This window comes from Protopterus annectens, chromosome 2.part1, assembly GCF_019279795.1.
Source record: "Protopterus annectens isolate FY-2018-M chromosome 2.part1, PAN1.0, whole genome shotgun sequence".
Classification (NCBI taxonomy): Eukaryota; Metazoa; Chordata; order Ceratodontiformes; family Protopteridae; genus Protopterus; species Protopterus annectens.
Window position 1 is genome coordinate 244,003,117 of NC_056729.1, and position 72,089 is coordinate 244,075,205.

Genomic DNA, 72,089 nt, shown 5'->3' on the forward strand with positions numbered 1-72,089 from the left:
CAAAAAACGGTAAAGATATATATATATATATATTCATACATTTATTAAAAGTTTTAACATGTATTTTTATAACTGCATATAACAAAGCAGGGCAGAACTAATCTTAAGTGTTTTTCAACGTAGACTGAGAGATGTTCTGTCACCCAGCCTTGCCCAGACACAATAGGTCTCATTGGTGGATTTTGGGCATCTTTATGTATTTTTGGAAGTCCTTGAATTTCTGGGATCAAAGGTGTTCTATTATTAAGATATTCAAATAATTCTTGATCAATTATCTTACTCATATACATGTCAAACAAGGAATTAGATACATAGTCAGTCATGTCCTGCACATTCTGCCAATCAATATTTGCATAGAAATCATCTTTTAATAACTCATACATAGAATTGTCATACTGTGTAGTATCCATAATGACTATACGGCCGCCCTTGTCAGCTGGTCTAATAATTATAGACTGTAGAGTCTGAAGCTGTTTCAAACTCTGTCTCTCTTTAAAAGTAAGATTCCCTCTCTTATTAACCTTCCTATTACCATTACCTTTATAGTATTGGAAGAGTTCATCCTCAGTCATTCTAGAATAAGCTTCTAATAGAGGGTGGTAATTCGGAATATAATTGCTTAAATTTTTAAACCTAAGTGGCCGTTCAAAATAACTATCTATTATAGTATCACTAGTCTCCTGATTCTTGAAAAGCAATTTCAGCATCACATTCCTGCAAAACATCTTTATATCCACTATAGTATCAGTCAAACTACTAGTACTACTTGGAATAAAATTCAGACCCTTATTAAGTAGGTCCTCATCATCCTTGGTCAAAGTATAACTGGAAATATTATGAACCAGTGTTCCTACTTTCATTGCATCTATGTTATGCGCTGTGTCCACATTTTCTTTATCGTTTGATGTGGAACAAACTCGTCTGATAACTTTCTTTTTTGGCGACCTCTGCTCATAGATCTGGTTCTCCTTGGTCCTTTCTCTTTGCGAACAGGTAATGGAAAAGGGAGGTGTTCTTCTATTCTGTTACTGTGTTTCGTTAGTGTCTCTCTAAGTTTAGGTCTAACCACCTGTTCATCTCCTACATTATCTATAGTAGGGGCATTTCTAATCACCCGTGTCTCTGGATATAAATTGCGGTCACGAATACCTTCAGTTGGTGATATTTGATCTAAACATTCTACAATATTCATATCAACTGAAGTAGAATGTGTAACAATTACATTACCGGAGACCTTATCATTAACAACAGGCATATCATGATTATCAACATTGCTTACATTGATAGTAGTTCTATCAACAACACAGTCATTTAAAACAGTAGTCACAGTATGTTTATCAGTTGAACATTTCTCTTTCATCACATTATTAATATTAGATACATTATGTTGTCCATTAAGCTTGGAACCATCCATTCTCTGTCCGTTGTTAACACTATCAATATTGTCCTGGCCATATCTCGGCCAAACAAAGACATGTCCAAGTCTAAAATCCTTGGTATCCCTTAAGATTTTATTCCATTTCTGTTGGAGTAACTTGCATTCAAAAGCAGATACTCCATCTAATAGGCTCTCAAATAACGGCTCAGTGAGATTATTAGAGATGGCGTTAAAAATAAATTTCTCTTGTCGCTTGATTTTCGCAGTCAATAAAGTCTCTTCTGGTGTAAAATATTCTATAAGTAACTTAAGGTACTGTTTGCTTACCTCAAGGTTAATTTGCTGCCAAAGTTTCAATAAATAAGATAATTAACTAAAAAATATAATAGTGTACATCACTTTAGAGCAATGACACATATATAAAAATGTGTATGTGTGTATTTCATATCAATGCAACTATATAATATAATAGGGGAATAGTTAATCAATTGTCTTATTTATTGAAACTTTGATATTCATGAACTGGTTTATATATTTTTATACACGTATATAGACACACTCTTTTATATATGTTCATATATACTTATTTATTTGTTATGAAGTTATTTGTTTAAAGATGTTTATGTGTTTGTTTCTCTTTTAATTGGTATATATAGACATTTTAATTGATTAATTAGTCTGTGGTTATGATAGGTTTATTAAGATTTTTGAATGCATTTAATATGTCTTAATTGAACTGGTCTTACTATCATTGATCTGATGAAGCTCTATTGAGTGAAAGCGCTAATCCTTTTGACCGGTGCATTTGTTTTTAACAATAAAACAATTTCTTGGAAGAGAGTTTTTGCTTCACTCTTGTCCTGCTTTGTTATATGCAGTTATAAAAATACATGTTAAAACTTTTAATAAATGTATGAATATATATATATATATATATATATATATATATATATATATATATATATATATATTTATATATATATTCATATATTTATTTATTCATACATTTAATAAAAGTTTTAACATGTATTTTTATAAATTTATAATGAAGTATTTAGAATTAATATGCATCACATTAATTTTATCAAATTCAATACTAGGTTTATGTATTGAATTTGTATTTTTAAAGGAAATGAGAAAATGTGTTGCTGATTAATGAAGTTCCACCCACTAAGCACTTAAATTAATTAAAATATGTTTGTCATTGGCTGCTATTAAATAGAAAGGTTATAAATAGAAAGATAATGGAGATTAGACCCACATCTAATGAAGTGTATAAACAAAAACGTATTTGTGCAGGGTTATGTTTGTGTGTATTAAATGGTTTTATCGCTCATTCCTGAGGCTTTATTGTTTCGCTATCCATCTTGGGCTGTTGTTTTTTTCTTGGTTTTGGCTGCCCAGCTGGTGCTTTGCATATTTATCCCTTTTAAACCTAGACAGTTACCCAATGCGAGAATTAAACCCTGTACCTTTTGTCTGTAAGGCAAACACCTTCTGATTTAACCGTCACATTGACACTTGCGATATGGCACATGTGTGTATGTGTAAACTTACCGTACAGAAATGCTATGTGAAATAAAGCAATATTACATCATACTAATTACATAGGCATGTGTCTTGTTTCATCAACATATTGTAATGCTGGTATATACACAAACATATAACCAGTTCAGATTCACTTGCAACTTTGGGGAATTCACTGGGGATTCATTGTTTGCAAAATTGTGTTGCTATTCAGAAAGATTATTCAGCTACTAGCCAGCAGCATTGTGTGACTGGCAGCATTTGTGTTATTAACTGTTCTGCATGAACCACACTCACCCCATATGTAATGCGCCAATATATGATATCAGAGCCCTCACACACGCCTTTCCAATAATAAACATATAAGCATATGATATGCAAGTGATGTAACTATGGGAGATAGGTAAAGTTCCACCGTGTGTCATGTGATGCACACCCACGGTTGTATTTTGAGGTGTTGTCACAAATCTTTTTTTATATAAGGGCAAAATCTTAAAGGGAATACACAGCTATGCACACAGATGTTTGTGAATGGCACCACCAATACTCAAGCAGAGACAACAGACAAACTGCTAGGTGACTGATTTGGATCAAACTACACCCCCTGACCCCCCCATCCCCACTGGTTGTCACCCAAAGTATCCATGCAAATATTATTCAGCTTATTTTCACACAAAAGCAGCTCATCTATGTTGTCTCTAAGACTAAAACATGGAAAGAATGAGCCCTGACATGATCCTAGGTTATCCTATCAATAAATTAAAACATGAGCTAGCAGACACAGTTGGATGTGTACATAACCACAGCCTCCAGACAGACTATTCTCTGGCAGAATGGTGGACAGCAACAGTCATCTGTCTGAACAAGAGGACGGGGCATCACCTGACACAGGTAATTATAGAACCATAAGCCTGACTAGCCTCATCTGTAAGGTAATCTCCAAACTGTGTAACCAACCCAATTTTGATTTATTAAGGATAGATTATGTCTGTTAAATCTGGTAGACTTCTTCAAGAAGGTCACTGATGTCATGGATAAGAGAAAGAATGTGTATCCCATATAACTTGACCTGGCTAGAGTATATGACACAATTCCACCACAATCGGGTATTACAGAGAAACTGTCTCAACTGGCCATAAAGCAATACTTCACCAAGTGGTTCACGCAATGGATCACCAACAGGGCACATACTGTCAGAGTGTTTGAATCCACCTCTAACAAGATGCCAGTGACCAGTGCAGTACTGCATGGTTCTGTAATAGGTTCTTTCCTGACTGAGTTTTAATTCACAGAAGTCAAGGAAAACTTAGACAGCCTTTGTCCAACCAGCTTCGTGGATGACAGCAGGTTGTGGACAATCCTTGAATCCAGTAACAGTATTGATATACAGCAGAAAGTATTATCACACACAAATGAATAGCACCAGAGACAAAGGGACACACTAAATTTAAAAAAAACACATAATTATTTCCTTTTATAAAGCAAATGTCCAACCTAATTACAATATAAACAGCACATCCCAATGAGCAGGCTCAGCGGTACGTGATCTGAGTACTCAGGTAGATAGTAATTATAAGTTCAACATCCATGTGTTCACAGTGATGAAAAAATCCCTTCACAACTCTTAAGAGTGGGCATGTCATCAAGCTCAGCAGACATTATAGTTCCATTGTACTTAACCCTCATCACAACAATAATTGAGAACAAAGCACTCTTTTGCATATAATTCACCACACATCTTCAACTGCTGGAAAAGAAACACAAATTTTGCTAAAAGAAGATACATGGTGTAAAAGACAAGTTCTAGGTGGAAATATTGAAACCAATATCACTGTATTCTGTTTCTTACAAATTACTAAAGGCCAATTTGTGTCCAGCCTTCAGGTGAGTCTGCAATCTGGCCCTGATGGAAATGTAACACATTGGTAAAGCAAACTGCTTGAGGCTCATTCATTCCAAGGATGTTAACCTAGTCTATGACATAAATCATGTTGCAGACATAGAAACATCTGTCAGACACTATCCCTTGTCTGGAACAAACTTCCCATACATGTAAAACAAAGGTCTTTCCTGGCCTTAAGTGCAACCTACATCAATGGATGGTTAATGGTAATTGTACTACTCATATCACGTCTGTGCCGCTTTTGGATAGATGTAGTTGGTCTTAAATACCATAGCACTGGCTCATAACTATGTATGTGAACAGAGTTCACATAGCTATTTAAAATTGTGAAACTTATGTTAAATATGCCTATGCTTTTATGACATCTTGGAACATTAGTGCAGTGCTCTCCTATGAATCTATGAACTCCAATTGTACCTTTGGTACAGCTATAGTGTGATTATATAGTGTCACAGAGGGGTTACAGCACATCACATCATATTATAGGTTCATGGGTTCATAGGTTGGTACTAGGCTATCAGCTCTAGGGCCATTACAAGCCTACCCGTAAAAATTCCCTGGCTATTTCTTCCCACAATATTTACTTCCCTGGACCTCTGTCTAGCAGGGCAACTGACGTGATCCCCGGGGTGAGTTTTCTATCTCCCATCCAATAGTCAAGGTTCCTTTTGAAGAGGGCCAAAGAGGCACTCTGCTTGACATGTATAGATTCATAGGTTGGTACTAGGCTATTGGCCTTAGGGTCTATACAAGCCTAGCCATAACAATTCCTTGGCTATTTCTTCCACAATATTGGGCAGTCTATTCCAGAGTATGGGGAGTCTCTGGGTCAGAAACATATCCCTCCATCATGTTTTGTTCATTTTGATGACAAGGTTTAGATCCCTGGAGCATGTGACTCTGAGGGATTGGGATTTCTTTAAGTGTAGCATGTCCAACAGCTCTGGGTTTGACATGGCCTTGTATGTTAAACAGAGATCGCCTATGAATAGACGACATGTGACAGAGTATAGCTGGAGGTTTTTTAGAGAGTCAGCATAGGGCAATTGCTTTAGGCCTGTGATTCTTTTAGTGAGGTATTTCTGTGGTCTTACCACTTAATAGTTTGGATAAACATATATGCATGCATAAGATAAAACAAAAACAAACTGTTAAAAATAACAAATAGAAGAAGCAAGGCACACAGAGTCACTGTATAAATGTGAGCGCTTTTGTTAAGTTTATTAACTCAACTTCATCAGACAATCAAATCAATCCACAATGAACATTTAAATACCCTTCCCTAGTCACATGACCCAAACAATTATCCCATCACATCATTAAAAATACATTAAATATTTGATAAAAACTAAGCATACGTCAAAATAAAAATAAATAAATACAGATTTTAACAAGAACCAAGACTTCGTTCACCTGTTGAGGCTTTTCAATTTTGAAATACAGGAACTAGACCACATATCATTCAGACCTGGTCTGACATATGCTGTCATCAGAATTTGTCAACGCAATTCCAGTTGTTCCAACAATAAGGACATAGGGCCCCCCTCTAATATCCATGTATATATTATCAATGACTCTAAACAAAAATGAATGATCACAATAATCCTTAACATGCCTAGCCAAAGCATTTTCAACTTTTTCCCTTCTAATACTATATAGGTGCTCATACACCTATTCCTTAAGCTTCCTATCCTTTTTGCCTATGTAAAAACTTGGGCAAAATTGACACTGCACTAGGTATACTGCCCTACTCATATTACAATTAAACCTATGCTTACTAGTAAAATTGCTGCCATGGATAGAAAAATTAGCACCCATCTGCATGTATAGGTTCATACTACTCTATCTGCCCTGGGGCAATTATAAGCCTAGCCCGATTCTGTATGGCTTACGCCACCCCTTGATTTGAGTATACTGTGCCCTTTTTAAGGTTTAATTTACTGTGCCTCTGTCTAATAGTGACACGGGAGTAATCCCTGGGAGAAACCTACGATCCCCCATCCACCTATCGGGATTCTTCTTGAAGAGATTCAGTGAGGTGCTCTGCCTCACATGAACTGGAATTCTATTCCAGAGTGAAGGGAGCCTCTGGGTTATGAACCTGTCCCTCCAGCAAGTTCTATTTATTTCTGTGCTGAGGTTCAAGTCCCTCGAGCGTGTGGCTCTAAGGGATTTAGATTTACTGAGGTGGAGCATTTGTCCATTAATTCTGGATTTGACATAGCTTTGTATGTCAGGCATAGATCGCCTCTAAGTAGGCGGTATGCAACTGAGTAGAGCTGGAGTTTTTTAACCGAGCAGCATATGGCATCTGTTTGAGATCCTTGATCCTCTTGGTGAGATACTTTTGGGGTCTTTCTAATTGCTGCAGATGTCAGGTAAGGTACATCCCAAAAGGGGCATTGTATTCTATGATGGGCCTGATGAGGGATGAATAAAGGGGCACGATTACCTCTCTTGATCTAGATGTGAAACCCTTTGTGATGAGGTGGGCTATGTAGAAGGTCTTTCTAACCACTTTGGCAATGTGGTTTTCAAAGGAGAGATTGCTATCAACTTGGGTCCCCAGGTCCCTAATAACTTTCTCTGTACTTAATGGGTTTCCGCCTATGTGGTAATTTGTGGGCACATTGTTTTTGCCAAAGGGTATGACCATACATTTTTTGGCATTTAGCTTTAAACCATGGTGCTGGCACCAGTTATCTGTCTCTGTGAGACCTTTTTGTATCTGCAATAATTGTAGGGTTCACATTTATACATCCCAACAATTCTAGGGGATACTTTGTGCTTAAATTCCAAAAGATTTTTAAAATTAGTTGCCCTTTGGAAAACCACCATAGGCAAAGTTCCAAGCTTATCCAATTGATCATCGGCCCTAATTAAATTCCAATTCTTTTGCAAAATGTGCTTAATCACATTACCATCAATATTAAATGGAGTAATGAAAGAAATACTAAAATCAGAATTGTCTTCACGGACATAAGTTCTATTAATATCAAGCCTTATTTCATTAGCTGATCCACTATTACTCAATATTGCCCTGAAATAACCTGTACTTCTTTTAGTTCTAACTTCATCCATAATCTCACATAAAAATAAAATCGGATAAGCCCTCCTCGTAAATAATGCCACAAGGAATTTGCACTCTAAATCAAAATCACTGTCCATAGTGCACATATGGGCAGCCCTAACGAGCTGCCCCATAACCAACAACTTCTTTTGATGTTGTGGATGTGCACTACTAAAGTGCAAGAACGAATTGGAGTAAGTCTTCTTCCTATGGATTTTAGCTATATACTGCCCAACAATTACATCCTTATTCAGTTCTACATCAAGAAAAGCTATTCTGTTGTGCTGAAAAGTATAAATAAAAGAAATAAATTTGGTTGTACTATTACAGTAGTTAATAAAATGTTCAAATAGGTCAAAATCTCACTTAAAAATGATAAAAATATCATCTAAAACCTCTTGTAAAAATAAATTTGCTGGTAATACTTATTTCTTTCATTATGTATAAAATGGGGTCTATATTATAAGATTGACGTTTGAAAAAATCGAACAACATATGGTCGACACCATATGATCGATGTCTTCAAACATCAACCTTATAAAAAGACCAAAAAAAAAAGAATAAAGTACTCTAATGGGTTTAAGCAGTGGGGCAAACCCGCCTGCACCCCCCCACACCCCCCAGCTACTTAAATATGCCAACTCCAAGACTGCACTCTTTCGGCTTTTTCCCGGTTAAGGGTCACCACAGCAGAACTCCAGTCCACTAATGATTGGCAGTAGAGTTTTACATACTGGCTTGCCGGGCCTAATGCACAACCTTCAACGAAGGAACACCCATTCACGCATGTCGCTACACATAAGACGCTATAACTGAGAATCGAATGGGCAACGTCTAACTGTGAGGTGACAACGCTACCGCAGTACCACCACCGCAGTAACTCCGAGACCGCACTACATTGCAGTAAACAGAAATCTCCCCTTATGAAGATTTCAGTTTACACACTCGAGATTCTTAGCGTTCAATATTCTTGTGTTGACAATGTCAGGTTTGACATTGCCAGCTTTTGAGAATATAATATAGACCCATAAAATGTCCCTCCCAGTATGCCATGACTATATTGGCCAGACTGGCACCTACTGGGGAACCCATTGCTACTCCTTCATTCTGGATATAAAATTTATGATCAAATGTAAAATAATTATTAGTTAAAATAACATCCAAAAGTTCTTGTACAAGGGAGATCTCATTAACAGGAGCTCTCCTATCCTTCATCAATAAAGTAATCCACTCAATAGCATGTTCACGAGGTATGACCATATATAGATCCTTCATGTTGATTGTTGCAAAATTATAACTACCTTCATACTTCAACTTATTAATACTTTCCAAAAATGACCAAGAGTCCCTGCATATATACCATTCTTTGGTCACATACTTTTTTAAAATTCCATCAACATATTTAGCCATTGCATATGTAATGGAACCTCGGCCATTAACTATTGGTCACAATGGTGGATTCACCACGTCCTTATGGATCTTAGGAATCCCAAAGATAACAAGTATTTTCAGAGGGCATAGTAAAATAATTAAACAAATTCAGATCGATTAGATTCTCAATAAATAAGTAATTCAAAAAAATCCTTAGTCTCCTATAAGCACAATTTAATTAATTTAAAGATATAGGGGTGTAGGTTTCCATATTTAACATTGCCAGCATCCTATTGTTATAATCTAAACCATTAAAAAAACTAAACCTCCTCCCTTATCTGTCTTAATAACCCTCACACCCCCATCCCTCAATTCATTCACTAGGGACCACTCCTCGCTAGTCATATTGTTCCTCATGGAATCACACATTTTCTCAAAAATGTCAATGACTGGGTGGAGTGGAGGGTTAAAAGTACTATTAACTCTGAATTTATTTAAATCGGGGTCCCCTGATGGTAGCAGCAATTTCAAATTCATTTTTCAAGTAAATAATTTCAGATCCACCAATACTCTAAAAATGTCCAATTTCCTACTAGGTACAAATGTCAGACCTTTGGCCAACAAGTTCGCCAAATCCTCAATCACTTGCAAGCTGGAATAATTGAATATTTTAAAATCACCTTCATTATTAGTCACAATCACTGCATCATTGTTCAACATTGCATCTAAATCATCATTACCCCCCAATAATGATGCATTCCCCAAACAAGAGACACCATCACCAGAAGAAACATCACTTAAAATATTCACTAAACTATTCACAGTCCCATGCTGATTTAATGCTGAAACAATACTGTTCTTATAAGTCTCTTGAGGAAGAGCAAAGCTGGTAAGGTTATTGTCTGAACTAACTTCTGCCGAAGTAGCACCTATAGAATAATTAGACTCTAATGAATCAACATAAGTAAACGAAGCAATCACAGGATATATGGTAATGTCCATTTGATCATTCAGAATATCAAACCTTGCATCCCGCTCAGTAGCTGTTATAGTATTAGAAACAGCAATCATAGGGTACAGTACCTTTCCTGGGGTCAAGTCAATCAATGACAGCGTCCCTTTTTTCGACCGTTGTTCTTCCATCGGTTCGCACCATTCTGCTGAAAATTCGTTGGCTGTTTCCTTCCCTGCTGTTTTACTTGTCCGCTCATATTAGGCACATTATTATTAGTATTAGATTGTGCTCTTTGAAAAAATTGCTCACTACAACGGTTTCCATTCACCGTATCCTCTCCTGGGTCATCATCGCCATTATAATTAAATGTCCCAGGTGGATTGGTGTTACTCCCAATCTCCTCCATTCGTACGTCATCATTCACGTCAAGATTCCTTCCATTTACTTGTTAATTCATCATAGGATTAGATCACTGAGGGATTCGGATAAGCCAAATCATTGTTATAATCATCACTGTCACGATTCAGTTTTTTAATTTTAAATAATCTAAATTTCTCGATTTGCTTTTCGATACTCTCAAAGATGCGGGTATAATCAAACCGAAGTCCATATCATTCCCTATCTCTGAATCAAGTGTCCCAGACTCAGTTTTTAATGCATCAATTGACACTTGATAATGGGATATCAATAACTGTAAAAGTTCCAAACCCTAATGGTCAAATAACTTCACCAAATCCAAATGGAAAGGTGAGCTGGCTTCCAGTCCTGTAGTGTAACACCAATAGCGTAAGCCTTTTAGGACCTGTTGCCTCTGTACACACTTGCGTAGGTACACCACCTCAAGCTGTAATTTCTTGAATTTAAAAGATTTACTATCCAAAGACTGCAACTTATTAACAATTAAATTGGAATTAGTTTATGGACTCGAATTAACACCAGTCATAATGATCGATAAGTAAGTTATTTATAATTAGGTTCTCAGTGCTTACATTGATATCCTAAGACCCAGAACCAGTCACAATGTTAGCAAATGACCTGGCATCAGGATTAGAATTAGGTACTGAGTCCAAACCACTGTTCCTATAAACCAAATCAATGAACTGTCTTGTTCAAAGCCTCAATCAACGATGCCAATTGAGAAGCACCAATGTCACCAATCAATAGGTTAACCCTACATCAGATTTAACTGGGGAAGATGTAGTAAGATTGACCACAGACCCAGTAGCCATGCTACCACTCAAACAAATGACCAAATCCAAAAGATAAAATAAAAACAAACTGTTAAAAACAACAAACAGAAGAAGCAAGGCACACTGAGTCACTGTATAAATGTGAGCGCTTTTGTTAAGTTTATTAACTCAGCTTCATCGGGCAATCAAATCAATCCACAATGAACATTTAAATACCTTTCCCTAGTCACATGACCCAAACAATTATCCCATCACATCGGACTCAAGGAGTAGCGATGGGTTCCCCAGTAGGTGCCAGTGTGGCCAATTTAGTCATGGCATACTGGGAGGAACATTTTATACATAATGGAAGAAATGAGTATTACCAGCAGATTTATTTTTACACAAGGCTTTTAGATGATATTTTTATCATTTTTAAGGGAGATTTTGACCTATTTGAACATTGTATTAACTACTGTAATAGTACAAATGAATTTCTTTCTTTTACTTATACTTTCCAGCATGACAGAATAGCTTTTCTTGATGCAGAAATGAATAAGGATGTAATTGTTGGGCAGTATATAGCTAAAATCCACAACATCAAAAGAAGCTAGTGGTTAAGGGCAATTCGTTAGGGCTGCTTGTATGTGCACTATGGACAGTGATTTGGATTTAGAGTGCAAATTCCTTGAGGCATTATTTACGAGGAGGGGTTATCCGATTTTATTTTTATGTGAGATTATGAATGAAGTTAGAACTAAAAGAATTACAGGTTATTTCAGGGCAGTATTGAGTAATAGTGGATCAGCTAATGAAATAAGGCTTGATATTAATAGAACTTATGTCCCTGAAGACAATTCTGATTTTAGTATTTCTTTCATTACTCCATTTAATATTGATGGTATTGTGATTAAGCACATTTTGCAAAAGAATTGGAATTTAATTAGGGACGATGATCAATTGGACAAGCTTGGAACTTTACCTATGGTAGTTTTCCAAAGGGCAGCTCATTTTAAAATTCTTTTGGAATTTAAGCACACAATATCCCCTAGGATTGTTAGGATGTGTAAATGTGAATCCTGCAATTATTGCAGATACATGCAGACGGGTGCTATTTTTTCTATCCATGGCAGCAATTTTACTAGTAAGCATAGGTTTCATTGTAATATGAGTAGGGTAGTATACCTAGCGCAGTGTTAATTTTGCCCAAGTTTTTACATAGGCAAAATGGATAGGAAGCTTAAGGAGTAGGTGTATGAGCACCTATATAGTATTAGAAGGGGAAAGGTTGAAAATGCTTTGGCTAGACATCTTAAGGATTATTGTGATCATTCATTTTTGTTTCTAGTCATTGATAATAAAGAAGTGGATATTAGATGGGGCCCTATGTCCTTATTGTTGGAACAATTGGAATTGCGTTGGCAAATTCTGACGAGAGCATATGTCAGACCAGGTCTGAATGAAATATGGTCTGTTTCTTGCATTTTAAAAATGGAAAGCCTCAATAGATGAATGAAGTCTTGGCTCTTGTTAAAATCTGTACTTATTTACTTTCATTTTGATGTATGCTTAGTTTTCATCAAATATTTAATGTATTTTTAATGATGTGATGGGATAATTGTTTGGGTCATGTGACTAGGGAAGGGTATTTAAATGTTCATTTTGGATTTATTTGATTTTCTGATGAAGCTGAGTTAATAAACGTAAAGAAAGTGCTCACATTTATACTGTGACTCTGTGTGCCTTGCTTCTTCTGTATATATGCATGCATGTCAGGAATTCATGACAGTATAACATTTTCACTGGCAATGTCAGGGTGTCAGTGATTGTGTGGTACATGTCTTGAGGTTTGACATGTGCTTATAGAGTTTGTTCCATGCATTGCTTGGTATGTGAACAAAATATCACAGTGGCAGCTTCCTCAGTCACTAATGCTAGACTTTGCACTGCTATCGTTTCTGTGCTAAGTGGCATAGTTGCTGCATTGCCATCAGTCTCACATACTGCTGTCTCCTTCACTATAACACACTGCTTCTTAATTCACTTATCAATTGCAGATGCTTCAGAACAATATCCATTGCTATTATATATGGAAGATGCATGCAATACACAGCTGTCTGTATGGAATCCACCCATAACAGTGTGTTGTTTGTAAGTGTTGTTATCCTTATGGCTGATAACTATGTCAGCCTAGAATGCTTTAGTCAAGTGTATCACATTGCACACTGAGCTTCCACACATCTTTTCGTCATACAGACTATTCTTTGCAATGCATTCCTATTAGGAACTGACAGAGCAGACTCCCCTTCAAAGACTTGCATAAGATGCAGGTGTGATACATCTTTTTCTGTTTCAACCAGTAAATACAGAGATCATTGACAACATTGATGGCAAGGGTTTGATTCCTACACATGTAGCTTGTGGCTTATGTGTCATGAAAACCTCTAAAATGGCCAGGATTGCCCCTGAATTCAACTCCAGGTTTAACACTGTCCCACTTAACCCCTCCAAAGACACTTTACTTTTAGAAAAGGAGTGGTGAATACCTATTACAGAATACTGGCAATCATTGTAGTTGCACACATCTGTGGCAGAACATGTATAATAACTTAAACTCACATATTCTGGCAATGTCACAGATTAATATTGTTAATATTTTGAATTGTTTCTGATTGTGCTTGCTTCTGTCAGCAGTTGTCCATGAGTCTGTTGCTATGTCTCCATGACTAGTTGTGAGATATGCTGATATTTCAGCCATATTCAAGCAAGTTATTTTGAAGATCTTCATAACATGCATATACCCCCCTATTGTGTAGACCATCCTTGCTAAATGTCCTCTCCAGTGACCATGTCAGTGATTTTTATATGACAGCCATTCATCTCCATTGACATATAACCTTGTATGGTGCTCAGATATATATACTATCATGTGTGGTGATATACATGTACTTGTACTGGAGGTATAAACAGCAGCACTTACTGTGCTTTTCACATGGGTCTGCTTCACTTGACTGAAAACTCAAAATACTGAATTTTATTTGACAGAGACCAGAATACCTAATTTTCAAAATACTGAAGTACTAACTAAGGTACAAATGCTATCAGCTTAGCAGTATGCAAACAAGAGTTCACTACATAAGGAAAAAAGTAAAAAAAAATTACTTTAGGCTGCATTAGGTAACTCAAACATGATTGGTAACATTGTGTTTTTTTAGCACTCTGGACAGTACTGAAAGGAGAAATTGCAGCTGTCATAGAGCTATCACTGGGGCACAAGGTGTAAGGGCAGAGACTTTTGATAAATAATACAGACTATGAATGGTTCAAAGCTAGCTGCAAGATAGTTTTAAAAATGATGCAAGAAGCACATTTCTTACAAATTTTAAATGGGACTGTAACAGCAAAGAAATTAAACATGTTTATTGCAAGCAATATATCAGTCAGCCTTGTATAATGAAACGTGCTGTATAGCATCTGTGAATAATGTTTCAGATATATTCACAAACTAATGTATGTCCACCTCCTAGACATGACCATGATTATATTTCATTTAAACATCACTTACTTGCATGATGGGCACAATACATTTGTGGTAATCATTGTTACTCATTGTATACCTCAACTACGTGTTAAAGACCCTTATGTCTTCTGAAGTATGCATGTAACATAGACCATCCTGTATTGACCATTACATTCAACTGCATCCTTGTGAACCATATTTACTTGTAGCAAGTATGTCTTTTACATATAAATGCATTCCAATTTTGCTAAACTTCCAAAATCACTATTTTATTTTTTGCTAAACTTCCCAAAACACTATCTTATTTTAGGGTAGATTGGAATGCAGTAATCGATCCTAGTATTGACAGATCTAACAAAAATAAATTATACAACTCTCAAGCCTCCCTTGCCTTGGTAGACCTTATATCTGACTTTGGTCTTGTTGAGCCTATATCCTTTGGGGATGAGTCTCAAAACGGCAATAATTACACATACTTCTCCAGGTGCCATAACTGTTGGTCTTGGATAGATTTCTTTCTAATTTCAGAAATATTAACAAAAGGGTAACTAAAGTATACAAGTGAACCAAGATTTCTTTCAGACCACTCAAAAATCACCCTAAAAAATAAGTTTTAGCTAAAAGTCCCTTTTACATCATAATAGGTGCACTTGGTCTCTTAATAACAATATTTTACTTAACTCAACCGTTAAACTAAAGATAGCTCAAGCTTTAATAGATCTTAGCAATGACCCTCTTAACTCTGGTATCCCATTTGATATTCAATGGGCAGCGTGCAAAGTTACACTAAGAGGAATTTTTATTCAAAAATCTGCATACCTTGAAAAAAGAAAAAAGAAAAGAAGAAGAAAGCCATCAGATGTCCGAAACCAGAGAACTGAAAGAAAAATTTCAACTGAATTACTTTTCTTTATTAGAACTCGAAAAGATAGGTAAGCAAAGAGACTTATTAAAACACCATCAATCAAATTACTCCCTGCAAGAAATAAGGTTCATTCCTAAATTTTCCAAATGGATACAAACTCCCTCTAAGGCATTAGCTAGATTGATTGATAATAAACAATCCTCAACCAGGATAGCTTTGATTAAATACCAAGATATGCTCTACAAATCGGATGCCCAAATCCTAAACTTATTTTACCAATTATACTCAGGAATATATGCTAACCATCTGCACCCAATTTCAACTTCAGTAATAATTGACTAACTTAACATCACATTCCCAAAACTTAACAAAGAACAGAAAGAAATATTAACTGCCCCTTTGAGTCAAATGGAAATATTAGAATCCATTAAAAATCTTAAGTCAGGGAAAGCTCCATGTCCAGATGGATTTTCCCCTGATTTTTATAGAACCTTTAAAAGAAGCCCTAGCTCCCATTTTACTTAAATTATTTAATAACTCATCGACTTATAGAGTTTCAGATCTTTATATCAATCACTCTAAAACCATTCTAATCCCCAAAAATAAATTAGACAAATCGAATCCTAACAATTACAGGCCAATTTCAGTAATGAACATTGATATAAAAATGTTATCATCCATACTACCTGAAAGACTTAAGAAGGTGATCCCCTTCCTTAATTCTGATGAGCAAGCAGGCTTCATGTCCAACAGACACACATGGGATAACACTTTAACAATGGAATCTATGATCTATCTTACCAAGAAAGACATTAATCCTAGATATGCCATGATTTTGGATGCATCAAAACCTTTTGATAGGATTGATTGGAACTTTTTATTCACAGTGTTACCCTGCTATAACAGTCCCATCGAATACATTAACATTATCAAATCTCTTTACAACAGCACCTATAAGTGTTTATATATGAATAAAAAATCATCCCAAACAAAAAAAATCTTAAATGAAACCAGGCAAGGATGTCCCCTCTCTCCCCTTCTCTTTAACTTCGAACCATTCTTCTTATCTCTAAAACAAAGAACATTCCATTCATTTCCCAAGGTTCTAGATGCCAAAGTTTCACTGAATGCATTTGTGGACAATCTGAACTTCTATTTTGAACACCCCTTAACTGATACCAAACATTATCTACCACACTGAATACATTTGCTCGGATTTTGAACTACAAAGTTAACAAGGACAAATCCTGTATTTTCCCGATTAATCCACAAGAACATAAAGAATTCCTTCTCCCAGACTCTCCCTTCCATATTGAATACTCCTGCAAATATTTAGCAGTTTGGTATAATCATTCCTCATCTTCTGTATTTCAATTTTACGAAAATATGGACAACAATGTCACAAGACATGTATAGATGGCAACAAGTGGAACTTCCTATGCTAGCCAGAACCTCAATTATTAAGATGAACATTCTCCCCAAAATTCTTTAACTCTTTCAGGCATCTCTATCCTTCATCCCCAATATATTATTTTCCAAAATCCATAACACTTTGGCTAAGTTCAACTGGTATCCAACGTCTGATAGGATGTTTCATCAAAGACTTACCCTCCCGAAAGATAGGGGAGGACTTGGATTGCCAGACTTACAATTGTATTATAGAGTTCTACACAGCAGTAGACTAATTTAAATTGCTAATTTCAGGCCCAACAATCAAGCATGGTCCTCCCTTTGGGTAAAAATATGGTTTAACCATCCCTTAAAAAATGACTTGAACCCAAAGCTCTCCCTTTCTTAGACCCTTGTGTTCTTAGAAAATTAAAGCTGCACTGTATATTAAAAGAGGAAATCAAATCCTTTCATGGACTACTTAAATGTTAGGGTTAGGGGCGGGTTAGGTGAGTTAGGGTTAGGGCGTGGGTCAGATAAGTGTGCGATTGTGTGCAGGTTAGGGTTAGGGGGCAGGTTAGGTGAGTTAGGGTTAGGGAATGGGTCAGGTAAGTGTGTGGTTGTGTGTAGGTTAGGGTTAGGGGCAGGTTAGGTAAATTAGGGTTAGGGCGCAGGTGAGGTGAGTGTGCGATAGTGACGGACCTTAGGGTTAGGGTTGGGTTAAGGTAAGTGGATAACTAGTAGTGTATGTAAAGTTTAGTTCAGGTTTAGGTGTAGGAATTTAAGTGTATGTGTGTGGATTGCTGTTTTTTGTGTGTGTTTGTGTTGTGTGTATGTTTCTCGGAATAGCAATATTTTTCCCTGGGAAAAAATTCGGCATTCTGACTGTTCGATGTTTTCAGATTTCAGTATTTGGGGTTCAATATTATAACATTCGACGTTTAAAAACTTTGATGTTATAATATACACCCGAAATATGAAGTAGGTGCAACGTGTTTTTATACTGAAATTGCTTTAATGTTGTCAGAGTACATTTCTTTAGCCATATAAAACTATAAAACCATCTGATAGACTTGTACAACACAGAAACTAGACTATAATTAAACAGGCTATGTTTGGGAAGGTAATGTGTATGGAATTTTTATAAATGTAGCTAAAATAAAACTTTGTACCAATTACTAGTGGTGAAATTGCCAGGACATTATTTATCATGTGCCTATACTTCACCCAAGCAGTTCACATTTGGCACATCTCCAACCTATACAAATATCTTCTACATATAACAAGTCATGTGTTGCAAGTAATGCTGGATATGCTGTAGAGCTGTTGTTGATGATCCCTGATACACAACATCCAGGCTAGGGCCTAAAAAAAAAAAAAGAATAAAAACAAAAAAAACAAACAAGCAATACCGTCGATTCAAACTACTGAAGGGACTCCACTGACAACTAAAACCTTTGGAGGAATGCTGACATATAGTCCACTCATATGCGAAAACATATTTGGTATGTTTGTAACCTATCAGGTACAATGTCAGCTGGACAACCAGTAGAAGGGTATTCAGTAGAGGACTGTGCAGTACCCAGCCAGTGAAAAGGGTGATGTGGGGTAGACGTACACTAAGGCAATGGCTGGCAAAAATACCGCCACAAGTAAGGAAATGACAGTAGTCATGATGACACAGGACTTACTATACCACTATCAGACATCACCATGCTCGACTTAGATTGTGACGCCATGGCGGCTGTTTATACACACTCATAGTATGGGGGACACAGAGACAGGTGAATGCATCAATATGCAACAGACAATTTGCTAACTGGTAAAAAAAAAAGGTTAGAACTGCATATAGCCAAATGAGGTATCCCAGATGTTGAGACTAAGTTTTCTTATCACAGAGTTCTCACAACTTTGAAGATTTCCATGACAACAGGGTGAAAATTAATGTGCCCACAGATGACACTGACGTGTCACCAATTGATTGTTTGCTATGACTGGGAATGACATTCAGCCCACCCATTGCCAAAGAGTGCTTGGGCTATGGAGGCAGACTAGTTTACATTTGCAATGCATCTCAATGTAGCACTATTGAGGCAAAATGAGTCTCTTGTGATCTCAGCAGCACTGTGTTCTCCATGTTCCTATACCTCATGTCACTGTACAGTATGTGCATTAGATTCTGAAAGTTACATAGCATAGCTACCATGTCTGCAAATATCATGGGTACCAGAAATCATTACTTGAATTACTAACATGCACAGCTGTTGGTTAATTTCAAGTGTTTGAAATGCCCACATATGGAACACCCTATCAGAAAGCATGTTCATGGTCCAATAATTATACGGGCAGTCCTAGATTCATGGAAGAGCCACACCTCCCAGTTTCTATCTCCTCTGTTAAGTAAATCCACATTAAAGGCAGCATGCATGTCAGATGCTGTAGGGGTTGGGAGCACACGGGAAGTCCTTGAGAAATTCCCATAAACAGGATGTCTGTCATGCAGTGGTAAGGCTGTGTACTCAGACTGTGTTAATACAGAGGCCTTTGCAATGGCAGATGTAGATAATGCCTGCACTTGTAGTACCACTAGGTCATTGGACTGTGACAACTGCATTTTGATATTGCTGTTATCTGCGTTAGTTCTAGGATGTCCTATTGTGCAGGGCCATCAAACTGTGAGACCTGTGAAAGCGTGAACACACATGACATCACTGCCAGCTCCAAACATATATCTCTGTAACCCCCTTGGTATGCTGTAATGAAATGTACTGCACGGTGCTAATGTAAAGCTCTCACGACTGACACGAGAGTGATTTGTGCCAGCTGAGCTTTTACATTCAAACTATCTCTAGGTATGAGGCCACTCCCCATGATCAGTGACTCACACCAAAAACTATTCAACCTTAGTGAATCACTTCTGTGTTGATAGCTCCCCCACTAATGGAGTTATTTCTCACAATGTCCTGTGCATTTCACTTGACATGTAGTATATATGCATTATTTCAAGGGTTGCAGAGATTCATTATGACCACTCACAACATAAAATTGCAGCTATAGTCCTGACAAAATCTGGTCTTGCTGGTACTTGTCTGTTATTCCTTGGCCAAAGAGGTTCATAGTTTGTGTGTGTGTGTGTGTGTGTGTGTGTGTGTGTGTGTGTGTGTGTGTGTGTGTGTGTGTGTGTGTGTGTGTGTGTGTGTGTGTGCATGAGTGCACATGCATATGTGTGGAGGGCCCAAATTAGCACTTCTTTCTACTTGTTCCAGAAAATTTCAAGGTTTTGTCTCCCTCTGGAAGCAATCCCAGTACATGTATACCTGTGGGAAAAACATGCCAGTCAGTAAATATGTATGGTATACTATAGGATACATATGACTCTGATACTCTCCATTGAAACTTGTACACCTGATTAGCAGCTGCAGTTAGTGCTATGCATAACCTCTCCTTTTATGTACTGCAGACTGAAATAATTTCTCAAGGTATGACTATGGAACCCTACACTCTTTGTGGCATTCCAGTAGAGGCAGAATGGTGTTACCCACATCCACATGAGTGTCAGTGGCCTGGAGTTGAAGCAGCAGTGGAGCTAGAAGGAAAAGAGAGTGGAATCTCACACATGCAAATCAATTGTGCTCACCTGCAGTGTGCAACCATCTCCTACCTTGACTATGCCTGCAATGTACGAGCATCTGAAGCCACCCAATATTGTCTGAGTGGGCTACTGTTCCCTGCAATGGCTGGAGGTAGTTACTAAGGCCATGGACATCTTAGCAACTACATCTGCATGCAGGGCACATAGCACACTGAGCATTTCCAATATAGTTTGGGTATCATACAACTTTATCTGCATAACAGTCCTGCAGATTTGCTGGCTGATGTCAAGTGTGACTCCAGTATCAAGTGATTCACATGCCTCAGGTCAGTTATAATCAACCATGTTCCTTATGTGCACCACAAAGGTTGTGCATGCCTTGGATGTTGGTGGTATTTCTTCATCTTGTGTACCATTTTAGGGAGGGGTGGTGTGGTATATATTAACAGGACATTTTTCAATATACACTGGTAATACAGGCAGGCCATCCTGGGCCTCTGTGCTTCCCTTATCTATGGAGGAGGTTAATTCTCTATCTCCATTGTTAGTGCTGCTGGCAGAACCAGTGTGTCTTCTGCCTGTGACATTTGTAGAATGCCATCATTGTCAACGTCTATAGATCTGCTGAGCTCAGACATGTGCACACCCAATCTGCTTGACCTGGTCCAAGTGGAACTTATAAAAGCATTGATGTTATTTTTATAATCGTCAACTTAGTTTTTCATACTTTTAAACGGGTTTGTGGGGTCACATCAACATTAGTCAATGTGACCAAATCACCTACAGCCAATGATTACACCCCTGTGTGGACAGCCCTGAAGTGACTACAGATAACTAAACCATATAAGTATGCTGGTATGTGTGTGTGACCACACCAGCAGTCATGCATAAGGCAGACAACTGCATGCCAAAAATTTCCATAGGTTATGAAGACATGCATACGTATAACAAAGCAAGATGTGCCCTTTGCTATTCTGATTGCCCTGGGTGAAAGAAGTGCAGTATGGCATGTTTGAGTACATTATTTATGTTGTGCTTCCAATGTTGTTTTTGCAATACCCAGTCACATAACTCACCTGATCCATCTTCCCCAGAAACAACAACATTGCTTCCTGCACTGTAGTTGTTAAAAGTTGAAATCCTGATGTTCCTGGTTGATAATAAATTGCATGGTAAAGTCTGAGTACAACAGGTGGATGAGCTTCTAATGTGCTGACTAATGACATTTGCCACAACTCACCTAGGACATCCAAAGCAGTCACTACTACTGTTCGGTCTCACTTTCACATCCAGCCCATCTACTGTGAATAATATCCTGTGTTTCCTTTGAGTTTTGTGAGAACCTGCTGTGTCTCTCTGAGTTGATAGTGTGCCGTAAAACCATCTCCAATGGCAGCCCTGGTAGCATACATCTCTTATGCTATGTTCGTTGCATACAAGATCATGTCAGTCACCTGCTGATCCACCTATAGATCTGTGTGGTTCTGTGTGGTTGTGCCTAAGAATCGCAATTAACTGAAGCACCATTTCTTGCAAACCCTGCACCCTGAAGACCTTATCAGACTCATAGATGTCCATCTTATCAGACTCATAGATGTCCAGGATATACCTGCCATGTTTGCAGAGTCACCAGAAAGACATTTGTCTTTTGTTCTCTAAATTTTTCAGTGCACTGTAATTCATTCAGCGCCATAGTAGTGTTACACCTGTGGAAACACACACACACACACACACACACACACACACACACACACACACACACACACACACACACACACACACACACACACACACACACACACACACACACACACATACATGCACACACACACACACACACACACACACACACACACACACACACACACACACACACACACACACACACACACACACACACACACACACACACACACACACACACACACACACACACACACACACACACACACACACAAATCACTGTTTGTTGGACAACACCCATAAGTCCACTGCTCCCACCATCCCTGTGAAGGATACTGCCTTGTGAAATTCACTGTCATAATTGCTGCAACACTGTGCCTGAGTGTATTATTTGAAGGCATGTGGTCCACATACACTGGTCTGTGCTGCAGTGTGTACTGCACAGTCTTCATTCTTAGAACTGCAGTCCCATGATCCATTAACATTTACACATGCATCATAGCCTGCCTGTACTCATACTGGATTCCTATCCACTACATTAATGTAAGCTGTGTTGTCCTTTTACCCTGGTCTGGGTAGTTGCCCCCTTCCCCAAGGACTACAACCTATCATGCCTGGACTGTAATGCATGGATCCCTGACCCCACCTTCAGGGCTACAACAATTTGCCTGCCTTCATGGTCTTCCTGTTTATATGTGCCCTCTCTTGCCCACAGAACTGCAACACTCACTGCCTGTTCCTGTGCACTAATTGTGTTTGCCCCCCCCCCAGCTAATGCCATTTTTATATCCCTGCTAAGTTCATAGCAGTATTAGCACACAGTGATGAGTAATGTGTGACAACTCTGTGTGTGTGGCAGCCATACTCCCTGGAATATCCCTTGCAAAATGTTGTAAAAAAACAGTACTCTTTCTGCTGTAAATTTAACTATAATTCATTACACTGTACTATCATATGCTCATGGTTTCAGTAATGTATCTGTTTCTCTAACAGGGTCTCTCAGAATATGGCAATCTTGCTATGATTTGCACTATTCAGGGGGTTTGAGGCATCATGATTATACTTATGAAGCATTATTGCATGATGTTCTCTGAGTCACACCAGTCATGCAATGTATTACAAGCTCTATTCCATGATATGAGGAAGATGCACTCACACCACTGAAAGTGCATTTCACTTTGTAGCAGGGCATTGGTAATATGAATTTACAGTGCAGTATTAGCCATGGGCATCACACTGCCCAGCTGCACATTGAGGTCATGCTGGTGCATGTAGATGGCACAGTGTGCACATACCTGTGTGGCATGATCATGCAACAGACACTCCGCTCCACACTTCTGATCATGTACATCATCTGTTTCGCATACTACACAGTGGGTTCCTGCTGGGGGACTCATGTGAGGGTCCACTGTACAAAGTTTGATGCCTGACAATTGCTTTTCATGGGGGGGGGGGTAATATCATTAGTATCATACATTCTGGTAAGCAGAGCTGGCATGAGTATAGTGATCTGAGAGGGCATCACCCTGACCTTTTCCTCCAATGTGAGGAAGAGGTTAGAGAGAGACAACTAGAATGATACAATGACAATGACTTAATGGTATGTCATTTCACAGCAGACATTAGTCTATAGCAACAGACTGTTTCTGATGTGCATGGTTATGTGGTCATTGTCCTGTATATCTCTACACATGCTTACCACAGCACTGACAAGTTTTGCATCTCTGTTTAAAATGTAATATTTGAGTATCTGTTCACTGGTTGCATGACTCTTATGGCTTTAAATTTATTTCTAATTGTGCTATTGACCTTATTTGTGCCACTTAATCCAGACATTGCAATCTGCAAGCCAAATCTACTGACTCTGGATGTACTGGTACGGTTAGGCTGTTTGTCACATTTTCAGTATTTCAGCATTTCATGTCTGGTGCCTTATAGGTGTGTAATTATAATTGCATATATGCTCTTATTGCCCTTGCCAGACTGCCATTTCATAATCAGTTCCTTGCCACTGCCTTTCACTGTGCCAAATATTCCTAGAATAGCATGGACATGGCAACAGTCACAGAGCTTGTACCAGTGCACTGAGACTTCATTTTCTAGATGGACTATTATAACTATAACATGGGTTACTTGTCCATTACCTGTTCATGTTGCTGTTGTTGTTAGCCATATTATATTGACGCTAGGCCTGTTCTAGCTGTTTCTGTGACAATCTATGACACATATTCATGCATTTGCCACATTATGCATGACAACTCCACATACACCTTTTTTCTTCATTTTTTTTTTTTGCACAGGGGTGTACATTTATTTTCATGGTTTTGTTATTTTTCTTTACTTCCTTATCCATTGCACACACACACACTGGTTACCATTCATAACCTATGCTGCTGTGCTACACAGCAATGGGAGGGGTGATCCAGCCATATCCTCTAGTGTTAACACCTACCTTATCATAGGGGTTGCTGCATTATTTATAGCACCATTCCCCTGGTGAGCACATTTTTCTCTTTCCTGGGCTTTTCATATGAAAGTGTACCATATCATACCAAACACTGCTGTGTTGATTCTGTTCTCTTTCTTTAATTTTATTTTACTATTTTTTCTTTGTTGGTTTGTTTCTGTTCATTTATGTTAATTCCGTTAGTAGTGTTAACTGTAAATAAGGATGCTGTGTGTCGGTAGTTACAGTTCCCTGCACTGGCATTTTTCTGCCAACTGCTTGTTCCCCAGAAGTCTCCAGTCTAGCATCCTTGCAAGGTGATGAAGGTCTTCCTGGGAGAGGTAACATAGAGGACTCACAGTTAGTCTCCGGTGTTGCTTCTTTGGTGTGAGCCATAGGATTCTCATTCAGGGAATGAGACAGAAGGATACTTTTGGGTCAACAGCTGCTTGGCATTGTGGTGGGTAGCAGATAAAGTCCCAAACTTGTACCTGGAGCACATCTTTATGTCACTGTCAGAGTCACATAGCTGCCTTTGACTATCTCACCACTAGTAGTAAAACATCTCCATGATGTAAGACACAGAGGTTTGCACATATGTTTCTTGTATGTACCCTGCTGGGACAGCCTGGAAGGTGATGTTCACTACATTCTATCCACTATCATGGTGCCACCTTCCTTGTATGTCACTCGCCCTTCCTTGTTTTCATCTAACCACATTCATCATCATTTGTCACGCCTTCCTGTCTCCAATGTGCCCCATTTTTGTATTAGCACTTGCCTGTCAGTCATTGAATTTTCTATGTTTGCATGCCTGTGCTACATCCCTAACCCCTCCTCCCTTCTCATCTCATCTCCCTGCCTCCCTTGCCCATATCACTTCCTCTCTCCCATTATTCTCTCGGCCTTCCTCTGCTTGCTCTTTCCACTTTCTGACTGTCTATCATCCTGTTTACTCCACATTTGTCCAACAAACATAGGTGGCACATTGCTCTGCAGTCTTTGTGTGGGTTGTTAGCTAGGAGCGTGCTGCGTATATTCAGTGCTTTAATTCAGGTGTAAATGCACATGATTGCAAGCATAACATGCTTATGCTGATGGAGCCAGATCATGTAGCATTGCTTGGGGAAGCTTACGTATTTGCATGATGATTGTTGTTTTCATAAAAGCATGGCTTCAATGTATAGCACTAACCCTGGTAGGTATATCATATAGCAGCACTAATGCATACTTAATTTTTATGTCTGCTTCATGAAGTTTATACTATATATCACAAAATGGGCATCTTTCTGAATGCCCCTCCTCAAATGGGAAAGAAACCCAGGTCTTAGAAGGGGCAGTAATGCACTGTATATGTAATCCATAACATGGAGACTGTCTGTTTAGAATTCCATGTCTCACTACATGTACCATTATACTATGAAGTGACTTGTTGTCTGGCTAACAGAATATACTATTATTTTCAATAATAGCAAATATTTTCATAATGTTAAAAAAATACACTTATTGATTTACTTATCTTACATGACATTGCATGCATTATTTCTTAAAGTGAAAGAACAAAGTAGCCTTTCTACCAAAATACAAGGCCATGCTGCAACAAGCCAACCTGTAGTTGAAGAAAGCAGCAATCCACAAAAAAAAAAAAGAAAGATAACCGAAGGAAGAGGCATAAATGCAATAATGTGAGTTGTTACGATAAGAAAGAGATATCGCTGAATTCAGGCAGGTTACACAATGGTAACCTTTCTGTATTCAGAGACAGCCCTACCACGGTGTTTTGCATGATGATGTGCAGCACACTGCTCCCCCAGCTAAGCAAATAAACATCGGCAAACACTCATGCACACAGTACAAGTAAGTGCTGATGAATTTAGCTGTCAGGTAGTGTTATGGTGTGCATGCATGTGTTGATGTGAGGAGTTGAGGAGTTGCATGTGTGAATTTATATGCAAGTGTGTATCTGCCTGTGATGTCTTAATATGGGGGATTAGTGAGGAGGTAGGATAGGTGTGTGTGTGTGTGTGTGTGTGTGTGTGTGTGTGTGTGTGTGTGTGTGTGTGTGTGTGTGTGTCAGTGTAGAACAAATGTGTCTGAGTTTATGGGTGGACTGAAGGACTGTCATACCTCCCCACTCATCGAGTCTAATGAGCAAATGTTGCAAAATTGTGTTGGGGGAACCACTAAATGCCAGGGATAACTCTTAGAGCTTGTGCTTTAAGGGTATTTCACAAAGATATGTGTCTGGGGGGGAACCAGAAGACACCAAATATAACTTTTACAGCTCATATTAAGGGCACTTCATAAAGATGAGAGTCAGGGGAAAGCACTGGAAAAATTGATTAATTAATGTCATGTCTTAAGGGCACTTATACATAATGTAAATTGGGGGAACCATTAGCTACTAGGAATCACACTTTACATCATTCCTTAAAGGCACTTGTATTTTACATAGGGTGGGGGCAACAATAGCCACTAGAGATTAGTCTTTAACAATATGCCTTAGGGCACTTATAAAACCAACATGACAGATGATGTGTGTCTGCAGGAGCACTAGACACCAGCGATACTCTAAATAGTTTAGATTAAAGGCACTATCTGGACTCTTTCACCTCCCTCAGGGGGCATTAGTCCTGTGTACCAACCTTAGACACCAGGGATAACCTGACAATAACAATGAAAAGTAAAAAAAGAAAGAAATTATAAAGGAAGTGGGGAAATGCTTAAAATTCTCCACCCAGCTGGATCTTGGGCATTATTCACTGCATTAAAAAGTTCATGAGTTATGAGGAAGAGGGACAACACATACATATGCATACCTCCTAACTTTGTACTGCAAAATATATAGACAAAGCCAAATTTAATAGTGGACCCAGACATATTATTGTGAGTGGATTTTAATTATTCCTCATAAACATAACAAGAGCTTTTGCATTAACATGCATTTGCCAAAGCTATTTTACACATTTACTGAAGGATAAGAAGTCTGAAACTCTATTGTTCAGTATTAACAACTGATTGTATAATTCCTATCCCTTATCCAATCATCAAGATTTTTCTTGAACAGTGCTAATGAGGAGCTTTGTTTGATATAGATAGGTAGTTTGTTCCAGAGTATGGGAAGTCTCTGGGACAGGAATCTATTTCTCCAGCATGTTCTGTTTATTGTGGTGACGAGGTTTAGGTCCCTAGAGCATGCAGCTCGTAGGGATTGGGATTTCTTTAAGTGGAGCATGTCTAAAAGCTTTGGGTTTGACATAGCTTTGTGTATTAGGCAGAGATCGCCTCTGAGTAGGCAATATGAAACAGAGTAAAGCTGCAGTTTTTTGAGATGGTCTGCATAGGGCATCTGTTTGAGGACAGTAATCCTCTTTGTGAGGTATTTCTGCTGCCTTTCCAGTTGTTATAGATGTCTTGTGAGGTACATACCAAAAGGGGCGTTGTACTCTATAATGGGTATAATGAGTGATGAGTAGAGGGGAACAATGACCTCTTTTTTCCTGGATGAGAAACCTTTTATGATGAGGAGTGCCACATAGAAGGATTTCCTGACTACTGTGGTGATGTGATTATCAAAGGAGAGACTACTGTCCACCTGTGTCCCAAGGTCTCTTATTACACTTTTGGTGTTAAGTAGACTACCACCTATGTGATAGTTCATGGGTACTGAGTTTTTACCAAAAGGAATGACAATGCACTTTTTGGCATTGAGCTTGAGGCCATGGCTTTGATGCCAGGCGTCTGTCTCAGCAAGGCCCTTTTGTAGGATGTCCACATCTTTTGGAGTTTTGATTATGGCTCCTAGTTTGCAGTCATCTGCGAACTTCATTAGTCAAAGACCTTCTGTGTTGGCCTGTACTTCAGGGAAGTAGATACCAAACAGGAGAGGACCCAGGACTGAACCCTGTGGTATTCTACTTGTCACTGGTCTGAAGCTGGATTTGGAGTCTGCTACTTTCACAGTGTGGGTTCTGTCAGTGAGCCAGTTGGCAACCCATCTTGTGACATAGGGATTTATACCTAGTTTAGTGAGTTTATCTATAATTCCAGAGTGGGGGAATGGTGTCAAAAGCCTTGGCGAGATCTAGATAGGCTGTGTGAACCACCTTACCCTCATCTATGGTGTTGGTGACTGCTTCAAAGAAGTCTATCAGGTTTAGGAGACATGATCTGCCTTTTACAAACCCGAACTGGGTGGGGTCCTGAGTTTGGAGATTATCAATATCATTGTTTATAAGTTCCATGATGATACACTCCATAGCCTTGCAGACCAGGCTCATTAGGCTAATTGGGCGGTAGTTTCCAGGGTCTGTGGTGGCTCCCCCTTTGTGGAGTGGGATAACTGTCACTGTGCGCCATTCAGTGGGCACATAGCCTGAGGTGAGGCTATGATTGAACATGGTACTTAAATGGGGTGCCAGTTTGTTCTGTAGTTCATGTAGAACACAGCCTGGGATGTCGTCAGGTCCCATGGATGCTGTGTTCTTGGCTTTGGATAGTGTGTTTTTTACCTGTGCAGCTGTGATTACAGGAACTTTGCATTCTTCTGGTATAGAGATGGGCCCTTTAGGGGATGACAGAGGGGTAAAGTTAGCACTGAACCTATCTGCCAGGATATTGGCGAGGATGGCGAGGATGGTGAGGGAGACAGCCTGAATTCTAGGTTCTTGCTATAGATACATCTCTCACATAATGAATTTGTGTGAACTAGAAGAAGTGGGATGTTGGTAAACATAAGGCCTTTGCTACATTGCCTCAAGATGCACATGTTGACCAGGCTGGCTGGAGAAACTATGGAAAAGTGTCTGTCCATAAGGTTAGGTAAGTTGATGTGGTCAGAAAAAAGGAGAGGACAAGAAAAGCGGACATAAAATATGAAGGGTTAGTGGGTAGGATCTGTGATGGTGCCTCTGGTGTTTCTCTGAACGTATCATCAGTCAGTGAGAGAAAATCGTGAGAACTCACCAATGGAGCACCAGCAGAACACTAAGGGAAAATTTGCAGGCAGAAGTGTTTGCACCTATAATGCCAGTGGTCCAAACCCGTTCAAACATACTGCTTATGTAGCAAACACCACCAAACTGTTTTAAACAAATTAACTAATTAAAAAGCTCAAAACTGAGCCTGTTCCAGCAACCTTCAATCAGATGTGTTCTAACCGCACATCCCTGTGGTCCAGGGGAGCCCTCTCCAACAAAAGATGATCTGGTTTAGTGCTAAAGTTATTCAAACAGAACTAGATTCAGCAGGTCTGAATCGAATCTGTGCTACAGAAAACAAAGTGCAATAATTTCAGTAAAAAAAAAAAAAAAACAGTTCAAATAAGCAGGCACAATAAACCTTCAACCAGAAACTACCAGCTCTGAAAGGCAGAGGCGAACACCTCCTCCCACCAGTGTAGACCACAAATCTTATTATTATAAAATAACTGGCCTGAAGCCCAAGCATTTAAATCAGAACTAAGACACTTTTATAATAACAAACACACTAAGCCTTCAATCAGCAACTCCCAGTTTAGAAGGATGTAAGCTACCTCTACTGCCCCAGCAGTATAGACTACAAAACCTGCTTAATGAAAAAGAACTGACATGAAGCCCAAGTGCTTAATCCAAAACTAAGAGGTTTAAAATAACAGTTAATATTTAATCTGGTTACTAACAAGCAGTAATAAATGCAATTGAACAATTTTAGGAACAAAGAGCAAAAGCAAAATAAAGTAATAAAATAAGAAGAAACACAAATACAGTAAATGCAGCTGAATAAAGTACACTTTTTTTAAGTTAAGTGGGAAGGGAGGAAACAGAACATAATTCAAGGTTAAGTAACTAAGGGGGTGGGCCTTCCCAAATGATCTCTCTGTACTTGCAGCATGAGCTGATGAGATGGGACTGGAAAGAGTGTCCAAAATCAGATTTATAATATGCGCAGGCAACTCAAAAGCCACCAAGTTTACAATTACAACAAAAGGTGGGCAAATGAGTGGGAAAAATAAAATGCAGACAGAGATCAGCAATATTCAGGCAGAATACAGCATGCAAGCCAAACAAGCACTCCAGCTAATTAGAGATATTTGTAGCTAAATGAGGAATATTTCTTAGCTCCTCCCACTAATTAACTGATGCCCCACTAATGCCCTACTTACCAGGTAAGACAAGGAAAAGATAACAGTTAGTTACTTATCTGGAGCAGTGATCCACAGTATAATAGATGCACTCAAGTCACTTTACCACAGGTATCAATATGACTCTATCATAGTCCATGTGGGTGCAAATGACCTGAGATGTACCTCACAGGTATGTATGAAAAGTGACATAGTGGAGCTCTCAGAATATGTGTCACAGATAGGTACAAACCTTCCACTGAGCAGCCACAGTATGAACATAAATTGAGTGATTTGAATAACTGGCTTAGTTTCTACTGTCACTCCACGGGGATCCAACATCTGTCAGCTTGGGAGGAAATGGTTAAATGACCACATTGCTGTGCCAAAGATGGACTGCACCTGCCCCAGCTTTTGGATATTGGATAAATTTTTATCCACTCCCTTAGAGCCTTTTTTAGGTAATGCCAAAAAGACAAAGCTGCCAACACAGTGAAAAAGTCTGCAAACAACTTTAAAGCATTATTGCCCAATGCTAGGAGCCTAAAAAAATAAAATAAATAATTCACACCCTTCAAGCTCTCCTCACTCTGGAGATCATCTGTTCCATGACCAAGACTTGGTTTAAAGCCATTGAAAGTACTTCAGCAGTGAAAGGCTACACAGCCTTCCACATATTCAGACCAACAACACCATAGAACTGACCAAAGGTGGGGGTGTCTTGATCTACATTAGCAACAAGCATATGGCTAGGCTGGTTAAACAAGATGATACCATGGAGATCATCTACAAGCAGTTCCATAGTTAATGTCCCTCATTATATATGGCTTGCAACAGGTCACCATCTATGTCCCTAGAGTTTATCAACTCTTACCTACATTTACTACAGGAACTCACCTTCCAAGCAAACACCTTATTTGTGGGTCACTTTAACTACTTTTGGATACACTGGGAAACTTACATTGCCTCAAACCACAGGGACAATGCTTTATGGACTTTATTAACACATACACCTGGAACAGATAGTGCGTGCTCCAAACAGAAGATCAAATATAATGGATCTGGTGCTCAGCAACATGGTAGAGCATTGCACCCTCCCCCCACCCATTTCAAATCATACCTAGTGAGGTCAAATCACAAAGCTGTCTATTTTGAAGGAAAAATCAACCTATGAAACTCAGCTAACCCAGAAACAGTTAGGAACTATTCTAAGGCCAGCTACATTCTAAGTGACAGTTTGTTAAAATTTAAGGCTTCCCCTTACCCCTAGACCACAGCTACCTATGCAGAATTATTCACAGGTCCACATACAAACATGAATGGCTGCAGAGAAGCTGACATACCTACCAGATGTAACTGGTAGAGTTCTCACCTAAACAGGGTGTACAATAAGAGAAGAAAACTCATGGCCAAAATCAGAAAGAGCATCTCCTTAAAGACAAATGATCTCTTTTATAAGTAAACAAGAAATTGAGGGATATAATTAATTCCAATAAGGTCTTATTGCCATGCAGACTAAGGATGATGACAAAGCTTTCTTCAGCTATGAACAAAACCTTAATGGTAACAGACTGCAGTATGCTGAACTGGTTGTGGACAGACATAGCAAATATACTGGCTAATAAATTCAGCTCAAACATCTCGCCTCACTCCTCCCCAGCTCTACCAGGTAAAAACCCCTCCAACATACTAACCCCAACTATTAGCAGGGACCAGGTGCTGGCAGCACTTGCTAAAGCCAGCAACACCACCTCCACGTGTCCCAACACCATCTCTGGTTGCCTCCTTAATAGTTTAAAACATGACCTATCAGGACCACTTGAGGCCCTCTTCAACTACAGCCATGAAACAGGTTACATTCCAAGTGGACGGAGAACCTCAACCATTATTCTTCTCCACAAGGGAACTACAGACCAATCAGTATAACAAGCCTAATATTCAAAGCCATGGAATAAATTATGATGGAAATGATAAACAAGGATATTGGCAGCCGATAGACATGGAACCATCCCAGTTTTGATTTTTAAGGGAAGATCGTGCCTACCTAACCTGTTAGACTTGTTTGATAGAGTCAACAAGTCAATGTATGAGGGTAAAACAGTGCATACTGTGTATCCTGACCTAGCCAAGACATTCACTGCAAAACCCCTCTCAGGCATTATTGACAACCTTTCTGGGCTAGGCATAAATCTCTGCATAGCTCACTGGATTGCTGGCTGACTCACAGACAGAACCAAAGAATTCAGGATTGGTGATACCAATTCCACAAAGAGACTGGTCACCAGAAGAGTATCCCAGGACTCTGTGTTCAGCCCTGTCCTGTTTGGCATCTACTTCTCACAAGAGAAGGCTAATGTTCAAGGCCTCTAACTCATCAAGTAGGCAGATGACTAAATTGGGAGTATTATAATTTGCAGCTAAGCCAATAACATCTTGCAAGAGGATTTGACACAGGGAAATGACTGGTTGCCAAAGCCATGCTCTAAAACTCAATGCTAAAATATACATTATAATGCCCCCTTAGAAACTGTTAATGGAATTAATTACTCCAGTGATAAAACATCCCTAGTCAACCCAATACTAAGGGATATGGAAACATATGTAGACAGCAATATAGCCTTTGACCAACATGTAACTAAGATAGTAAGAAAATCATTCTGTGTCACCTAAATTATAGGTAAGTGTATGGCATCCAGGTCCAAGGAAGTTATAGCACCACTCTACTCAGCCCTTATCAGACCAGTCACTTAATACAATTCACTTTTGACATGTATCTATCCAGACCCTTGCAACAGTTGGAATACCTATAAAGGCTTCTCACCAGGAGAATTCAGGGTATGAATATCCTGACTTACAATGATCTCTTAAAGATATGTGTTGCAAGGATCCCAGCACTATGGAGTGGTCTCCCTATCCATATTAAACAGACTTCATCCCTGATTCTATTCAAACAAAACCTTGACATGTGGAAAAAAAAATCATAAATTTATCCCCAGTCTGGCCTCCATATCCCTTATGGACAGAGGCTGTCAATAAAAAAAGTATTTTCCTAATTAACTATCCCCTTACAAATCCTTAGTTTCCACCCTACTAACATACCCCACCTCCACCGTATAGATGCCCATGAAACTTTTGAACCAAATGGTTTCAGGTGCACTGCTAGGTTTGTAAGGGGCCTATTGGTTGTTAGCTTTGTGACAACCTATGGACTTGTATCTCAATAAAATAATTCTGAATACCACAAATGTTATTTAAAAAAAAAGCATATTCAAAATATGTTGTTTTGCTACTGCTATATTTATAGTTAAGAACTCTACACTCACATTTTATTAACTAATATCTTTCCATTCACATATTGATAAACAAATCCACAAAATCATTTAACTATTACTTGCTATCATATTACAATTTAAACTATGATATTTCCCACGTTACATTATTGTAATATGTCTGTAAAGATTTCCATAGAATTATCAGTATTTTACAGCATTAACAAAATAACCATTTCTTAGAACATGTTTATATTATCCATTAAACCATTATGCTACTCTGACTTCTTCCCATGTCAACATGCAGTTTACGTGCTAAGTACCTTTACAGAAATATCTAACACATGCAAGTGTAGAATACTTGTACCTTCAGTCTCTTCAACCATTACAAATCACATTTGTGGAAAAGGGTAATATTATTGAAAATACTGTACTGCAATGAATAATTCCTGCCCTAACAAAAGTTTTTTATTACACCTTGGCTGAGATTCATAAAAATATAGTATGCAGAGCTATTTGGGAAATGCAGATGTACCTGTTAGTGAAAGGGTAATATAATGCAATGCAAGACATACTAATACTATTATCATGCATCTGCCAATGACTACTGTTAGGTTTGCAGCTTGGTGAGGTGTGGTCCATTCCAAGAACTGCTGCCCAAGGAGTTGTGCTTTAAAATAGTCCTGCTTAACTTCCTATTCACTGGACAGTCATGTCCTCTTCACACCAGCTCAGGCCAATGCCAATAACTGAGCACACTACTCGCCACTCTATCCCTTTATGCCAACAAAGCTGGCTATTCATGCTGGTAGTTTAGCATAATTCCTAGATGAAGTACACATAACAAGTACCTTCAACAGCCCCAAATGCACTCTTTTAAAACAACACCCACATCAACACATAGAGCTAAATCTCATGGAGCCTCTACCTCTAAGCCCATAAGGCAACCCGCCATACAATCCAACATTCTAGTGATTGGCTACTCCATTGTGAGACAAACTGATGTCCTTCTCACCAGGCTGAGTAAGGAGAAATTATAGTCAGTTGCTTAACAGGGGCTAGGATCTGCCACATTTCCCATGCAGTTTGATTTTGTCAAGGGCAGATCATGCCTACTCAACCTGGTGGACTTCTTTGAGAAGGTCATCAAAGCAATGGATGAGGGCAAAATCATTCACATTGCCTACCTTGACCTGCCCAAGGCATTTGACGCAATACTCCACTCAGGCATTGTTGACAAACTCAGGAGGTTAGGTGCAAACCCATATGTCACCCAGTGGATAGCCAACTGGCTCACAGATAGGACCCAGGAAATTAGAATTGGGGAGTCCATCTCTGCAAAGAGGACAGTCACAACTGGAGTCCCTCAGGGATCAGTCGTTGGACTGCTGTTTTTTTGGAATTTACTTCTCACAAGTCAAAGTCAATGTCAGTGGTATCTAGCTGGATAAATTTGCAGTTAATTGCAAATTAGGAGCTGTCGTTGAATCTCACACTGACACAAATGCTCTCCAGGAGGGGCTAACACAGACAAACAACTGGTGTCAGAGCCATGGACTAAAACTAAATGCCAAGAAATGCATAATTTTATCCTTTGGGAAATCATCCATCCCTGGTAACTATCATATTGACAACACACCCTTAGAGCTGACCCAGTAATCAGGGACTTAGAGACACACATAGATAGTAATCTAGCCTTTAACCACAGTCAGTGGTGAAGAAATCATTCTATGTTGCGCAACTTATAAACAAAGGTATGGCATAAAAGACCAAGGAACTCATTGTTCCACTGTAGTTGGCATTAATCAGACCTATCATTGAGTACAATGCCCCCTTTGGTATGTACTTAACCAGACATATCCAACAGTTGGAACAACCATAGAGGTTCCTCACTAAAAGAATACAGGGCATAAGTAAAATGTCCTATGTAGACTGCCTCAAGGCCCTATCCATGTATTCTGTCTCCTACAGGCTTTTGAGAGAAGATCTATACCTGGGATACAGGGCATTGTCAGACCCCACTCTGATGGACCTCCTGCATATCCACAAAACAAACAGCACCAGAATTACCTGTTCTAAAGACTTAAACCTTACCTGTGATATAAATAGGATCTGCTGGAGTGATAGGTATGTATCACAGAGACTACCGCATCTATGGAACAGACTCCCCATCCATATGAAGCGGAATTCCTCCCTAACCCGATTCAAGTGCAACTTGGACAATTGGATGGGAAACCAGAAATTCATCCCTGGTTTGGCACCTGTGTCTCTAATGAACACAAGCAACCTGTAAATGGTTCATCTCCCAGGCACATGCTTATACTTATCAAGGGCATCAGAACTTGTCTGTCATTCAGGATACATGGCTAGGCTTAAAAATGCCCCTGTCATCATTAGCCTAGTAAACACCTATGAACCTATGAACCTATGAACCTATGCATTCCTTTTGTGTTTATAGAGCATGCCTTTATTCTTTTTTCTGCCACTTATTTAGCTCTTGATGCTGTTACCACATGGCTGTGGTTAGGTTTTGTGTCATTTGTTTCTCATCAAATAGAGATCTTTTGTTTGTGTCTTTCGGCTTTTCCCAGTTAGGGGTCGCCACAGCGGAACTCCGGTCCGCTAATGATTGGCAGTAGATTTTTACATGCTGGCATGCCAGGCCTAATACACAACCTTCAACGAAGGAACACCCATTTACACATATCGCCACACAGAAGACGCTCTAACTGAGAATCGAATGGGCAACGTCTAACTGTGAGATGACAACGCTAACGCAGCACCACCACCGCAGTCTATCAAATAGAGATCTATAATGATTCTTTTTGCAATGATATGCACTAAACAGTGTATTATACCCTGTTAGTGTACTCTAACTATAGCTGTTTTTGAGTGCTTTCAAGTGTATTGTTGCATTCTGTGACTAACCTTTTAACTCTAAGTGATGCATAAAGTGTTGGTTAGCATTTTCACCCAACTGGCAAACATTTTTGTTGCAGCATTAACTTTAACTAGCAGTTGTTAAATTCATTTTCACATGATCTTTAACCTCAGTGACATCAACTCAGTGAAAATGTTAAATGCGTCCATATCCATTAAAGTCTATGAAAGTGTCCCTAGTTGACATCATCAAGGGAAATTTTGCATTTGTTTGGGCTGTGAATTAAATAAGAAGTTAACAAAACTTTTTTATTAAAAACATGATGCAAGTAAATCCAAAGTAACAACGGCAAAATGCATTATGGCAGTTAGCTTATCATCTGTCATGATGCAGAGTTAAAGTGAGACAATACACTTTCAGTGTTTCAGTTTACATTCCCTTAACTTATTTATTTATTTTTTTCTTTTTGCCTATTAGTTCTGCAGTTCAGTAATAAAAAATGAATGGATGTCCATACTAATCAGGCATGACCAAAGAAAGATGTCTAAGTAAAGAGAGTTGGTACTTTCAGGTTGTGGACCCTCTTCTCCCAGTAAAATTAATCCAGAAAAAATCATTTTAAAGATACATAAGAGAGTTTTATTGATACAGTCTCCTTTATTATGCACATCCTTGGTGTTAAGCCATTTTGGAACAAAGTTTTAGCTTTTAGCAATAAGTTAGGTATTGAATGTAAGAATCATGTAACCCAGTAAAGAAATAGGACTTGGCAGCCATTGCTGTTCCACAAATTAGTAAAATGGCAGAGTTTGATGGAGTGTCAGATGGTCAGTCTTTTATGTTGCTCCTTGCAGAAACTCATTAAAGAAAGTCTATCTGAGCATCCTATTATCTGTTATCATCACTTTCTCATAATGCAACATGGGAATTAATGGACAAACCAGAATCAGAACCTGAGACAACAAAGACAAGTTAAATGATTATAAGGGTTCTTTCTGTATTCAGTCTACAAAAAGTAAGGGTGTATTAAAATAACTCTAGCACCTATGCAAAACATCAATTCCTGCAAGCCACTTTTTTTAATTGTATTTTTAGCTGCTGTCACAAAATGTATCTAGGTCTGCATTTTGACTACACATGTATCTACCAAATGTATTTAAGATGCATAAGTAGCCATTTTAGCCTCATTCTGTGAAAGTCAGTAAAGAGTTTCACATAAGTAGTATGGGTTCTGAATACCACTGCTCCCAAGATAATTAAAATGCTGTCATCAATTATGTTTGTAACTGTATGCAAATATTTAAAACAGGTTCTGGAAAGGCATTTTTACCCCATATTCAAAGATCTGGGGAATAACAGGCATTCCATAATGTATTTATTTATTTTTTACTTGTTTGTTTGTTTATGAAATTATGTTTGTATTTTATGTTTGCAAGGTGTCCCATGGACTTTAGCCTATTCTATTTAGGAGTGCTGTGGAAAAAAAATCAATAAGTTATTTTATATGACAAAAAAATTATGTGCAATAGTTCTTCACTATATCAATCAGTTTAGCAAAGGCATTGCAATATTTGATGAAAGAGCATTAAATTATTCCCTTACAACTAACCAGTATGAAGTAATATGAAGTAATATGTACTGAAAAATTGTATGTATGTAAGTAATTTAAATTACATAATTTCTAGAATAAACAGGTATAGATTGCAAATATTTGATTGGTTCATAGGTTCATAGGTTCATACTAGGCTATCTGCCCGAGGAGGGTTTTATAAGCCCTTTATGTTATCCAGTTAAGCTTCATCCCCTTTAGGTAGTCTAAAAAGGAGAGGGTATTCCTTGCTTGCCTCTTAGCAGTGACACTTTAGTAACACTGGGGTGTATCTCGATCTTGGGGTGTATTATCAAGATTCTCCTCAACATTATAGGCGATCTCAGGAAACCTTTGCCGCGCCCGTGCTTTTGTTCCAGCCCATAGTTTTTGTGGTGATGAATCTATCCTCTGTGGGTCCTATTATGCCGCTTTGGCACGAAGCATCAATAACCGTCCTCTGAGGCGATGCGAGAACTGGTCAGTATAGGTGTCCATCAGTCAGTGAGATGGAATTGCACTTTTTGTCCTTGGGTTTTCCCCTTGGAGCAAGTTGTGGCATCTGAGACCTGGAGTCAGGTGGTGGTGAATCTGGGCTCCATAAGGCAGATTATAACGACCCTTTATCCTTTCTGTTGAGAAGGCCTTTATCTGGGGAGCTGAATTTTTGGTGAGGTGGTGATGATTCCGAATGGGGCACAGTGACATTGGCTTGATCTGATGTAGGTAATCATCAATGGGGCAAATGATGATGAGCTGAGGATTAACTGACTTCCTTTCTTCAATGACTTCCGAAATCCTGAGGTGATCTTCCTGTTGGTGTAGAAGGTATGCCTGTCGTTCTTCCTAGCAAGGGAAGTACGAATTTGCAGCTCCTGGGCAACTTCTGGCCGGTTTTCAATGCCACCTATTTCGTTCAGGGGGGTGATAGGGATTTTCCCTCTGAATGTGACTATTTTTTACTGGCATTTGCAGTAGGCCATGGCTTCATTTAACTTCTTGTCCACATTTGCTTGAGACCATGGCGGATTCAGAAGTCGTTCTTGAGTGTTTTAAACTCACTGTCTGTGTTTGTCATCTGCAAAACTTTTTGCAGTCTAAGGGGTGACTGGCACCACGGACCCTGAAGACATTGCCTGTACTTCAGTGGGCAAGGACTGGAACCCTGGGAAACCAGACATTTCAGGCTTTGAGTCTTTCATGGCTGTTTGTGAGTCTGTTTGAGTCTCGACTCATTTAGGTTTGCAAGTTCTGTTTCTATGTATGGGTTATGGTTCTTGGCCTCATCAATTCAATGATACCAGTTGATGAGTTTTGAGGACCTTTTTTCGCCAGGTCACTTGTGAAAAGCATCAACCAAAGGTCTCAATAATAGCGCATCTGACTATTTCTCATCACCAAGTTTAGAGCGACTGTTTCAAAAATTCAATGGCCATTTAGGGTTGAATCCAAAGTCTGTAATTTCAGGTGGGGGATTAGGCAAAATGATGTGCTCCTTAATGGAGATGGGCTGGTCGCCAACATCCTCCATTCGCTGGAGTGAGAGTCGTGGGGCAAAACAGCGCAAGGAGTGGGGGAATGCGGTCTGTGTTGTGTTCCTGATGCACAGTCACGGGACTTCATAAGATTAAACTGCTGCTTATACTGTGGATTTGAATTTCTTTTAATTCATGGAGCACACGGCGGGCTGAGTTCATGGAGCAGTGGATGGGGGTACCTTCAGGTTGGCTAGACTTTGTGGAGTGCTGGGCGGAAGTTTTGGTTGGGTAGGCTGCAATCAGTATGTTTGGGGCTCTCTCCTTTCAGGAGGTATATCTGCTTCACCTGTCAGTTATTATGTTGGCATCTCAGGTTATAGTAGTAATCTTCACATCATTATGTAATTCTCTTATGGATAGAATTCTGAGCCTCTAGGTCTCTTTCATAGCTAAAGAATGCTTTGTTTATGTCTTAAGCTCTCCTTAAGCTTTTTTCTGAATCTGGATTTTTTTATCTTTTATTTTATTGGCTGAATCTTGTAGTAGCTTTCTCCTTTCTTAATTTTGAGTTTATCTTATGGTGGGGTCCCTTTTTCTGGGCTTTGTTTGGGATTTGTTTATGTCTTCTTTTTGTTTGCTTTGTGGACAAAGAGTCTTGGTTTTTGGATGGTTTGTACGATCCATGAAGCCCTGATCCCCTGCTTTGGGTGCATTGTGGCCATTAGGCATTTCAGCGAGCGATAGGTAGCATTTGTCAGTGATTCAACTGTTTGTTTTTTTCCTTAAAAGGAGACTGTGGTTTTTTTCATTTTAGGTGGGGTCTTTTTAGGGTTTCTTTACTGTGTTGTTGAATTCCAGATGTGTCCAGTTTATGGTGGTGGGCAGGCAATTAGACCTCCATGAGATCTCATGAGTGAGATCAGATTATGCAGGCACCTCTTGTGAGGATCCCCTTCTTTTGTGTGATGATGTTTTGCATGATTTGTTCCAGTTGTGAGAAGGTATTTGTGGTTTGATTGATTTTGGGTTCCAGATGTTGTTTACTTATTAGGAGGAGTTGTTATATTTGGAGTAGTTTGGCCCAGTTAGTATTTGGTGGTTTTAAGAGGGTAGTTATGATGGTGGTTGGAGGTACATTTGAGTTTGCAAGGTTGCCCAGAACATGGTACATAGAGATTGCCTTCTTGATGTGGAGCAACTGGGCCCTTTGTTGTATGGAGAGCTGTCTTGCCCAATCTTATCTGGTTGTGGGTGGTTTGCAATGCGCAGGTTTGTGATGCCCTCCTTCTTGAGGTATGGGTGTCCTTCCTGGGGCGGGATGATATGATCCTTAAAACCTGATAGTGCTAAGGAGTTAAAACCTGATAGTGCTGGATATGAAAAGCACAGTGGTGCTGAGGTGCTCTCCTCAGCTGAGAAGAAAGGCAGTCCAGCATTCACAGACATCTCGATTCTGGCATTGAGCAGGGCCTCGAGTGCTTGCATTCTTGAGGTTGAGACTTCTGGCGTTGAGTTTTTTTTACCTTGCCTTTTCTTTTTTTTTGAGCCTGGTGGGTAGGTTTAATTTTTGGGGTTTGGAAAATGAGGCATGGTAAATTTAGAAGAGCCTTTGCCGAAACAGCGTGGCTTGTCCAGCATGTCATCCATGTAAGCAGCGAAACAGCGTCCCTTATTGAATCATGGCAGAAAGACATTGAATCCTTTGAATGACACATCTTATCTCAGAATTGGCGTAAAATTGTTAAATCTCTCTCTCTTGATACTGTATTGTCTCATCATTCGGTGAAGGTATTCAAGGTCAGAGGTCATCCCCTATTGGTCTACATATCACAGAATGAGAGCTCCTCCTGGTTCTCAGGTTTCAAGTCAGAGGGGCCGGTTCAGGTCATTAACGTGGACAATGATTGAATCGTACTTGTACCTGCTGTTGTGCTGCCTGAGTGCATGTTGCATGCACATCTAGCACCCGAGCACCGACTTACCCTTACCTGTGCCCTGGCGTCTCGTCAGTGTGATCTGGTGTCCCGTCTGTGCTACATGAATGTAGTGTGTTGTGCTGTGTGTTTGTGTGTTTGGCCTTGTGTTTGTGACTCTGTTGACTATGCTCTATATGTTGTCTATGTTGTGTTTTGAGGTGGTAGTTGTTTATGGTCTGCTCTGTTAGTGTCTGCTTTTTTTGGGCCTGTAGATTTTTGTTCCTTTGTATGTCTTGTCTTTGTGTGTATATGTGTAATAGGTTTGTGTTTTGATGGGGTTATACCTGGGTCTATAGTGTATGTGGTGACCTGTGTGTCCTGTCAATCTGTGTGTCTGTCTTGTGTTGGAGAGAGCTCAGCCTCTCAGCCTCCAGTTACGCCGTATAAGTGCATCTTGCATGTGTATTTGTGGAGAGGAGGAGGAGGAAGGGTTGTCTGTGGCGCAGAGGCAGTATTGATGCCTCCAATATTCACCAGCTGAGTGGGAGAGGACACTAGCAACTGATCAAACGACATGCTACATGCTAGAAGAAAAATAGAAAAAAACTTTTTTAAGGGGATGGGGATGGGTGAGCAGAAATGGGGTTTTTTTTTTTGGTACTACTAACTATACCTAGAGTGCTGTATCAAGTGTGTATAGCAATTTAAATACCTGCAAAATTAACTTTATTTACCAGAAATTAGATATGTCTGATCACAATTAGATTGCATTATGGAAAAAAGAACTGAGTGGCATATTTGGTTGTTGTTGCTGTTGTGTCTTTCGGCATATCCCAGTTAGGGTCGCCACAGCGGAACTCCAGTCCGCTAATGTTTGGTAGTGGATTTTTACGTGCCGAGCTACCAGCCGTGACGCACAACCTTCAACGAAGGTATGCCCATTCATGCATGCTTCCACACAGAAGACGCTCTAGCTGAGAATCGAACGGGACAACGTCTTGCTGTGAGGCGACAACGCTACCGCAGCACCACTATCGCGGGTGGAAAGTAAAAATATGGATGAAGCAAATAAAGCTGATTGGTTGAATTACTACCACCTTATTGAAAGTACATCAACTTCAAGCAATGTAGGTTGTTTTTAAGTGTCGGAACTTGTTTAGAATTACAATAATTGTTAATTATTATTGTGATCATATTTATTAACATTTGTAGTTAACATTTGCAAAAGATAAATAATACAAATACATAGTTAAAGTGTAAAAACATTAAAGTATAGTTGCACTTTCTCTTTGGTCTCTTTGGGTGTAAGTGTCATTATTTTATATAGGTACCAAGAACATCACTTTTTACACATTTGCTGTGCAAACAAAGGAAATGCACTGTCTCTTAGTTTGATGTGATGAGAGAATTGCAAAGTCTTAATAACCTTAGTGACCTTTCAGGAGCTTTCACTGTTGATTAAACTCCCTACTCCATAATGTAATTGATTTTATACATAAGGATATACTAAGGAATGACCCTCTGAGTCATTTGTCATAAAGTGTCAAATATTTATCTAAAAATGAAGCACAGAAAGTAACTTTCTGTGGCTAGTCCATATATTTTCAGTCCAGCTTAATAATCCTGTTTCTTTTCTTTTTAAAACAGAAAATACTCATATTGTGCTGACGTTTTTATGCCATCACTATTGTCATACTTTTGAAAGTGTACTTCACAGGCATGAACACAGTGTGAAGCCCTGCAGAGACAGTCATTAAGACATAAGTATAAAACTGGCTGGGGATCATAGACAAGCTATATAGCACATAAGATGGCCATGGGGTGGTATTCATGATCATTATGTGAACACACAAAGTCTATTTGCCCTATACACAAATGAGCATAGCAAAGCCATAATTCATAGAGGACACTAATATGGGATGGCAGTGAATAAGAATAAGCAAATTAAGTCAAAACGAGATGCACATGATAAATAATGTAAAACTGCATATTCTAATAAAATATTTCCCCACCTACTTGTGATTGACAGTCAGTGTTTCTCACTTTTTGGTGCTATCTGCATATTCATTATAAAAGGCGGAGTTGAGACTATTCTATCTACTTTGCAATGCACAACAATGCTGTCACTTGCTGATAGCCTTGCTATTTCCTGGTGTGAGCTGGTGGTCTTGGTTGAGTCAAAAAACTCTTTCATTCAACCATGCTCTCCAGCTAAGAAAGCAGAGATATAGACAGAACATATCACACTATAATGTTGACAATCAGAAGATAAGTGATAGGTTCAAAGTGGACATGGATATTTTAAGGGTCTTGGTGAGAATATATGACCCCCAGAGGGCACTGGGGGATGCATGGCCTTCCTATCCCTGTGGATGCTAAGGCCTATATACCCCTTATTATACCTGCCACTGGGGCCTTCCAGAGACAGACTGGGGACACATTGAATATCTCACAGGCTACTGCCTTGAAGATACTAGAACAGTTCCTGGATGTACTCTTGGCACATCTGGATCAATACATATATTTCCGTATGTCACCTCAGGACTGAGCCCAGAATATGACTATTTTTTATGGAGTGGCATATTTCCTTGTTGTAATCAGTGGGATAGCTCGCACGCATGTTGCAATTAGGACCCCATCTGGTTCACAAGTGGAGTAGTACCACAATAGAAAGGGCTAGCATCCCATCAATTGACAAGTAGTGTGATGCATGGGGGTGCATCACCAATGTCTCTTCCCAGCATCCTGGCAGTGCACACGATTGTCATATCTGGAACACTAGCTCAATGTACTGCCTCTTCCTGCATGGTAGGATGCCAATTGGTCATCTTGCTGACAAATGACTATATATATATATATATATATATATATATATATATATATATATATATATATATATTAGAACATATTGCAGAGTAGTAAACCAGTTTTTATTTGTTTTTACTCCTTTCTTTCAGTTGATGCTGGATATCCACTGGAGAAACTGTTCATGACACCGAAGTGAAATGCCTGCACCAGACCCATAATGTCATTGAGAGTGTCTTTAACCTCTTGAACAATTCTAATAGGTGCTAATGAGTCTGGGGTGCCATCAGTATGACCAAGCTACTCTGTGCAGGATGTTTACTGCTTGTTGTTTTTTGCACAGCCTGATTATGTGCCTGTCTGGTGTGAAGTGGCCCGTGTTGTCAATGCACCTCCCAGTACCAGTCATACTATGACTAATGGTAACCAGCCAGCAGAAGTAGTAGTAAGGGACAGGCTCAGGTATGGTATACAGCTGCAGAGGTAAAGACATGGCAACTAATCTTAAACAATGAACCACAGCATTCAGGTCAGTGTTTCATTTATTGATGCATGCAGTGATATCTATGGACTGTACTGTATGGCACATAGTCTGCTGTCACAGTTCATCAGATATTCATTTTTATCTTTAAATAATTCATTTTCTTAATTTCAGAACAGGTACTCTGCTCATACTATTCTTGGTAAAAGTCATGCCTGAGTACTTGCTAACTCCAGTTCTTTGATGTTGTATGGTATTCAATAATGAATAATAACATTTTTTAACTGTTTTGCAAAATATATTCTGCAGAGGTGTGTACCTATGTATGCATGTACTGAATTACCAGAAGTGGTACAAATAGAAAAAAAGTGTTACTTCAGTAGTTAACATATCTTGCAATTAAATTAAAAATGTCATATTGTTTTTATACTATGCAATGTTTACTCATTTTGAACTATGTTTGTTAAGCTACTGGACATCAAGCGATTTCATTTTGTCATACACAATAATTTCCTCAGAGACAAAAACGTCATCACTTTGTGTAGTGGTGAGGTACTACTTTGTAACTGCCAGCTGTATCAAAGTCAATGTCAATGCAGAGCATATTAAGGACATAAATAACTCCAATATTATGTTATAACAAACAGCTTGCTTTCCACAATTCCATGAGGCTTATTTAGTTCCATTAAAACAATGAAATGCATACAGCTGAAGAGGTGTCCTAAGTTCTCCTTTCATTTTATTTTTGCTTTATTTAATAACTTATGCCCATTGTGTTGAGCATTGATGTGTGTGTGAAAATCAAATTGTAAGTAACAGAAATTCATGTAGTGATGGAAATAAGATGATCTGGTGGATGAGCTTCACTTCTTAATAATAATTTTCTTGTGTTTTAATATAACTCTCTTCATATCCCTATGTAAATATATGATTTTAAACCAGTCGTCCCATGCAGGCATGTGGTGCTGCTATAGGCACTGGAAATAGCAACGAGAGAAAAACAGTTGAAGCAAAAGAAAATACAGTGTTGCCAAAATATCCTTTCACCACAATTCAAGCCTTCAGTTTAACTACTGACATTTAAGAAGGTATAATCTGGTGTTAACGGTTGATAAGTGCTGGAGGTCCACAACAGTACTGGTACAGGCAATTGCATTCTGCCACACTTTGGCTCTAGCCTGCATTCATGTCCATTACAACTTGATTTCAGTCTTTTACTCGCTCAGCTTGTTTTAGTCACCCTTTACCAAACAGACATTTGCCATATGTCACATCAGCTGCCATGAGTATTCATTTTTCCCATTGGCTGAAGTTGCTCCTGCTGTAATGGAGAAAAGTAACTTTCTGTGCCTTGTCCATATATTTTCAGTCCAGCTTAATAATCCTGTTTCTTTTCTTTTTTTTATGCCATCACTATTGTCATACTTTTGAAAGTGTACTTCACAGGCATGAACACAGTGTGGAGCCCTGCAGAGACAGTCATTAAGACATAAGTATAAAACTGGCTGGGGATCATAGACAAGCTATATAGCACATAAGATGGCCATGGGGTGGTATTCATGATCATTATGTGAACACACAAAGTCTATTTGCCCTATACACAAATGAGCATAGCAAAGCCATAATTCATAGAGGACACTAATATGGGATGGCAGTGAATAAGAATAAGCAAATTAAGTCAAAACGAGATGCAAATGATAAATAATGTAAAACTGCATATTCTAATAAAATATTTCCCCACCTACTTGTGATTGACAGTCAGTGTTTCTCACTTTTTGGTGCTATCTGCATATTCATTATAAAAGGCGGAGTTGAGACTATTCTATCTACTTTGCAATACACAACAATGCTGTCACTTGCTGATAGCCTTGCTATTTCCTGGTGTGAGCTGCTGGTCTTGGTTGAGTCAAAAAACTCTTTCATTCAACCATGCTCTCCAGCTAAGAAAGCAGAGATATAGACAGAAAATATCACACTATAATGTTGACAATCAGAAGATACGTGATATGTTCAAAGTGGACATGGATATTTTAAGGGTCTTGGTGAGAATATATGGCCCCCAGAGGGCACTGGGGGATGCATGGCCTTCCTATCCCTGTGGATGCTAAGGCCTATATACCCCTTATTATACCCTTCCAGAGACAGACTGGGGACACATTGAATATCTCACAGGCTACTGCCTTGAAGATACTAGAACAGTTCCTGGATGTACTCTTGGCACATCTGGATCATTACAAATATTTCCGTATGTCACCTCAGGACTGAGCCCACAATATGACTATCTTTTATGGGGTGGAATATTTCCTTGATGTAATCAGTGGGATAGATTGCATGCATGTTGCAATTAGGACCCCATCTGGTTCACAAGTGGAGTAGTACCACAATAGAAAATGTCTCTTCCCAGCATCCTGGCAGTGCACACGATTCTCATATCTAGAACACTAGGCCTCTTCCTGCAAATTAATATATATATATATATATATATATATATATATATATATTAGAACATATTGCAGAGTAGTAAACCAGTTTTTATTTGTTTTTACTCCTTTCTTTCAGTTGATGCTGGATATCCACTGGAGAAACTGTTCATGACACCGATGAGAAATGCCTGCACCAGACCCATAATGTCATTGAGAGTGTCTTTAACCTCTTGAACAGTTCTAATAGGTGCTAATGAGTCTGGGGTGCCATCAGTATGTCCAAGCTACTCTGTGCAGGATGTTTACTGCTTGTTGTTTTTTGCACAGCCTGATTATGTGCCTGTCTGGTGTGTAGTGGCCCATGTTGTCAATGCACCTCCCAGTACCAGTCATACTATGACTAATGGTAACCAGCCAGCAGAAATAGTAGTAAGGGACCCCTTGTGGCAGGCTCAGGTATGGTATACAGCTGCAGAGGTAAAGACATGGCAACTAATCTTGAACAATGAACCACAGCATTCAGATCAGTGTTTCATTTCTTGTAAAAAAACAAATAGAGTATAACTGATGCATGCAGTGATATCTATGGACTGTACTGTATGGCACATAGTCTGCTGTCACAGTTCATCAGATATTCATTTTTATCTTTAAATAATTCATTTTCTTAATTTCAGAACAGGTACTCTACTGATACTATTCTTGGTAAAAGTCATGCCTGAGTACTTGCTAACTCCAGTTCTTTGATGTTGTATGGCATTCAATAATGAATAATAACATTTTTTAACTGCTTTGCAAAATATATTCTGCAGAGGTGTGTACCTATGTATGCATGTACTGAATTACCAGAAGTGGTACAAATAGAAAAAAAGTGTTACTTCAGTAGTTAACATATCTTGCAATTAAATAAAAAATGTCATATTGTTTTTATACTATGCAATGTTTACTCATTTTGAACTATGTTTGTTAAGCTACTGGACATCACGCGATTTCATTTTGTCATACACAATAATTTCATGGCCTCAGAGACAAAAACATCATCACTTTGTATAGTGGTGAGGGTGAAGTAGAACCAAGATACTCAATTTAATTTTAATTTTCTTATTAGTGTTTCTCTGAAAACTTGTGTGTTACTACTTTTAAGCTGTAAGTAACTGCCAGCTGTATCAAAGTCAATGTCAATGCATAGCGTATTAAGGACATAAATAACTCCAATATTATGTTATAACAAACAGCTTGCTTTCCACAGTTCCATGAGGCTTAATTAGTTCCATTAAAACAATGAAATGCATACAGCTGAAGAGGTGTCCTAAGTTCTCCTTTCATTTTATTTTCGCTTTATTTAATAGCTTATGCCCATTGTGTTGAGCACTGATGTGTATGTGAAAGTCAAATTGTAAGTAACAGAAATTCATACTTGAATCAAAGTCGGTGAAGGTCAAATGTGTCATGCACATCACCCAACCATAGGCTAGGTGATGGTACAAGAGATTTTGAAGTGGGGCTGTCATGCAAGCTGGATGGTGACTCGGTCTGATGTCAAGACCTACTTGATGTAGGTGATCCTACAGACACTGATCTGACAATGTGGTAGAACCAGGACCTTAAATAAGAGGTACTGCTTGGTGCTTGTTCCCCTAACTAATTACAAAACGTTCTTGAGAAGTACTTGTAATCTCGTGTGATCTGCCCCCACTGTCTGGACAGCATTTCATTCTCTTCCCCTTTCAAGACTGACTCCTGCTTGAGTCTGGTCAGTCAACAGCAAGTGAATGAATGTAGATTACCCTGGATGTGTGATGTGCCACCATACTATGCATCAGTGTGATCATGGCATTTTCCCTACTCTGTGCCATTTCCATGTAGTGATGGAAATCCTCATGCATGCTCTAAGGAACCATAACCTTTTCCATCTGAATCTCTGTGACAGTGCTCTGACCCCTATCAATGTCACAGCACATATGCTGATAGACAGTCAATACTTTACGTATTTCTTGGGTTATCTGTGACAAATTTGTACACCTGGCACCTGTTGTAAAGTTGTCACTAAGTACACTGTTACATCTCAATTTCTAGCATCATTCGGAAAGTGTCTTTCTGGGTTTGGAGATACTGGTGTCTAGGAGCACAGCATTGCCTCCTGTACAAGTGTGAGTGTACAAGTATGAATGTAATTTCAACTTGTGTTTGACTTTATGATAAATACGTAGCCAAACTGCTAAGATGATCTGGTGGATGAGATACTGCCTTTAAGCTTCACTTCTTAATAATAATTTTCTTGTGTTTTAATATAACTCCATGCCAGTCTTCATATCCCTATGTAAATATATGATTTTAAACCAGTCGTCCCATGCAGGCATGTGGTGCTGCTATAGGCACTGGAAATAGCAATGAGAGAAAGACAGTTGAAGCAAAAGAAAATACAGTGTTGCCAAAATATCCAAATACGAAAGTGAAACAGAACCACTGTAAACCATGCACAAGTTCAATCCAAATCCAAATGTATTGTTGCAAATTAAAACTTTCACCACAAAATGGCTTCCTCAGGCAAATCCAGAATTGCAATTCAAGCCTTCAGTTTAACTACTAGAACAATGGTTACAATGAATAAGATACTGGTCAGGTGATGGATGTAAATCCACATGACATTTTTAAAAACCTTTGACATTTAAAGAGAACACTTGACATTTAAGAAGGTATATAACAGTCAAAATATATGAAAACATATTAAAATATATAAAAGAGCCTACATGTTATAAACATATATGTTTTTCTTTATTTGCCATTGGTAATATCCAGTGGCGACACCATCTCTGATTATTCCAATCCCATCATCTTCTGTGTCAGTCATCTCCATAAATGGACAGGAGGTATTCCTCATCTGGTGTTAATGGTTGATAAGTGTTGGAGGTCCACAACAGTACTGGTACAGGCAATTGCATTCTGCCACACCTTGGCTCTAGCCCTCTTCTTCCACTGTTTCAATGTTTGGTTCCTTCCACTGAGTGCATTCATGCCCATTACAACTTGATTTCAGGCTTTTACTTACTCGGCTTGTTTTAGTCCCCCTTTACCAAACAGACATTTGCCATATGTCACATCAGCTGCCATGAGTATACATTTTTCCCATTGGCTGAAGTTGCCCTTTGCTCATGCTGTAATGGTTTTCCATTTACAAATGACAGCTTTGCATTATTCACTAAAGCCATTTAATATGCAAATTATATCAGTAAAACAAACAATTCTTGATGTGAACTCAATAAACTAACACAATCTTGAACTATTTCTTATTACTTTGCAATATTTTTATTTTTTAGTCTTACTTTACAAAGTCGGTGCTTCCTATGTCATTTGCCGCCTAACTCGAGTAATCAAAAATTAATATGGTGATGTTAAACTTATTCACATAAGTTCATAGTCATTTCTGCATTTATTATACATATTAGGTCCTTTTACATTTATCTCTATGAAGTGCTGTAATACATGAACGTTGGCAGCAATTTGTCCCTGTAACTAGGTCTCTGCTACTCATGGACATGTCTTTGGGTTCACATGAACACCCTGGGGAAAGTGACAAAGTCTGAAGCACTCCGGTAGTCCCCAGAATATTATGGGAATGTGCCTATAGCCTCAGTTAATCTCTTGCCTAATCATATTTAAAAAAGACAAAATGGTGTTCTATGCATGTGAGTTTGCTAAACCATGAGTTATTATCCTTGCCCAATAACATCATATGCAACACCGTATCACCTCAAAGCATTCAACATTTACAGTAAGTTGTACTCACACCCACAAAAAGATTTATTCCAAAAGAAAACATTAATAATGTTGGTTTACTGCATGAGAAATGTATAAATGACATTCCGGTACAGTATTCCAAAAAGTTAACCCACACAATGCAGAACAGAAGCAGCAATTGTAAGTAAGATAAAAAAATAATGATTTCATTAATGACTTTTATCTACCATATAAATGAAATGTGAATGCATCCATAACATAAAACCAAACTTGCCATTTATAGCGGTACCAGGTCTAATGCCCTTGCTTCTTATCTAGGTTTAGTTACAGTGATGTCACACTCCAAAGGGAGGGACTCTAAACTTGTGAATCACAGCCCTGCTCACACTCTTTTCATTCTGATACTTTCACCTTGAATGATGACAGCATCTGTGAAGACACAAGGCCGTGCTCCAAGCTGCACAGATAAAGAGACCAAAATGATGCTTTGCCTTCTGTCAATTCATACCTGGGTAAGTTCCAAGCATGTGTTAAAGGGTCTGATGGAAAAAGATCAACATCTGGCAGGAATTGAGTGAACACCTGCCATCCCTGTTGGGGGATCACATGCATAAACCTCCAGTGCAGACACAGGTATGATGACCTACAGAAGCGTAGACATGACCAGCTGGTTGAGTGAATTGGCTAGGTAGTGACAAGAAGTCCGGAGTTCTATAGTAGATAAAATATTTGTTGTTCATATTAAATATACGTTTAAAAATAAATTATAAGAAGATTGCATAACTGAAGGCATTTGCTAGAAGTTTAACTGTATCTTTAATATTATAATAATGCAAATGAAACCATAAATATATCTGTACACAGAACTGCATCTGCATACAGATATATAAAATGTTTATGTGATAACATTTACTATATAAATACAAATGCAAATGTATGAGAGTACAGAAATATATGTAAATATGCATATATACATCTGCAAATTACAGATATACATCTGCATTAGTACACTTATAACTATTTTCATGTATATTATATGTGTTTATACATAAAAATATTTGAATTGCCACATAATTTAATTTATAGCACATATTACCACACTTAATAGGTGAAGTACCCGCAGACAGTTTTTGTAAAGAAATAATTTTCTTTAATTAGGCAAAGAAATTTTTATTAGTATAGTAATTGTATAAGACAGTCATTTTGTACAATAATAACTGCATGTACAAGATGGTGGAACACAATTAGGCACCACACCCTATTTAGAATTGAGGTTAGAGGAGGGAGTAGAGGCTGCAGTGTCAAGTCAATGACCAGTACACAATGTACTGAGAAATGACTAGTTGTATTACTTATGTATACATTTTAAACAATTCCCTTACATGGTCACAGTTATTGAGAATTAAATTATCAAAGTAGACATCATTGTCCTGAAGTATAATTACTGCATCCACCTATAAAAGTACTGTGTTGAGTTTTTTGAAGGTTGAATTAAAAGGAAGTGAAAATTTCCTTCAATTGCTACGCTTTTGTGTGTATACAACTTCTGTGTCTGCCTGAAGAAAATTTATAGACTGTTACATGAAACTGCTACTTAGGTATGCAAACGGTACCCATTTAAAATGCAACCTAGACTGAAAAGTGTACAGAAAAATTCCAGACATCTGTCCCCCAAATAGACAAGCTATGTCCAAGTGTAATGATTTGAAAAAAGATGTAGTGTTTCTTTTAATAACTTGAAGTAAAGAAAATACTGGCATAGTATGAAAATTCAGATACAAATAAATATTTAAAGAAAGATATACTAAGAAACTGTGACACTAACTGAAATGCCTTTCAGAATATTAGTAATTATATCAGAAATGTTATGGGCAAAAAAAAGTGAAATATAGTTAAAATAATGGTCTTATGTTTTCTCTTTCTAGCTGAAGAGGTGATCAGTTATAATCATGCTCAGTAAAGTAGGAGAGTAAAATAACTGGCTGAAGACATTGGTAAGTATGAATAAACTAATGTATGCAGTATTCTGTCTTTAACTGACTTTATTATTTATATAACTGCAATTATTTACAAGGATTGTAATTGTAGGCCTAAAGTGCATTCTGTACTGCATTGCACCAATTCTTCTCAAGTATGCGGAGCACTTCCCATACCACTGCTCTTATGCCCACATAAGCACTTTCCATACTTTTAGAGGCAAGCTCTTATACTTTTGAGGATCAGAAGCAGTTTGGTGCAATTATCGTTGGGTTTACTGCATAGTGCTAATCAAATATCCTCGAGAGAAGTACAGAATATGTGTAAGGTAAATGGGACTAGGCAGAGGCATGCATCATTGCAATTCAATGGGACAGGGTATGCACAGGGGAGTTAGGACAAGTTTACCTGGTGCTGATTATCAGTCCAGGCAATTAGTACTGAATGATGATATGACAGTTCTGTGGCTCCAGAATATTAGCAACTTCTGGTTATTTTTAGGGTGGTATTCATATTCCAGGGCTTTGCATTTTCATAGCAGTGATCAATAGAACAGTACTATGAGGTTATGTAAATCTCAGACTTACAGAATGGCTACGGAAATGCAGAGGACCTTTTGTGAACACATTCTCCTATCTGAAATGCATAACATAATTCTGCAATGATCTCATTTACATTCAAAGTGTGTAAATAGCCCTAAACGTTTTCCAGAAAGCGGCATGTGAGGGGAGCTGAGATGGTGTTTCTGCAAACCTGGATATTTTACTGAAGGGGTCACTTGGGTGAATGTTTCATTTCAGTGCTGGTGCACACCTGGAAATATTATGGAAGGGGTTGCTTGAGTGAATGTTTCATTTCAGTGTTTGTGCATACCTGAACATTTTACTGAAGGGCTCACTTTGAGTAAATGTTTCATTTTTTTGCTTGTGCATACTAGGGTATGTTAATGCAAGTGTCCCTTGGGTGAATGTTTAAATTTAGTGCTTGCTTTTACTGGGGCATGTTACTGAAGGGGTCGTTTAGGTGAACATTTCATTTCAGTGCTTGTGAATACTAGAGAATGTTAGTGAAGGGGTCATACCTCTCAACCTCTTAGAGCAAAATATCTGGACAAAGCCTAAAATGATGGGTGGACAAATAGGGGCAGATTTTAAATATTGCTCTTACAAACTTAAAACATTGATATAATAATAGGTTTCACATTAGCATGAAATTTTTTGAAGGATGTAGAGTCATAAACTCAAATGTTTTGTCATTATTTAGTGACTTCAATCTTCAGCTATTTGCCAGAAAGGTACAGATTTTTAGGAGGAACACATCAAAAATATGAGGCAAAAATCTGGGCATTCTGTAAACATCTGTACAGTTGAGAGGTAGGGTGAATGGTTCATTGTAGTGCATGTGCATACTGGGAAATGTTACTGAAGGGGTCGCTGGGGGAAATAATTCATTAATCCATGTGTCAGGGAATTGCTTGTGCATACATTATCAGACTGCTGAAGTGATCACTAGGCAAAATCATTTTAGTGCTTGTGCAAACTTAATGCAAACTAATGAAGGGGTTGCTGTGGGGAAATAATTAATTTGTGTGTCAGGGAAGTACTTATGCGTACTTGGACAGACAAGTTTGTGGATTGCAACTCCAATATCAAAGGTGAAGCATCGCATTTAACAATGGGTGTGCAAACCACAGTGATATCAGACTATGAATTGCAAAAATGCTCCATTATTTTTAAGGCTTTGTGCATTAGAGTAAATGGCCTCTTTGAATCTCACCTTTGGTATGCTCACTCATAAGCATCAGGAATGCCTATTGCATTTGCACAAGTGACTATGAATACTACCCTTAGTCTTTAATAATTTACTTCACTTCCTGCTGCCACTATTCTGCTTCCAATTACAGTTTTTAATGTAACAGATGTTTGGAAGTAGGATGCTGACTTTGTTGTTTGTGCTGGTGTATAATCCACTCGTACCTTTAGAGTCACTGATATAGTCCTGGTCATCTCCACACGATTGCATCTTAATATCTCATTTGACAGCTTTCAGGTCTTAGGTCAGCAATTTTCACAACTGTCAAACGTAGTGTCAAACCATAACCTCATCTCTTCTTGTAACGTTTGCATGTGTATGTGTGTGTGTGTGTGTGTGTGTGTGTGTGTGTGTGTGTGTGCGTGTGTGTGTGTGTGTGTGTGTATGTGTGTGTGTGTGTGTGTGTGTGTGTGTGTGTGTGTGTGTGTGTGTGTGTGTGTGTGTGTGTGTGTGTGTGTGTGTGTGTGTGTGTGTGTGTGTGCGTGTGGGTGTTGTACACATATAGCTATATGTGGTTGTATACATGGATGTATGACTTGGAGCCTGTGTGTGTATGTGTACATATGTGTGTCTGTGTGAACTTGTGCACACGCACGAGCACACGCGCACGTTTGTGTGTGTGTGTGTGTGTGTGTGTGTGTGTGTGTGTGTGTGTGTGTGTGTGTGTGTGTGTGCATGTGTGTGTGTGTGTGTGTGTGTGTGTGTGTGCGTGCGTGTGTGTGTGGTGTTTGTGTGGTGTTTATGTGCAGAAGGTGAGGAGTTTTGACCTGTGTGTAGTTTACAATACCTGCACTACTTAATATTGTAGACTGGTAAGTCATTCAAGTGAGCAGCACAGAACTGCTCATTTGAACAATTCATAGTCAAATCAAATTCCTTGGTAATGAGATGCTGCACTTGTGAAAATGTGCATGACTATAAATTGCAAAATAGTGCGGGCAAGCAGCTGAACATTTCAATTTAGTGTCAGCTGATCCACTGCATTGCTGTCTATGAATCCAAGCTTATTCTTGGAACAATGCACCTATGTACACATGTATTTTTAGAACTACTTTTTCATGCACATGTAAGTTCACAATATATGGTAGATGGGTCAATGATCAATTTTCTTGAATCGAAAAAAAAAAAAAACAGTACAAGTTCAAAGCATTAAAAGAAACTGATTCATTAGTTGGGCATTTTGTTTAGTTAAACATTATATAAGAGATAAAATATTGATTTATGGCATAAGTAATACATAAGCATTTGCATTTTGGTAAATTATTGACTGCATCTGTTGTATGGTAGAAATTCATTGCTATATATCAAACATTATTTTGTTTGTATATTTGACTGTTTTACTAACAATTAACGATAACATTTATCCACATAAAATCAATTCATGACAAAAGCATTTTTGAAATGCATAACAACATACTTGGTGAAACAGGATAATACATAATATTTGGACAACCTAAATGTACTTTGCTTGTGTAAATTAAATGAATAACATCAAAGGAAATCTTGTCATTCTTTTTTAAAGAATAAAGCAATCGAAGGGCAGTAAAAAGAGAATCGGCGTTGGATAGAGACAGTCTTATCGACATGAATAATGTTTATGATATCTTGTCCCAGAAGACGATACATGAATCAGGTATTAATATTACTGCACTTCATCAGTATATGCTGGTTGTGTAGAATGCAGTTTTCATAAAGATCACCATACCCTTCAGGCTTACCTTGTATATAGAATGTAAAGAATCCTGCATGGAGAGTATGCTTTGAAACTAGTATTGATAAATTCCAAGTGGCTTATTCCCCTTTCTTAAAGTATCTGACATTTTACTTCTTCTAGACCACTCATGTTCTTATAACATAAATTGTTTGTTTTTACAGTAAATAAAAAGCAACCAAGTTCGCTGATAAAGCATCCATGTTAATGTAATTAAAGTATAACTTGTGATTATGGCTTGTAAACTAATATATTTTACAAAACATTTTCAGCATTAAGCTAATGCACTTAATGATATTACAGGGTAAAACACCGACCATTTAATAGGCTATGCTTATGAGTACATGTAGCTGAAAATTTATGTATGGTGGGATATATGCTTCATAATTATTAGTAGAAAAATATTACTTCCTTTGAAATGGAGTAGATATATTTTAACTAGACTGTCAGTCATAATTGAAAAAAAAAATGCTTCACCAGATTGCATGTGGTACAGGGCTCCCAGTTGTAGGTTAAAAATAAGTATACATATGGGGATAAGAGTATTTTATTCAACATAAGCATTGCTAGTCTAGCTGCAAAGTCATTCCCATAGGCAGTTATTGAATCAAGGTAATACACCAAAGGAAAACAGCACTTAGTGACCTTATCAGTGTGGCTTAAGGTTGTACAGAAAAAAAACTACTTCAGTGTGGCATTTAGTATGAAATCCAAACTTTAGAAACTTGCCTGAGGTCAGAAAGCATGCAACGTTATTCTTCTGCAGTGAGATATGTCCAAAAGGGTATACTCTGATTGCCTCTGAGAATATATACAAGGTCAAGTCTTGAGTATGATTAAATTTGTTTTATGGAACAAGACTGGAAATCAAATACTCAGAAAAGTTGATTCATACACTGCTAGTTTGGCAAGCAGTGACAGTAATTTTATCTGCTAGGAAAGCATGCAGCAATGGCATTTATGTACTGATATGTGTGTCTAAGTATATGTTTGTTTATTTATGACAACTGCGTGCCTCATCACATTTTTGTTGACTGTCAGAAATAATTATGAATCATCAGATCCTGTTTATCCTTTTTCATAATTATCTAGATATTATAATAAAGCTTGACACCTACCATGCCAAAATGATAATATATCATATACAGAAATATGCCATGAAACATTCATGCATTTTGATTATCTGTTATTTCACACTGATAGTCCTAAAATGGTGTATATTGTCTTAATTTGCAGTAAGTACTATAGGTTAGCAGAGGATCATTTATGTCACTATTTATTTTAAGCGACTATTTTAAATGTACAATCTTGTGGTTTACAAACATGCAATATTTCGTCCATTTGATATGTTATATGTTTAATAGAATTAAAATCAAAATAATTAACAGAAAAGCCCTGCCATGTCCCCCTTTATAGCTATTCTTTACAAAAGACCTTAAGTCAAGTTTTATATAACTTCCATGCTTTTAAAGAACGCTAATGCTTGTTTGCATGTATTTTATGGAAAATGTGATTATTTCACTTCTTCTATACACAGCAGGTAATCATTCCACCTGAGATGCCTAATGTTCCTGCATCTGTTATAGTGCAGGTGTTCACTTCTGTCTGTACATAAGTGTTAAGGAATTAGGACATGGCAACATAAACTGTCTTCTTATCTCTGTCTACTTATGAGAACCATGGTTCCTTGAAAATCCTTGCCCTTTTGCTGATCTACTGATACTATTTCAAATGTCAACTGCATTATAGTATGCTAGACGTTTTCTCTTGTAGCTGTTGACTTTCAAAATGTTTCTGTGTTAAATAACTCTAACTAGCATATACATTTTAAGCAGTGTAATGTTTGCACTATCTACTCATTTACACAACAGAACAAGCAATCCTCTTCTCTATCCCATTCATTGAGCAATAGTTTTGAAATGCTACCCAATATTCTCATGCAGACCACACATTGCAGAAGAAAACGTGCTGTAGATCATTAGGCATCTGCATTTCTGAATAACAAATCAGAATGCCACATAAATACTGAAGCATAAAGAAGGAGATGTGAACCTTCACTTGACAAAAATCAGCATAAAATAATGGTTTGGGTAACTCATGATAACTAGTACTAACAATAAACATAGGTGAATGAGTAATCATAATTAAGCAGATAATGCTCTAATTGTGGAGGTGTAATCATCTAAAAGTCATTCTGGACTCACATTCTTGACACCCACCTCCCTTTGAAATAATGACACCAAACATTGTTTAAATATTACAAGTTTAATTTACAGTCTTTCAGAAAATAAAATACTAGAGTTATAATACTGCACTGTTATAATATCCAAATATATTGCATATCACTTTGTCAGTCTTCACCTCTCATTACATTTTCACATGGCCTGCAATTCATAACCATCGTTAACAGTCCTCTGATGGGTACATTTGCTGGATCCCCCAATAACCCCTTACAATTATATCCAAGGAAAACATCCCATAGTATCTGCTAAACAAAATTTCAGGCAAAATGTTTTATGATCAGTATTATTTCTGGAGGAGCATTAATCTCATGGTCATTCCCATGCCCAGTCTATGCCTGCTTGAGACTTTGTTTTTGGCTGGTCCTGCATCCAGACCATTTATTAGCAGCTCCCATGAAAACTCAGTCACATACTGACAAATTCCATGTGCTGATGACCACTATAATGTTACATTTTCTATTTATTTTTGCAGTCACTATAAAGGTTGATTATCATGCTGTGCCAAGTATTTTACCCTTCCCATTCTCTTTTGGGCCTTTATTCTGCCCACAGGGATATGTTCTAGTGCAATATCCTGGTTTGCATTAAAATTCTTCTGTCTATACTTCTGAGATATAATCTATCCTTGTGAATTAGGGGTTCATAGGTGTGTATGAGGCTAATGACCACCGGACCCTTTTTAAGTCTAGCCATGCATCCCAAATCACTGACAAGTTCTGGTATCCTTGGTGTAAGCAGGAACTTGGGAGATGAAACATTTGCAGGGTGCTTGTGTCTATTATAGACACAGGTCCCAGACCAGGGATGAATTGCCTGTTCCCCATCTAATTGTCTAAATTGTCTAAGTTACTCTTGTAATGGGTTAGGGTGGAGCTATGCTTCACATGGATGGTAGCCTGTTCCAAAAAGAGGTAATCTTTGGTATACTGATATATCTCCTCAGTAAATCCAGTTTATATCACAGGCAAAGTTTCAGGCTTGAGCATGTTTAATTCTGCTACCATTTATTTTGTGGATATGCAGGAGGTCCATCAGACTGGGGACTGACAATGCCCTGTATGCCAGACATAGATTTCCCCTCAATAGCCAATAGGAGATAACATACAAGGATAGTGCTTTGGGGCAGTCTGCATAGGACATGTGTTTCATTCCCTGGATTCTTTTAGTGAGGAAAAAATGTGGATGTTCCAACTGTTGGATATGCCTGGTTAGGTACATATTAAAGCAGGCATTGTATTTAATGATAGGTATAATGAATGTCATATACAGTAGGACAATGACCTACTTGGACCTAGGTCATATACTTTTATTTATAAGTTGCATAACATAGAATAATTTCCTCACTACCATAGGCATGTGAAGGCCAAAGCCTAGATTATTTTGTACATGTATCCACAAGTCCTTGATAACTGGGTATACTATTAAGAATGTGTTATCAATATAATAATTGCAAGAGTAACTGACTTTCCAAAGAATGAAGAATACTATTATGCATTTCTTGGCATTTAGTTCTAATCCATGACTCTGACACTAATTATTTGTCTGTGTCAGCCTTTCTTGGAGAACATTAATGACTATGGTAAATTCTATGACTGGTCCTAATTTGTGATCTTCTGCAAATATGGCCAGCCAGAGACCCTTGATATAGACCTTTACTTCAGAGAAGTAGATGTTAAAAAGGAGCAGTCCCAGGACCAAGTCCTAAGGGACTCAACTGGTAATTGTCCTCTTTGTAGAGAAGGGCTTCCCAATTTTAACTTCCTAGGACCTGTCTGAGAGCCAGCTGGCTATCCACCAAGTAAAAGATCACTCAGACTCTGCCATAAATTGTTGTGAGGGAAAAGTTTAATTTGTTTTTGCTTTCTTGGATTTTATAATGCTTCATTGCCTTGTTATATTTTGCATATTGTGGTGCATTTTCTTTACACTGTGTTTCACTTGTATTCTGCTTTTATTTACATATTTTAAAATAGGAAAGAGACTACAGCTGAGTCTCTTGTGAGTCACACAGAAATTAGAACAGATCAATTATCACAGGATCATAGGATCATAGGAGGTTAATAGGCTAACAGCCCAGGACCTTGCAAGCCTAGCCAAATTTAATCCATGTTCCTAAGGGTGTCTGGCTCAAACAGACACTAAAGTCAGCACCTATTGCTCCTGTCCAAGAGGGACATAGGTGGAACCCCTGGGGTGAATTTCCGGTTACTCATCCAGTTGTCCAATTTATGCTTAAATAGAGACAAAGGCTTTGTTTAATATGAATAGAAAGCTTGTTCCAAAGGTGGAGCAACCTCTCTGAGACAAATCTGTCTCTCCAGCAAGTTCTGTTGATGTCACATACCAGGTTATGGTCCTTTGAGTGAGTGACACATGTGCCATTTGTCTTGTGAATGTTAATTACATGTAAATTGAGGATGGAACAAGAAACTAAACAATCTATTTAAGGGGTAAAATAAGACATTGCTAGGCCTTACTGGAAATGCTCCCTCAAACTCTGCCATAGATTGCTGTGAGGGAAATGTTCGTTTGTTTTTGCTTTCCTGTAATTTTAAACTGATTTATTGCCTTCTTTTATCTTGTATATTGTGATGTATTTTCTTTACTCTGTTTTTTACCTGTATACTGTTTCCAATTGCATATTTAAACTAAGAGAAAAACTATAGCTGTATGTCTTGTGAATCAAACAGAAACTGCATTTTCCCTCAGACTTCCACTCCAGTGCTGTTGCGTTTTTAAACTCAATTGTCTTTTTAGTTTCCTACCCATTATTTTAATTTGACCACATAATTCCTTCCCCTATCCTCTTTCATTGGCTTTTGTGAGTAAGCACACAATTATCATTTTGTGAAATCACTCCCCTCCAGCTATTTAAATTTATTAGCCACCCCACTGTATTCCATAGAACCAGAATATAAAGTGCCCACCCACTTCCAATATAGCTTGCTCTTTTTAAATGAGTGGCTCTCCCCTTAGATTGCTAAAGTTTGAGTTACCCTCTCTTTCATATTTACCTGCTTAGTGCATACTGTGACTCTTACGATATTAACCATTTTTTTCCATCTTACCTTTAAAATCTGCAACATGTAGTCCAAGATCACCAATTATTGGAGAGCCCACATTCTGCCTCTCAGTAGTCATCTTGGGATTAGTGCTTCTGTTTTGCACATGGTGAGAGAAAGAGCATAGGGACATTATTTCTGGGAGACTGCTGATCACCAGAAAGTCTCATAAATGCTTCAGAGGTGCCAGCTTGGAACTTGTGTTAATATCTTGTTCCAGGTTAGACCAGGAGCAGAGTGCATTAATTCCTGACTGCCTCTGATTAGGCAGTGAGTGTCTGTGTTGAACCTTTCTGATTGGTCTGGTTGCTATTAAAGGCATCTACAAGGAAAAGGCTACAACAAGCCTACAGACCCTGCATCATCTGAAACAAGACTGTTAATAACAATAGAACCCATGGCATGCTTCTCATCTTGGGATTGGTGCTACTGTTTTGCTTCTGTTGAGTGAAGAAGAAAAGGAGTATTGTATCCCAGCAGCATGAAGCTGTGATGAGACCAGCACTAGTAATAGCCAGGCAGTAGCCAGTCAGGCAAATTCCCACTTTTCATCATTCTTGACAGAGCTAATTCTGCCTTTTCATTAAGTACTGCTTGACTAGCTGCTGTCAAACCTAACTTTGGAATATCTCCCTAAATACTTCATCCATAAATCATCAGGGTCTACTTATTAGTTTTCCCTCCAGTGTTTGGCAGTGCCCTGTATGGACCCAGACCCTGGACTGACATTTTCCCTTTAAAAGTACCCTTGATATTTCACCAATACCTGGTTGTACACAGGGCAACTAGTTTACAGAGACAAGCACTGCCACTAGAGTTAGAGTTGCAAACCAGACATTCTTGGCATTGCTTTATATTCTCACTGCAATTATCTAATCAATAAGAAAGGTCATGTTGCCATGGATGTGAAGTTTTCCACTCTCTATGTTACCAGCTTGGTGGATATGGGTATCCTGAGGCAATGTAGAAATTATTTAATATTTATTGACACCCAGCTAATTCTCAAACAAATGACTAAGTTTTGTGAGAGATGTATTTAAACAGTGTCACTGGAGGCAAGCTCTCACATAAAAGACTTCTTAATTTCAATCAGGTTATCAATATTAGATGCGCTGCACCCATCACACACAGTTCTAAACAGACACATAGACACACATATCCTGAGGCAGTTAAATGTCACCTTCATAGACCCCAAAGATCTCATAGATGAAGTACATATAACAAATGCCCTCAGAAACCCCAAATGCACTCTTTCAAAAGAACACCCACATCAGTACATACAGCCACATCTCACAGAGCCTCTACTTCTGTGCACATAAGGCAAACCTCCACACAATCCAAACTTCTGGTCATTGGAGACACCATTGTAAGATACATTGATGTCCCTCTCAACAAGCTGAGTAACGAAAAAGTCGTGGTTAGTTGTTTATCAGGGAGAGGATCTGCCACATTACACATGCACTCAGGTCACTGAGCCACAAGTATCAGTATGACTCAGTCATAGTCCATGTGGGTGTAAATGACTTGAGACATACTTCCCTAGACTATATGAAGAAAGACATCATGGAGTTCTTAGAATATGTGCCCCAGGCTGGTATGAGCCTAGGACTGAGCAGCATTTTATGTTCTCCAGGAAAGATGCCGTAATATGAACAGAAGATAACTGACTTTAATAATTGGCTTAGTTTCTGATGTCATTCTAAGATGGTGTAATATTTGATAGCATGGAAAGAGATGGTCAACAGTCCATGCTGCTTTGCCAGGGATAGTCTGCACCTCTCCCCTCCAGGCTTTCAAGAAAACATATGTGTGGATGGGGGTTTGATGACTGCTTCTAATTTGCAATCATCCACAAATTTAGTCATCTAGAGGCCCCTGACATTGGCCTTGACTTCAAAGAAATAAATGCTGAAAAGGAACTGTCCCTGGACCAATCCATGAGGGACTCCACTAGTGGATGCCCTTTTCGTAGAGGTGGATTCCCCAATTCTAATGTCCTGGGTCCCATCTGTGAGCCAGCTGGATATCTGCTGGGTGACATAAGGATTTATTCCTAACCTCCTGAGTTTGTCAATAATGCCTGAGTGAGATATTGTGTAAAATGCCTTGGCCAGGTCAAGGTAGGTAATTGAAACTATTTTGCCTACATCTGTTGCTTTGGTAAACCTTCTCAAAGACTTCCAGCAGTTATAGCAGGTATGGCCTGCCCTTGACTAAACCAAACCAGGTTGGGTCCTGTGACTGGAGTTTTCCTCTGCTTTTATTGATCATTTCCTTGATAACTCTTTCCATAGCTTAGTACATAAGACTAGGGCGACTTATGAGCCTTTAGTTTCCAAGCTCTATAGATGGATTGCCTTTGTTTAGAAGGATGATGAATGACATTCTCCATATATTAGGCACAAAACCTGTTTGGAGGCTACAGTTAAATAGTGATTCCAAAGGTCCTGCTAGGTCATAATTCATACTATTTAAAAGGCACCCTGTGACATTGCTGGGATCCATCAATGCAGTGTTCTTGGCCTTAGAGAGAGCACTGAGGACCTGTTCCTTGCTGATAGTAGGGAGAGTAAGATTTAATTGTATTAAGTAAGGGGAGGCTGAGGGAGATAGAGGTGTAAAGTTAGAGCTGAATTTGTTTGCCAGTAGGTTTGCTATATATGTTTCCTTTCTTTATCTCTTCCACTCTGTTCTCATGTCACAGTATGACCTTATCCCTCTGCACAAAGATGGAAATTCAACAGACATTAATACCTTTAGACCTAGGTTAATCTTATCTCCCCTCTCCAGAATGCTAGAAAAATGTATTTAAAAACAATTGAAAGACTCTGTCCTGCAGGAAAATCCCATATACAACATTGCTACCATCCTTTCTATAGTACTAGCACTGCCCTTCTAACCTACATAGATACTGTCAATAAAGTTATAGAGAATGACAAACTTGTCTCTTCCTTATTTCTAGACTTGTCTAAAGCCCTCAACACAGTTTGTCACAGCAAACTTCTACTTTAAATGTCCTCACTTGGTCTTTCTCATTCCACTCTTCTGTGGTTCAAAAGCTACCTGCCTAATAGGCATCAGTCAGTAAAATGGCACTCCATACCCTCTCCTTTCCTCCCAGTCACCTCCAGTGTACCATAAGGCTCTATCCTTGGCCCCATCCTCTTTAACATTTTCAGCAACACCCTCTAAACTTCCATGCAACAGGCCAACCTAATATACTACACAGATGATTCCACTCTCACTTGCACATCTGACAACATGTTACACCTCCAGAAAATTACTCAGGAAGCTTTAACAGACACTGACACATGACTTCATAACTCATGCTCAACCCAAAAAAGACCAAACTACTACTTTTTTCCCCAAATTCCTCTCATGGAAAAACAAAATGTTCTCTCTCTTGATAATGCAACCATTGAAGTCAATTCTCATAGCAAATTATTAGGGGCGATAGTGGATGATAATCTTACATTCAGCTTGCATGTACAAAATTGCATAAGAAAAACTGACCAAAAACTAGGGATGCTTTACAGATCAAAAAACTTTCTCATTGATGCACCTAAAACTACACTTGCCACTACTTATCTCCTCCCCAGTCTTCTTTATGGTGCTTCCATCCTTACTAACCTCCACACTTCACAAAAATGAAAACTTGAACAATGCTATAACAAAGTTGATAAATTTGCAGCACATACTCCTTTCAAAAGCCACTATTGTATAGCACTAAAAATTCTAAATTGGTTAGAAGTGCCTCATCAACAAACATATACACAGTTTCTTGCCACCTATAAAATTATCCAGCATCCATCTTCCTGTTCAGGACTAAAATACATTCTACACAGCTTTGTTCCCAGTCAGTCATTGTGATCCAGTGACCAAAAACTTCTGTCTGTCTACAAACCTAGCAACTCTGATGGATATCGTCTGTACTCGTACAAGGTTACTAAGGCCTGGAACTCCTTACCTGTTTCCATCAGGTCTATACTCTCCCACCCATCTTTCAAAACCACCCTGAAAGACTTCATAGCTAAAATCTGGCTCTGTTCTTGCTCAAAACCTGGATAAATTATATCCCTAAATGTGAACAAGTACCTTTTCATTCATTACACCTCTTTACTCTCCCCTCTTCACTTACTTCCTTACTGCTATCTAATTGTCTTCCTGACTTTCTCTCTAAATATAGAATAAGCTTGTTTTCTGTCATTTCATATTGCAGTTCCTATTTGTATTACACTAATTTACCTTTAATTTCTCTACAAACTGTCTAAAATTTCTCTAAATATTAAATGATTGTCATATACCTTGTATCAATTCTTAACCAATGTTTTTATATTAAGTTGAATTTGTTAAAATTATTTAAACTGCAGATATTTTGATTTAGTTTCCAAGATTGCAACTAAATGTTCATAAAATATTTTGTAATAATTTGGAGGTTTTCTCCCCGGGCCTCCACTTAAAATGGGCTTTTACCCAGTCGGACTGGACTTTCCCATTAATCAATTGTCAATAAACAAATAAGTAAATTACCATATGAAAGACCACCTGTACATGTTAAGCACAAACTTTTTTTGATTAGTAATAACCGTTGATTAGATGTAAATCTGAGGAGAGACTAAGTATTGTGTTCCTTTAGCATCTGAAACTGTTTAACATGGGTGTTTAGAACACAGTTTGGATCACTTCCTGTCACTATTTCTCTCCTTTTTGTGTTTGCTGCTTATTATCACAGGTGATTCTGTCAGTGGCAATGTATAACTCATACCACTTGATGTCAGAGTATCAGTAGTCTCTGATGATGATGATGATGATGATGGTGATGGTGATATAGAGGCACAGTTAGGGGGTGCAGAGGTTCAGTCTGACACTTGGGTTATGGCTCAGACATCCACTGGCCTTATTTTGTACACGGTCAGTGTGCCTATGCATACCTGATCCACTGAGCCCTCAGATATAGGACAGGTTGAGGGTGACACAGTTGATTGGGGTAGTGTTATTACTATGGTTCAAAAGCTGGTTGAGTCTGCCCATAGCCATCAGGAGGGTTGCTAGAGGTGCTTGGAAGAGGCTTATTGTACCCCCTAGTCCTGAGGATGGTGTGTCATTATGTGCCATCAAACATATGTATAGGGCCATCATGGAGGAATAGGCACATCCCACCAGGGCCTCAAAAGAGATAGTGCGAGCCCTAAACATGGCACATCCTGACATGTGTGACTGCCTCAACTGTGTGGGTGACTCATTGGATAGGATGAATGACACACTGGATTAGGCAGTGCCTGTGATGGAATGTCTGCTGGAAGGGGGTCACCATCCACATCTCCCTTGAGCAGGAACATCCTCTGGTATTAGATTATGTGGTGGTGCCATATCCCACTTCCATAGTGGCACTACTTCCGCTCTTCTGTCAGTGATTTCAGGTACCCACACCACAACAATTTAGTCGATGGTCTCATGGTACTAGACATAGTCATGAAAAGAGCTCATCCAGCACACATCGCTCATGTTCAGGTAGTACTTCTACTTTGAACTGGGGACTTGGAAGTGGCAGTGCAACTACTGACAAAGGCAGTACATGTGGTTGGGAATGTCAACACTGATCTCACAACTCTACTATGCATGGCTCACACCAGTCTGACATGCCAGGACGTAGTGATAGTGCAGAGCTTGATTGTGTTCACAGACACACACACACACACACACACACACACACACACACACACACACACACACACACACACACACACACGCACATTTCACAAAAACTGACTGTACTGGCTCTCCACATGCAAGTTAATCAAACCAAAATGATGATTGGGATACATCTTCTGTTAGTGGTCCTGTGATATTTCCTACTTTACTGAATGTTCTGTGTTTCTTACACACACACACACACACACACACACACACACACACACACACACACACACACACACACACACACACACACACACACACACACACACACACACACACACACACACACACACATGCATGTACACACATACACACACACATACACACACACGAACACACATACACAAACACACATACACATGCACACACACACACACACACACGCGCATGCATGCACACACACACACACACACACACACACACACACACACACACACACACACACACACACACACTCACTACTTTGATGTCAACCTTAGCCCACCCCCCATACCCTGTGCAAATGATGATGACTGTGCATTGCCATTTGTTCATATTTGGGTTTCACTTAGGGTTGCATATGTGTCTGATGCACAGAGTAGATAGCTAAGACAGTGTCTTTCATTATGTTGATTTTATGCATAAGTATTGCATAAGAATATTTTGGATGTTTTTGTACATCATTTTGGAAGGATCTTTTTTCAGTTTGCATTGCAAGTCATGCATTCAAATCACTGATATTGCATTGCTGCTTAATGGTCTATTTGTGAAACTGTTGATATAATTTTCCTGTTGGCTAGTTTGTGTACAGTGACTAAGTGACCAGCTTGATGCCAGTTATTGTGTACAATGCATAGCTGTGTATTGCAGATATCATTCCTGTAAGTCAGTACTGTCATTGGTGGACACCTCACATAGGTTTATGACTAACAGTATGCAGGTATATGCGTTACATTTATCTTCTTACACATTTGTTCAACAACTACAGGTTCAACACTTACCCTGACATTAGTGCAGGCATGAATCTGATATTGTCCATATACAGCCATTACGTGGAGAATTAAAGTTTGAAGACATTAGCTGGCATCAGTTTTAATATTTGTATATGCTTAGGTTGTCATGTGTATTCCATTGCTGGTTAGTTCATGTGCTATCATTTTTGTCTTAACTGGTGAATGTGTGTGCTATCCTTTGTCTCTTAGGTGGTAAGTGTGCATGTGCTATCCTTTGCCTTTTAGCCAGGGCTGAGCATATTGTATATGCCTACATCTGCTTGCCCCCAATACAGCTGGAGATTCTCCCTCAGAATCCTCATATTTATGTTCTGGAGGTGCTGACCCTGCCTGTGGTCCAGCAATGCATAGTTCTGGCTGTTGATGTCCCTGTTGCAGCTGTTTCCTCAAGATGATATTGTACAACATGACACAAACAGAGAGAATTTCTGCTCGGGTAACTGAGTCGTACTGCAGGGTACCCCCTAATGTGTCTAGACAGTGGAAATGTGACTTCAGCATGCCAAACACATGCTCTATGATGTTTTTATTATGAGTATGGGCATCATTGTATCCTTCTGTGGATGTGGGTGCATTTCTGATTGGTATCATGTTCCATGGTTCCTGGGCATAACCTGCAACACTCAGCTGATGGTCTTGTGGAACATAAACCCTAGCAAACCTTGTGTAAAGCTGCAAGGTGTGCCATATGTGTGAGTCATGGTAACTGCCTGGGTTGCCTGCACATACACATTGAAGATGATCCCTCAGGCATTACAGACAACCTGTAACTTAACTGAGTGGAATCCATTCTTGTTGATATATGGCTGTGCGCAACATATAGATCTGTTTAATGAATACAAAATAGCAAGCTAGTTTGTGTGCACTGTGATGTGCAGACAGTAGCAGTACAGAGATTAGCCATTTATGAATCTGGCCATTAAACTCTTGATCAGCTACTAGCAATAGTTTTATGTGAGATGTAAAAAACAATATGGGTTTTGACTACCGCCATTAATATATGCATAAGTAAAAAAGGACAACTGGCTTTAAAACAGTATGGTAAATAGGTATTGCTAGCTTTGGTAATAAACAAGCCCTTCCATAGCCAAATAAGCCTTGTTCTGTACAGTTTAAGTCATCACTGGCTTCTCAGAATTTAATCATTCATGGACTGAGCCGAGTGCCTTTCAGTGCACTCTTGCCAAAAGTAATTAAAATTGGACCAAACTCATTTTGCTGACATAATCACATAATGTTTTCCAAAATGGTTCACAAATAGTAACTTCTGCATCAGAGTCAATCACTTCTCAAATTTATAATACGCTGGTAGCACATAAACAAACTAACAAAACAACAAACAAAAAAAAAAAATAAGCTGCTTACCATAAACATAAGCCATGCTTAACTATTTTAGCAGTAACAAATACTAGCTCAGAGCAGCCAACCTTCAAAGGGAAGATGCCTTACAGCTGTAGGTACATAATTAAATCTTTTCCGCCTTTAAGCTAATAAATAAGTAAACCATTAGCCTAAAACATTTAGCATTGAGCAATAAATTACTTTACTTGACATAAATAATTTAAAAATGTTATTGTGTTTAATAGTGCTGCTGTATCCACTTCCCTTGAGATTACTTTTAAGTGTTCACACAGCTCCCTTATCCCACTTTTGGATGAGGCACACCGACAAGATCATCCTGACAAAAGTGCACTCTCTGCATTAAAAAGACAGATTTCTGATTTGGTGTTTCTGACTCATATAGTGCTCTCACATTGTAAAATTCTCACAATAAAGTGGAATGTCATTTTTACCACTTGTGTGGTCCGATACTTATTTATTTCTTATGTTGTTGTCAAAGTTTGACTTGTGCTCTAGTAATTATTGATAGTTAATAAGTTTGATGCCCAACACAGAAGAGTGTGTGTGTGTGTGTGTGTGTGTGTGTGTGTGTGTGTGTGTGTGTGTGTGTGTGTGTGTGTGTGTGTAGAAAACACTTGCTGCTGTGTCCATTTTCCCTGAAAAGAATGCATTTAATTGTTCACACTGCTCCCTTATCCTACTTTTGAATGAACCATCCTCTGTAAAACACACAGATGAGGCCATCCTGAAAAAAATGCACTCTGTACCCTTAAAATTCAGATTTCTCCTGTGATTGTTGTGACTCATATAGTGCTCTCAAGATTGTGTAACTAGATAAATAGGAGGTTGAATGAAGCATGGAAGAGTTTTGTGTGTGTGTGTGTGTGTCTGTGTGTGAGTGTGTGTGTATGTAATGTTTATTACTGACTCCAGTTCCCTTGAAGAGAAGGCATTTAAATGTGCACATCACCCCCTTATCCCAGTTTTTAAAGAAAGACAGTAATGACATAATCCTGACAAAACTGAATTCTCTACCCTTAAGAGTTATTCTTCTGCTGAGGTGCATGCAACTAATACATTGTTTTTTAGATTGTGTAACTAGCTATGCAGGAAGTCTAATGCCCAGTATGGAAGACTTGTGTGTATGTGTGTGAGGGTGTTTACAGTTACATAAGCATGCACTCAATCAACCTCTACTCTAGATAAATGTTTTAAACTAACAAATGACTCTATAGCTGACTCATCCATCTGCAAAGCCCGCCTTTCACATCCACAACTTCTTTGCAATTCAAGCGTGCAGCTATGCATATGTTTGTACTCTAGCAATACATTTTCATTTCTTAAAGAAAACATTGCTTTTTTAGGCAATGCTCTACCCACAAACGTGTAAAGTAATGCTGCAAATAAGAGTGTCATTGGTTGAAAAAATTATACAATTAATATTTTTAGAGGAAAGTGATGTAAACATTTGCAAAGTGGGGTGGAGGATACTGTTTACATTTTTCCAATGGCAGGTGTTTTGTGTGGCATCGATAATAGCACATGATTACCACATCATATTGCATGCATACACCCCTGGTTCAACACACTGATGAGGTCACTCTTTCACAAGTGAATTGCTATTTAAATGTCAGACTTCTTCTGTGGTGCTTGGATGTCTTACACTGTTCTCTAGAATAACTAGATAGGTAGGATGTTTAAATATAGCAG